The 72,089-nt window shown below is 32.3% G+C and overlaps 6 protein-coding genes across 6 annotated transcripts in view; 1 reads left to right on the forward strand and 5 right to left on the reverse strand.

Annotated features, from left to right (window-relative positions):
* Positions 1-8,059, forward strand: part of LOC139482160 (cleavage and polyadenylation specificity factor subunit 6-like) — a gene marked incomplete in the record, with an annotated part of 26,388 nt that extends 18,329 nt beyond the window's left edge. Inside the window, 1 exon segment of the mRNA XM_071265859.1 lies at positions 7,565-8,059.
* A 15,466-nt stretch (positions 8,060-23,525) lies between these two features.
* On the reverse strand, positions 23,526-29,530 carry LOC139483396 (E3 ubiquitin-protein ligase TRIM71-like). The gene is made up of 2 exons (XM_071267415.1): positions 29,423-29,530; positions 23,526-24,791 (listed from the first exon to the last, which is right to left on the reverse strand). Exon 2 carries the CDS (start codon positions 24,786-24,788, stop codon positions 23,526-23,528), a length of 1,263 nt encoding a protein of 420 aa, XP_071123516.1. The 5' UTR covers positions 24,789-24,791; positions 29,423-29,530.
* A 6,218-nt stretch (positions 29,531-35,748) lies between these two features.
* Positions 35,749-39,562, reverse strand: LOC139483619 (uncharacterized). Its single transcript, XM_071267612.1, has 2 exons — positions 39,511-39,562; positions 35,749-37,512 (listed from the first exon to the last, which is right to left on the reverse strand). Exon 2 carries the CDS (start codon positions 37,507-37,509, stop codon positions 35,815-35,817), a length of 1,695 nt encoding a protein of 564 aa, XP_071123713.1. The 5' UTR covers positions 37,510-37,512; positions 39,511-39,562; the 3' UTR covers positions 35,749-35,814.
* A 6,736-nt stretch (positions 39,563-46,298) lies between these two features.
* LOC139483397 (uncharacterized) lies at positions 46,299-47,006 on the reverse strand. Its single transcript, XM_071267416.1, has one exon. The coding sequence runs from the start codon at positions 47,004-47,006 to the stop codon at positions 46,299-46,301; it is 708 nt and encodes a 235-aa protein (XP_071123517.1).
* Positions 47,007-51,161: 4,155 nt separating this feature from the next.
* Positions 51,162-52,487, reverse strand: LOC139483398 (uncharacterized). The gene has a single exon (XM_071267417.1). It carries the CDS (start codon positions 52,485-52,487, stop codon positions 51,162-51,164), a length of 1,326 nt encoding a protein of 441 aa, XP_071123518.1.
* Positions 52,488-57,740: 5,253 nt separating this feature from the next.
* LOC139483399 (uncharacterized) lies at positions 57,741-59,126 on the reverse strand. Its single transcript, XM_071267418.1, has one exon. The coding sequence runs from the start codon at positions 59,124-59,126 to the stop codon at positions 57,741-57,743; it is 1,386 nt and encodes a 461-aa protein (XP_071123519.1).
* Between the last annotated feature and the right edge of the window lie 12,963 nt (positions 59,127-72,089).

The raw sequence follows: 72,089 nt of genomic DNA on the forward strand, positions 1-72,089 counted from the left end.
AATACACTATAAATCAAGTAGTTCAGTTATACAATTTCTTCCAGAGTTAATGAATTATTTGGAATTGATTTTACTGTAGAAACATTGTTTCCCTCAATACTAAATTTTGTTGATAAAAAAAAAATACACTTCAAATTTCTTTTAAATTATAGTTTATAGATATGAAATAAAATTGAAGGAATTGATGTCACTGATTTATGTTGTTACAGCATCATAGCTTTTGTGGATTATGTTACTTCATCCATCCATGGCTAAAATGGGCACATAGTAAACAAATCTAAGAGGCCTGTTGATTGACTACCACTGTACGGAGTAGATATTTTTTTTTCTCTCTGTGCAATACTTTCACTTTTAAATACAATTAAAAAATCACCAACGTTGAATTCCTTTTTTTAACAAAATTAAATACTGAATTTTTTTGGAAAAGAGGGGTCCCCAATGATGGGTGGGGGAAGTGACATAAACCATATCAGCTGTGATGTCTCATAAGAATTATGTACAATGTCTTCCATAAAATCCTTCAATGATAAGCCTTGAATCATGTTATAATGTGGGTTTACATCTAAATATAACAGTTCGTTCTGAACATAATTTTGATGTAATACACAAATTCAATGAATTTATTTCGCTATGTATACATTATGATATTTCATTAAAAGTAAAGAGAAGTATTTGTATGCCTTATCACTAAAGGGTTTGTTAATGGAACAGTATGAAAACAAAAATTTAATGTGAGAAACTTGTTGGTATACGTAAGTCCATATTCAATAATTATTTTAAGTATGTTGGAAAAGGCTATTCCAGAAAAATCCTTATTGTTAAGTCCGATTATAAAAGTTCAATACACCACTTACACTCTTGTTTCAGTTATATCCCATACTAACCCTTCAACCTCTTCCTCAGTGAAGATAAAATTCATAACCTTATTCTGGAATAGCTCTTGGAATTGTATCAGTAGAAATTTTATATGTTATCATTTATACAGTTATGTCTTTGCATTTAAAGTAAATGCTTATGCATCACATTTAAAATTGCAATAGACAGTGTGGCTTACATTTGACCATATTTTATTGCAGTAAGATTAGGACAGTTCCAAAATAAAATAACAAACATGGGGCATGGAAGGCAGACCTCACACCATTATATGAAATTTTCATTTTACAAAAGATTTTGCAAAATTGATTTTTTTTAGTAATTTTAGTGCCTTCCAACCCCCTACTACAGTTAATTTTGGAACAGTCCTAAATAAGTTGGTATCATATATTATCATAATTGAATGACAGGTGTATTTTCCAAATGAAAGTGATGTGGCACAATTCTAAGCAAGAATCGCACCATATGATCACCATATTTAAAATGTGCTACATGTATTTCACTTGCATTTATATGGTTTAAAACCTACTTCAACATCAGCTTACTTATGTTTACAAGTAAAATGATTATGCATGGCAAAGGACAGGCTGCTAATTTGTCAACCTTCTTTATTATCGTTTGATGTACTGTTAAGCACCATTCTGTCACAGAAATATTCGTAAACTTGGGTATTACCGGTACATCAAAATTACATTCAGAATCAACTGATGTATTAAGATGTAAACCCAGATTATAATTTTGGCTAACCTATTCTTAATATCTGTATAGGTGTTTAATTCATTTCTAAATTGCACAATTCAGTACAAATAAAGGCAACAGTAGTATACTGCTGTTCAAACCAGTCATAGAACAGAATTTTCTGAAAAATGAGAAAAAAAGAGTTCTGTATGGTTGCTTATTATTGTAAATTCAGAACTAAATGCATGCATGCATTTTATGTGAGTTCCTGAAAAATTACAAACTCTCAAGTAAATTTATTTATATTGTTTTGAAGAACAGTACATGTAGAATTTAGTCAATACAGTGTTTTATAAAATTTCAACAATAACTTGTAAGTTTGCGATATGTGTCTTATGAAAATGTTAGACTTCTTGACATTTCATATTCAAAGAAAATGTTATGCTAGAATAAAAAATAATACAGATTCTAAATTGGAAATGCATACCTATAATTGTATTGGTATAATTATATTAACAAGACCTTTAGTTTGTGTATTATAAAAAAACATAATTATAAGATAATTCCCATGTTGTTGAAATATATGCATGCTTGTGCTTTAATTAATGGGCATATTTCATGATTATGTGAAGTCTTTAAAAACCTTAAAATGTGATAGCTTCTCAGTACTAGGTGACAGTCAAATACTATTGACATCTCTTGTTAAAAAATTGTTTGTTTATGACGGTAAGTAGTACCCAAACTGATTTGTTTATATTAGTACTTTGAAAAATGCTATACCTCCACTATGATTGTTTGATCATAATACAGAATCCATGATGTTCCTTAAAGTGACATGTTTATGTACCAATTGATATATTGAAATGTTGTATAACATAAAAGTCGAAATACTCCATATGTGTAGTTTCTAAACTAACATCTTGTAAAATGTGTTTAGGGATCAGAAACTGAATGCATGTTTTAGATATTCATGTTTTGAGGGTAATAAAATTGTAAGGGAATACTTGTGATCCTGAAACATTAGTTTTAACAGAATAGTTCAATGTATGATGCACGAAGAACTTGTAAGAAATACATGGAAATAACTTATTGATATGCCTATAATATGAAATTAACACACATTCAAGTTTTACAGTTACTTTTGTGAAAGTTTCCTATGTGGTGATGTATTTGATTCAATCACATATGTATTGTAATACTGCTTGTTTAAAAAATCAAAAAATGTTGTTAAAATTTAGGTTGATTGGGACTTATTTCATATAAAATCACCTAAACTTGTACGATTTATGTAATCATGGAACACATTTTCAAAGTTAATAGGAATATGTTTTCAATATTGATTTTATGTCATCCATGATTTCACTCAGCTGCCCACAGTATTCTGCAATCTATGACTTAATTTTTTTTATTTTGTTAAGTTTATATTATTCCTTGTAGAAAGTTGCATAAGTGAACATGCAATATTTAAGAGTCTAGTCCTTAAAAAAATCCATGCTATTTTAAGATTACGATATTCATGCCCATTTAAAAGGCTCAATCGAACCATGGGCAATCTGAAATATACATGACATTGAAATTTATACTTTGATTGTAATGGTAAAGTGTGCAATAGATTTAGGGGGGAAATGTGTGTGAATAGGTTATAAAAGGAGAGAGAATGGTATTTTTTTTTAACAAAGGAGAAAGAAAAGTTATGGAGAAAGAGTAAGCGAAAAACAGTATTATTGATATTTTTAATATTTTGTTTTCACGACAGAAAAATAAACTTAATTTGGCATTTCATTTGGTGGCACTTAACTTTAACTTGATTTAACATTTTAGATTACCAAGTGTAGAATAAAAATATATTCATTTATTCAAAGAGGATTGATTGCTGTAAAGTGTAATTCTATATTGAGAAAAACTTGTAAATAATAGAGAGCTTGTATTTCATAGAAAAAATCCAGTAGATTATGCCACTGTTATTTTCTGCATGCTTCTTTTTTTCTTTGAATTTTTCAATTTTCCCAGAACATTATTTTTTATTTGTACATTTACATGGTAGTAGTTGTATTTAAACGAAGACTATTTTAGCCATCTCATATTAAACTCCCCCATGATATAATTTTGATTGTATGTAGTTCTGAATTACGTGTTATATTTTGAAAAATCCATATACAATCATAAATATTATTTGGATATGGAGTTTTAATCATTTAGCTTAGAATTGTGTTAATAGTGGACTTAATTACATCTTTATGATATGTGCAATGAGAGCATAGAAGAGAGGAAGGTCATTCTTGTGTTTCTTTACAAATGGAGCGAGAAAGTTAACTTATTCAGTGTGCATTGATCAGAAAGTGGAAGCTTTCATATAAAATTCATTTTGCATTGAACATAGCAGTTTGTATGTAGAAAAAAATATCACAATGAAAAAATTAATTGCCATTTAAGAGCTTACCATTATAATAGATTATAGATATTGTTTGGTTAATTTTAATTAAATAAGTATAACTTTTTTACAAATGATGAAATTCTGAATATTATTTGAGTCTCTTTCTTCCTCTAAATTGAAAAAAAAACCAATTCTTGGCTAAAACCTGATGTGCATTTGACTTGATTTTAGATTACAATGCTTCGATGTTAACACATTGTGAAGTTCCTTATAACATCTTATTTGTGATATAAGTATTTATGTGAGATTAGAGAGCCAAAACTGTATTAAGTGATGGTTGTAAAAACTATAATCCTTGCTGCATATTATTATAAATATCTAGCACCAGTGATGTAGTGGAAACAATCATCATATTTTCTCACCAGTTTGTAATTTAAGAATAGCATAATGTTTGATAGTTGTACAGGAAAGAAATGTTTTATTTGTGAATTGAAATAATTGTGAGAGAGAGTTCCAGTGATTCTTGGTTTGTGTGTAAGTGTGAATAAGTTGAATTCATAACATAGACAATATGTTCGTGGCTGGTATTTTGTTTGAGGGTTGTATAATTTATCAATTAAAATACACTTAATAGACTCCAAACTTTCGTATAGGTATCTTATTTTAACTTTTTTTGTGTTTTATTTTACAAATATAGTAGCATAAAAGTATAACACAAAAACTGAATTCTAAGTGCATTATTGTAAAAGTGAAGTTTGTAATGCCGAACTCCAGAGGATGTAAGAAAAAACAAAAACACAAACCATATTTACTTATTAGGAATGGAAAATCATTTAAAAATTAAACTTGCTATAGTTTTCAGTAATCTGGTAATATTGCTAATAAATTAAAGAATACAATAAGAGTTTAATGAAAATAATCTTTTAAAATCGCAAAAAGTGTCTACTTGAAAACATATTGTCAGTATATGTTAGTACATGCATTTGTAATTCCAGGATTTTGATCTGCACTTTAGTTCTTGTTATTGATATCAGTTGTTTTGTGCTGTTTGATTTAAAACACTTGTAAATAATGTTACATGAGTATTCATTTTTTTTTCCAAATTTTTTATCAGCTTTATAATTACCATAAAGATAAAACTGGTAGAGAAAATTAATCTTCTTCATGTATAAATAGGTTCTTCTTTATTTTCTGTATTTAGTTCTGAAGGCTCTACAAATTATTGTATAGTTTGTTTGGTTATGTGCATTTCTTGTCAATAATTTCATCTTAGAGATACTCCCCCTATACTTGAGTCCTTTATTTTGTTAATAGTATTTGTTATTTCATAACACTTACGAAATTCACTTTGTAATTTATATTATTATAAGAAACTCTTGTTAACATGTTAGGAAATTTATTATTAAAATGCTTTGTAACCAAGAAATAAAAAAAAAATCCTGGTAATAGAGGAAAGGAAAGAAAATATTCTTTTTAAAACACAATTTTGAAATTTGACTTTGAAATGCTCATCTTTGCATATGTGGTAAATATTGGCACCATTAGGAACTATTATTCAAAGCTCTTTAATCGATTAAGAAGCCTTGTCAAAGTATCATACTAAAATTTTAGGAAATTGCAATAACTGAAATCATAGTAAGACCTAGTCAAAATAATCATTATCAAAATGGTTAAGTGGATGTTTATTTAATGCCTTGGCTTTTAAGGTTTCTTAGTTTATTTAATGGTACTTAGGGATTATACTATACAATTGTCCAGTTGGTATATATATATATACGAAGATGTGGTATGAGTGCCAATGAGACAACTCTCCATCCAAGTCACAATTTATAAAAGTAAACCATTATAGTATGCCTTTTACTGCTGTTCACATCTTTGCATGAAAAAATGTCAATTTGTCAAAATGGATTGTTCAATGTTGCCCAATTTTTAAAAGGTAATTGGAGGCTTCTTTGTATGCTTACCACCTCTGTATGTTGCATTTCTTATCATTCCTACTGAAAGTCAGAAAATGATTCCAAAACAACCCTGATTTATGCATGTATCATATTGAGTATTTATGGCCATGACATCGAGTAATTTACCATTAGTTGATTGGTGTTTAATGTGATACATAATTGAGATATCTTTATTCCAATGTTATCTTGTTTGACATTTGCGATTAAATCGTTTAACTGTATGAATATTATACTTAAGATATGTTCCTGTTAAACAATGTCTTTAGCATTAATTGTGTATTCATTACCTAGCACATCAATCTTGCAATGTTTGAAATAAAAAAATTAACTAAGTTTTTCAAGAGTCTTGGTAAAAAAAAAGTTAAACTAAATCTGAACAACATAGAAGAATTTATTAATTTTAGCAAATTGGTACTTCTATATATATTTTGCCTGATTGCCACCCCTAAAATGTTAATTAAGTATATAGTATTTACTAGAGGGTGAAAAGGACTCAATGATATGCTCAGTATGTTTTAAAAGTATTTCTATTCGTAAATTTACAATTCAATCAGAAATTGTAAAAAGAGTAAAAATTAATGAAATTAGAAATCCGCCTTGTATAATGTATAACTGTAGTTGTGTAAGTAATACCTGCTCATGCCAAACTAGCCTGATATGTTTATAAGGTTAAATACTTTTTCAAAAATAATGGCTTGATGAAAAATTTCAAGTATTTCTTAATAATTTATAATGTTTTATTTAATTGCTATTTTATATATTTAAAGAGAGAAAACATATGAAATATAACCATGCCATTATTTTGGAAATTTATAAGTTGAATCATATGTTAATATGTCTTTAAATATATTATATGATTGTATAGCATCATTATTTAAGCAGGCTGCATTATGATTCAATCAATATGTCATCCTGGTTTTCAATATTATAGTTTTCTGTGCAATGTTATGTTATTGTTAGTCTTTTTGGTCATGGTGTTGACTTATAAAAGGGATTGTTTATTGCCCCCCCCCCCTCAGTGTCTTATCTTTTTGAAAAAAAAACATGTTGTTATGAATTGATAACAAACAAGTAGACTTGTAAGTAATTATTGTTGATACTAAAATCTACTTTCAGAGTTTTGATCTTCCTCTATGATTTTTCAATTGCAAATTTGTCAAATTTTAATGTCCTTGTCAGAAATTACCTGCACATACCTTTCAATTAAAATACAGATTTAAAAAGAAAAGGAACCATATTGACCACTATTGTCTATTGTCATAAAACTTTACTTTGTTCTTATAAAAAAAATTGTGTTGTATCACCAAATCCAGCATTCTGATTGGTTGAATTCTGAGTCTTATTACAGTCTTATTACAGTATTTGTACTCCAAAAATCCCCACAAGGCTAGATGTCCAATCGTTGATAATAAGATTTAAGAAAATATTGAAATGAGTTTAAAAAAACAACAAAATAAATTGATATGTAATCAATTGCAGCCAGATTAATTAATGATGATCATAACTTATGCTAAGTTTGTGTTGTGTAGTATCTATTATTTGTTAACCTATAGAATATTATTTTGTACATAAATGTGTTCTAGAGCTAATGTTGGTTTTTTTCAGAGGGAAGGTAAAGTATAATTAATTATGGTATATATATTTATGGATTTTAAAAATGGCTCCTGTACTCTATTTGTAGGTAAAAAGACATGTACAAGGTTCATCCTTAATTATCAGATTATGTATGGTAATTTATTCTGCTTCGTGAAAGTGTTTATAAAAAATATTCTCAGACCTCTAGATGTTTTCATTGATGTATATAGCTAATTGTTTAGACATGTGACATTTGAACTAAAAGACATCATAGAATACATCACTCTCATCGCATCATGTGAATCAACTCATCAACTCATCATAGATCATCTATTCAAAGACATACAGTGGAAAACAGAACAGATGAAAATCTACAAATGGAAAAGAAGAAGATATTCTGTTAGGAGTTGCAACTTTATTCTGGATAAGTTTTACACAGGAAAAGAAGTGGATTTTAATTAATTGGATATAAAATGAATTGCTACATTGATTATGAATTCTGAAGAGTATTTAAACAAATTTTCTTTTCAGCATTTTACCCCATCAAGGAAAGATATTTTATTTTTTTTAACATCCATCAGAAATAAATGTAGTAAAACAATGACTTATTTATATGGAAAAGGTATACATGGTATAATATCTTCTTGGCTTAGGTCATTTCTGTCCCCTGTGGCTTCAGATCCGGAAAAAAATTGTGATTCAGATTGTAGTTCAATTGTATATATGAACATTACACTTTTTAACACAGATGCCATTACTGCCTTTAAGATAGGCATATTACAACTTGACTTATTTTATTTAGTTTGTGTGAATAATGCTTGTCTATCATTGAAAGTGAATGTTGAATGCCTGTAGGTATGATTTTGAATTGTTGCCAAGTATCACTTTATTTGTTGTTGTCTCACAATTGTGGGTAGACATTGTTGGTGCCCTGTTCATGTGTCTACCTAATTAATCCATTGAGTATCACTACAATTTCCTACAGAAATGAATTAAACCACGATGAATCAGTTCTCACCACTTAGTAGTTCATGTTGAGCAAATCGATGGATTTGATGAATATTTTGGGTTTCCAATACAAAAGCATGCATTTTCATTGAAGGTGAAGAGAATGAAATAAAATCTACAGAGCGAAAAAATGTAACAAGACAGTCAATTGTACAAAATATATGTTCCACCAGATTTATTGACCATTCCTATTCTATTACAATACAAGTCTTAATAATAAACAAACACAAGACAACCCAAACCACACAATCAAGACATTTAGAGGTTATATTGTTTTCAACACCATAGATTTCTATACAATAAATGTCGAAAATCAACATTTTCTATTCTATGTTCAACTAAAATTTCTCAGAGCGATGTTTTGTCTGACATTTTGTTTGTCAAACAGAGTTTGGTTTACACTGAATATGTGGGTAGACATTGTCTGTGTCCTGTTCATGTGTTTGCCTAATTTATCCACTACTTAGTAGTTCATGTTGAGCAAATCGATGGATTTGATGAATGTTTTGGGTTTCAAATACAAAAACGTGCTTTTATCACAGAAAATGAGGATAATGAAATAAAATCTACAGAGCAAAAAATAATAATAGTCAACTGTACAAAATATATGTTCCACCAGATCTATTGACCATTCCTATTCTATTACAATATAAATAAAGGCAACAGTATTATACCGCTGTTCGAAATTTATAAACCAATAGAGAATAAAACAAATCCGGGTTACAAACTAAAAACTGAGGGAAACACATCAAATATAAGAGGATAACTACGACACAACAGAAACACAACATTAAAATGTAACACACAAAGAAACGAACTATAATATAACAATGGCCATTTTTCTGACTTGGTACAGGACATTTTAATAAAAAGAAAATGGTGGGTTGAACCTGGTTTTGTGTCATGCATTTTTTTTTTACATAAGTCTTACTGATAAACAAACACATAAGAACCCAAACCACACTTTCAAGACATTTAGAGGTTATATTTGTTTTCAACACCATAGATATCTATACAATAAATGTCGAGGTATAAATTGGTTATTGTCTAACCCTGTTGTTAATAAAGTGAAAAGAGACTAAAGGTCTGAACTGGAGTGAATAAGTTTATCTTTTGAATCTAAGTGCCTAAAGCTGTTTTTATTTCGAAAATTTTACATCTTTTGTTTGATTCTATTGGCGTGAAGAGAGGATTTTCATAGGTCAATGGCATTTTTACAAGTCAGGACTGGTGACTCTGTAGTCGAGCTTAGAGACGGGAGTGCTAGTTATGATAGTACCCATAGCTACAGTAATTATTATAATAATAACTGAATGGACAAATTAAACTTATCTCATCACTTGTAAAAAAAAAAACCCGGCACAAGCTCAGAAACTACAGGAGTATTAGTATTTTACTAACCAGCTAACATGTGCCTGTCCTTACTAAAACTATAATTAAGTGGTTGTGGTTTGTTATATATCAGATTTGTTTTTCGTTCATTTTGTACATACACCAAGCCGTTGTTTTCCTGTTTGAATTGTTTTACATTTTTTATTTGGGGGACTTTTATAGCTGACTATTCCGATATGGTTTTACTCATGGTTGAAGGCTGTTTGGCGTTAACTTTATATGTCATTTGTTCTCATGTGGTAAGATGTATCGGTAGCATTCATGCCACATCTTATTGTTAACCAAACTCACTTTGGATTCTATTCGTCAAAATATGTCATAATTATGCTGCCTAATTATTGGCTCACTGTTCCAATTTAACGTAATGTTTCTGTTACACTTTATGGTAGCAATATCTGACGTTACGTCTACTGTTCTTTTTATGCCAGACATAGTAGAGAGTAGAGGGGCATACTGTTTTCTGGTCTTTGCGTCCGATTGTCCCAGTTCAGGTTAAAGTTGTTGGTTAAGGTCCAATCATTTTTAAACTTAGTACGCATGCTCCCTATGATATAATCTTTCTAATTTAAATTCCAAATTAGATTTTTGACCCCAATTTCACGGAACACTGAACATAAATAATGATAATGCGAATTTCAGGTTAAAGTTTTTGGTCAAAATAGTTTTTTGATGAAGTTGAAGTTCAACTTGAAACTTAGTACACAGGTTCCCTATGATATGATCTTTCTAATTCAAACGCCAAATTAGATTTTTGATCCCAATTTAATGTTTCTCTGAACTTATGAACTAAGCAAATGATAGTGCTTCCGTGTACTATTGACAGATTCTTCCTTTTTTTTAATTTTTTACAATATGCGCATTATTGTCCACAGCATAGATTACTTAAGCTGTATTTGGCACAAATTTTGGAATTTTGGGTTCTTAATCAGGCGCGTAGCTCCCTATACGCCAACACGCAGTTGCGTGCACATCAATTCGGCATGCAAAAAAAAAATGCAAAATAAAAATTTATAAATTAAAATTTTAAAGGATACACATACGAGTATTCAAATGATGTAATGTCATTAAATAGCGGCACTTGGTTTCAAAATTAAAGTTTTATTGCAGATGACAAAAACGGACAGTAACTTGAATCTATTACAAGATTATAATTTGTTAGACTCTTGTAGTTTCGGAGAACGATGATTTTACAGAGTACGGTTTATCTGTTTGGAATGCGATGTACCAACCGGCCATTAGATTTATCAGAACCCTTCGTTAAATATGCGTATGGGATGTGACTACCAAAGCCAATCATCCTGCAAACACGCAAAAACAGTCTTGGAAAGTCTCATTATATTTTGCGTCCATAGACCACATGATAATTAACGAGTAATATCTTTAATTAATAATCTTTAATATTGTTAAAAAGTAGTATAACACTATAAAACGTAACATAACACCATAAAAAGTCTTTTTCTCGGGATTTATCAGTTTGTTTTGGGTATATAATGTTTTTCTTGTATTTCTCGGGAAATCGTGGTACCGGAAAATGGTTTGTTTTTCGGGTTTTGGCCATAGGACGGTTAATTGAGAAGCTACATGTACATAGGTACATGATAATTTATGGAACTGGAGTCGCGTCAAGATAGTGAGATTAGTGTTGACCTTTTCTATATTCGAGTGGTTAAGTTAAAAATTTAAACAAATATTGTTACATATGATGTAAATAAATCTTGATTATAGAGGTTGATACAAATAAAATAATTGCACACAAATTGATATTGGATAGCAATTAACCGTTGTCTAGTATAAAAATATGTGAGCGTCTAGTCATTGTTAAACAATAACTTTAAATGGTCCTTAAATTGTAAAAGACACATGTGCAATTTAATGACAAAAAAATATATAACTTTAAAAAATGACCACACGTTTGGTTCATTCACAAATAATTTAATTTTGGATGTAACGCGTCTTCTGATTGGCTGACGTCGTTTTGTTTATCATATCGTTGACAGAATTTTGTTATGTGACCATGACGTCATCAACGTTATTTCATGATGTACGCCGGTTTAAAATGCAATTTATCAACATTCATCATGTTCATGTATCAAAATAAAAAACGAATTTGTGCGAATTTATAACCAAGAAAATAGGATATTATTTGTGCCTTTGAAATCAGTTTTGCTTTACATAATATAAAAACATAAAATACAGTTATTCGTAATTTACACTATACAAAAATGCGTGCCCGTCAGTTTCGTTAGCAACAAGCAAATATTTAAATTTACTGTTATAGCAGACTGCCCTGGGTGAATTACACAAGTCTTTTTCTGACAGGAGTATTTTGTGCGTTGATCCATCCGAAGTTATCGCAACTACGTTCTTTGATTTGCCCCCGACGACAAAAATATTCCCATGTTAATCTGCAGCTATGCCACTAGGTCCCGTCAGAACGGTTTCGTTTAAAAAGGTCCATAGAATATCTCCAATTTTATTATGGCAGACTATCGTATTCGTAGCTCTTTTTTTAGAGAATAGATTATTGCCTGATGAAGCCACACAAGTTGAGACCAGATTATTGTCAATTATATTTATCCTATCATCCACTAAACTGACTTCCTGTATTTGTCCTTTATCAGGACAAACTATAAATTTACCTCCGAAATAAGTTAAGCTACGCGACGAAAAACTAGTTTCAATGCTTCTGAATACCTTCCCCGATTTTACACTCAGTAATTTGATGTTCCTCTCAGTATATGATATTGTGGCCACAGTTTCGTTGTTGATGCATGCAACATCATATATATTCGGCATAATATTGGTGATTTTTTTATCAATGTTTCCTTGGGGTGTAAAAAATAACAAATAAGAAGGGTCAAAGTTTGATATAACGAAATTCCCACTAGGAAATATGTCACAGCCTGACACATTGAAAGCTGTCGTACTTATTTCCGTTTTCAAATCCAATGATATATGCTCAACATGAATTTTATGCTCGACGTTTGTTTTCAATGATTGCGCTTGTCCCGCTTTCTTTTTTTGTAATGGCAGTTCACATGGTCGAATTTCTATAATAGTTTTTCCGAATGTATTTATTTCTTTACTGATATTTTGTAATGATGTGTTTAATTGACAAGAGACTACGGTGTGAACAAAACTATCACCTTTAATCCAAGTCTGCAGGTCATTTTCTGTTTTATTTATTATTCTTTCTAAATGAGAAATTCCTAAAAATGTTTGCATACCTGTTGCATGTTTCTTTATGTTTTCTACGTCTTTTATGCACTCGTTAATTTCATTTTGGTTTTTATTCAGAGACGCAATGAAGCCTTGCATTTGTTTGGTTGAATTTTCCACAGTTGTGTTCAGTTCGGCTAAAACATGGTCTTGCATTTTATCAAGGTGAGAATCTATATGCTTTCGAAGTGCTAATATCTCGGATTCGATTTTCTCTTTTGAAGTAGATATTGAAGATAAATTCTTCTGTCTGTCTTTGAGAATAGGGCTGACGTTCTGTTGAAGTTCATGAAGTGATGATTCGATTTCTGTAAAGGCAACAGATATCTTAGCATTTTGAACCACATCTTCAACAGAAAATATTTCTTTACATTCCTTGTGGATTACAGAAATGACGCATTTTCCGCATAAAAGTTGGTTGTGCTTTTTGCAAAACAACAAATATTTTTCATCATGTTCACTGCAGTGCAATTTAATATTTGCAATAAAGGATGGTAATTTTTGGTATTCAGCAATTGGAATAATGTTATCGTTTCGTGTTGCCTTTAGGAGACTATGGTGTTCTCTGCAGTCTTGGCATAAACCTTCATCACAATCTGAGCACCAAACCACGGGCAGCTTAGATATGTGTCGTAAAGTACAAATGCCACAATTTTCAAGAGAAGTCGTCATGACCTGAAAAAGCAAAATATTAGAATCTATTGATCTATATTAAAACTTACATAAAGTTCTCAACCGATAAAAGTCAGCTCATACATATATGTTTTAAATAAGAACACAAATCAGCAAGATACGGATATATATGTAAACATGTTGAATGATCTGTAATCATCCTTTTAGTCTTAGTTTCTTACACATACTTTTCAATTAGACCTTGAAGTCTTTCCGAAGGTAAATTCACGTTTTTTTCAGAGTTACAAAGCTTTATATATCCATGATGTCTAAACTTATACTTGTCAAATATAAAAGGCAAAATAAATCAATAGATAGGACACGTTTCCTCGACGAAAGCGTTTCATTTTGTATAATAACAAACTTTTTGTGAAAGCGTGTACTGTTAGATTTGTTTTTACCAAGGAAAACATTGTTTATCTAACCTTAATCATCTTGATGACTCGAATGACACTACACACACGATATATTTTTGAAAAATTACTTGTAAAGAAAGGAATGTATTTTTCTCTTGCAGAGCTCTGAACGCTTGTCCGATTTTTGGTATTATTTTATTTAAAAGCCAACATACATAGAAACAAACTATTTGATATAAACAACTGCCATATTCCTGAATTGGTACAGTGCATTTGAATAAAAAAAAAATGGTGGGATGAATCTTGTTCTATGGCTAGCCAAACCTCCCATTTGAAATGACAATGTTACAAAATATAACTTAAATGACAACACTACGTGACAGAAATACAGCACAAACACACACCAGAACACTCATCACAGAGAATCGTTCAAAGAAATAATTTGATAGTCTACACAACATGCAAACCACAGAACAACAACGAACATCTTTCATCAAAGTCAAACAGTGACGCACATTGACCTTTGATACATTTAACCTAAAACCCACTTGATCTATTCACAGGATGTTACCCATGTTCAATGTAGGATATCAACTATGACTAGAATAAAACCCTTTAGTCTTTTTCGTATTCACGGCAGCTCTGGCATTCACTCTTATATTGATTGCCATTCTATGGAACATACCACGTGCAAATCGAGTTGGTAAGTGGAAAATACAGATGAACGCTATTCATCATGTAATGATACACATTTTAAATCGACTATAACATGTATAATAAATGCTAATATGTATTTGATATTGCAGTCCACTGTTGAATACAATGTCAAATTATGTTCACACTAAAATAAACAACAAAGGGACAAACACAATTACTTCCAAGTAAACGTTGTTCTTTTAACAACATATGATTATCATTCATTGCAAATTTGGCCAAACTTTAAGAATAAAAAGGCTATGTTGTCAAAGTATACATACATTTTTTTTTATTAAATTTTGAAATCATACAGAAACTCTTCAACGTTTTCTGTCTGTATATATCCTTGGATTTCAAATATTTGGATTTGAGCGTTTGGTTTTTGTATGCCATTGTCATGATGTTGTTTACTCCTAAAATATCCAGGCAACATCGTACACAATGAGAACAGACAAACATATTGTTTATCAGTATTTTTTCTCTTTGGAATTGTTGTTCCTTTTGTCTGTCGGGATCTTATTAAATGTTAATTACTTTATTTGATCGGTTTAATAATTGTTGAAGCCACTGGTGATAATTAAATGCTTACATCTATGTCATTTTGTCTCTGCATATAGATACCGCGGTAATAATTGTATCTTATGGGCTATATCTTCTTATAGAAAGTGATCAACATTTCGGCCTTGTAGACTTGTTTGTAGATTTTATCTTTCTGATGATGTCTTGCAATTCAAAAATTCAATTATACTTATCGCGATAATAAGGCGATTGACGTTGTAAATTTCATCAGTAAAGAGCCATAACGTTTTTTAGAGAGTACTTTTTAACACTAAATATCCCAATACTGATTCTGTTAATGGACGACGACGACTGACAGCAACTGATGTGAAAAGCTGGCTGACCCTTTGGATCAGGTGAGCCAAAAATTTAATCTTAAAATAGAAAAAGATAACATATTTTCTAGGCTTACAGACTTCTCAGTTGCACAAGTGCATCGAGTACATTCTGAGTTGAAAACCAACCGTTTGTTGATATAGTTCTGTCGAATTTGAACCAACTATTCAACTGTTCATGTATTTTGATATGTTGTATGCCCTGTACAATGAATTAAATACTTTAATCAGTGATTTTTTTTACATACCTTAAATGCGGTCAAACATAAGAAAAGAAACTAGTAGATGTCACCAAATTTAAAATCAACACTTCGTCATTGGAAGTAAATAGTAAGCCTTATTTCTGTTATCATGAGGAAATTAAAGCAAATGGCTAACCGCAAGATAGGTTAAATAAATCGATTTTTGATTTTATTATACTTCACGTCAATATGCCATATTTTGATTGGCTAAGACGAGGGTGTCAATTTACTCTATCACATGGCTGAGCGGGTGACATTTTTTTTAATGTTACCCTCTCGTCTACACCAATCAGAAATCGATAATTCAAAGAACAATGAATTGAATTTACATCAAGGAATTAAATACAATGCTTAAGTTCTACGTTTTGGCTCAGATTTTATTATCGACTGTTAAAATAAATAAAATAAAACATCTTGCTTGACTTATGAACGTGACGTCATAGGAAATACTTTTAAAATAAAAATAATCTGTAAAAGCCAATAATGATTCAGTATAATAAATTAAATAACACATAGCTGAGAGGGTGATAGAGCAGATTGGAACCCCTCGAAAAGGCATTGTCAACCTTGGCTCTGTGTTCACACTGTGTTGACATGAATTATCATTGGTATGGTCACAGTGTGGGAACGGAACTGACAGTGTACGGTTTTCTGCTAATTTGGTCATTCGGGAGACTGTCAAGCGGGGCTCCGACATTTGCAAAATAACAAGTTGCTTGATGGAAAATTTGATGAACTCTTATGTTACTATATAACTTTTCTGCTTCAAGTTTTGACAGCTAAAACATTTTTTACGTAAATATGAACTAATAAAATAATAAGAAAGATAAATGCATCGAAACGTTTTCCGTAGAATGGTGGAGCTCCGTGTAAAACGATCAAAATTGTCACACAACAGCGATCAAAAATGTCAAATAAACATCGAAAAATCAATGTTTGCTACCTGAATTTTCACATGTACGTTTTCTGATATGTAGCCTTACCTGTCTGAACATTTTTAACCCTGCCAAATTCTTTATGTACCTGTTTCAAGTCAAGAGCTCGTAGTTCAGTGGTTGTCGTTTGTTCATGTGTGTCATATATGTTTTTAGTAAATTGTTTTATTATAATTAGGTCGTCAGTTAAATTCAAAAGATATTGATTTTTATTTTTCATGTCGGGACCTTTTATAGCCGACTATAATTGTTTAAATCCATTTATTTTTTGAACTTTGACAATCATATCACATCTTCTTATTTTTATATTGAAGATATAAATGTGGTTTGATAAAATGTTGATAAAAAAAAACCAACTGTTTCGTTCGTTTGTCGGATGCTATAGTTGGGAATATTGAAAAGTTCCTGAATCGTGACATTGATATAAAAAAAATCATGGTAAATGGATTTTGTGTTTTCTCTGTCTTTCAGATAACAAGTCCTCTCCCATTCTTGATAACATTTTATTTTACTCGAGCTTTTCTACCAATAGCTATAGCTTGTAGTAAACCGACATCTCATTTGAAATTATACCACATCTTCTTATTTTAAAATCATGTTTATTGACATATACGTGTCTTTTCTTGGATTAGTGGTTCGAATTCCTTGTTATAGTTTCCAAATTTAAAAGTGTTGGGTATGTGTAGATACACAAAAGAAGGGGCTAAATTTCACGAGAAAGCTCTGATTTCGAGTGCAAATTAGTTCTTTCTATGATGTATCTACACATAGCCAATCACTTTTTTATTTTGGTAAATAAACTCATCATAGATACCAGGACTTATAAATTTTGTATTTACGCCAGACGCGCGTTTCGTCTACAAAGGACTCATCAGTGACGCTCAAATCCAAAAAAGTTAAAAAGGATTTGTCGAAGTTCTCAACTTATATCACATGAAAGAACATGTGTTACATTGTAGTTTCTGGCTAAAAGTGTGAGGTATCTAACGTACACCACATGACCATTTTCAATCTTCTGGTAAACCAATCAGAGGGTCGATATGGAACTGTGGTGTATGTGTCAATACCCTCACACTTTTGCAATGGCAAATCAAACAAACTATGGTACATATCAAGTTACAATATCCTGATCCTGTGATAAAAAATTCTTTGTTGTATTGTTCAAATATGTATTCATTATCTTTTTAAATTGCTGGTAAAAAAATATATTAAGTAAAATTCAAAATATGCTTATAACCCTTCCAGAGAATCTAGTCACCTTTTTCGGTATTTATATATAAATATTTATTTTATACGAGGATTATTCTCATTTTTATTTTAGATTAGATTCTTAACATATTTTGTACTGTCCTTTTCTTTTTGTCTTGTATACTTATTCAGTGGTTGTTTGTTTATGTGTTACATATTTGTTTTTCGTTCATTTTTTGTAAATGAATAAGCTGTTAGTTTCCCGATGTCGTGATATTTCGGGGCATTTTATAGCTGACTATGCGATATGGGCTTTGCTTATTGTTGACGACCGTACAGTAACCATTTCTGTGTCATTTTGGTCTCTTGTGAAAAGTTGTCTCTTTGGCAATCATGCCACATCTTCTTTTCTATGTCTATTGTACATATTTTGATTTTGTCTCTGATATAGTCACCTTAAAAGGGTTGCTTGATAGAATCTTCATTGTCAAAATGACTGGTTTTGTGTTTATTTTCACTTCAAATACCAAAGACGAATATAATAGGACAACAAGAAACAACCAATGTAATGCATATGCAATGCTTATGCAATGCATTTAATAAATTTGGCCAATCAATTCTACAGGAAAGCTCCAAGCGATTGTACAGGAAGGCTCCGAGTGATATTACAGTAAACTTACAAGCGATTGTACAGTCATTAAAAATATCCGACATGGAGAAAATGAATATATTTGGATTTCTACTGGGACAATGGCTTTGAAACTTTCAGACAGGTAAGACTATATATCAGAAAAGGTACATGTGAAAATTCAGGTAGCAAATATTGATTTTTCGATGTTTATTTGACATTTTTGATCGCTGTTGTGTGACAATTTTGATCGTTTAACACGGAGCTCCACCATCCTAAGGAAAACGTTTTGATGCATGTATCTTTCTTTTAATTTTATGGGTTCATATTTACATAAATAATGTTTTAGCTATCAAAACTTGAAGCGGAAACGTTATATAGGAACATAAGAGTTCGTCAAAGTTTCCATCAAGCAACTTGTTATTTTGAAAAGGTCGGAGCACCGCTTGACAGTCTCCCGAATAACAAAATTATTAGAAAACCGTACAGTTCCGTTCCCACACTGTGATGGTCATAGTTATAAAATTAACTGTTAACAAAACTGTTAACAAAACTATGTACTTTTGAAATACTAAGGCTTTTCTACCTCAGGAAAAGATAACCTTTTCGCTGTATTGAAGACTCATTGGTGGCCTTCGGCTGTTTCCTGCTCTTTGGTCGGTTTGTTGGCATTTGACACATTTCCCATTTCCATTCTCAATTTTACTATAGTTATGTTAAAAATTATTCATATCATTCTGAGATAATACCTTTATGTTCTTTTCAATCTTCATATAGCACAATAAAGTAATCCAAAAAATATTCAAGAATAAAAATAATATCAAGGACTTTTTTCAAAGCCAATAAAAATCTATTCAATCATATTTAAATAGAATAATGTTTAAATAAGATTTTTATGTATCGTAAAATAGAGGCGTAAGAAATCAAACGAAAATTCAAACTCAAAAAGTAGAAAAATCAAACCGACAACGTCATGGTTGAAAAAGACAACAGGCAACAGACAAATAAGTTCTTGACACCAAACGAAATACACAAAATAATTGGCTAATACCAAGTGCTCCGGAAGGGTAAGAAGATCCTGATTCACATGAGGCATCCGTCGTGTTGCTCACGTAAGTGAAAACCTGCAACCACAATATTCATTTTCTTAAATTGGGAAAGCATAATATAGGTATAAAAAAGAAGATGTGGTATGATTGCCAATGAGATAACTTTCCACAAAAGACCAAAATGACACAAACATTAACAACTATAGGTCACCGTACAGCCTTCAACAATGAGCAAAGCCCATATCGCATAGTCAGCTATAAAAGGCCCCGATAAGACAATGTAAAACAATTCAAACGAGAAAACTAACGGCCTTATTTATGTAAAAAAATGAACGAAAAACAAATATGTAACACATAAACAAACGACAACCACTGAATTACAGGCTCCTGACTTGGGACAGGCACATACATCAATAATTTGTCGGGGTTAAACATGTTAGCGGGATCCCAACCCTCCCCCTAACCTGGGACAGTGGTATAACAGTACAACATAAGAAACGAACTATAAAAATCAGTTGAAAAAGGTTTAACTCATCAGTTAGACAAAAAATAAAAGTGGACGTGGCCGGGTACTTACATGTATACATCCCGACACAAAAAGACACAATGAACAGATCTGAGAGTACTCGCAGTTATCTGACAGCTAGTTCAAAGCCACTAACAACTAATAAAAAAATCATGCCTCTAAGACTAAACACTCAATCCGTACACATCTAACATACAATGGGTACCTCTGTGAATGGGGGAATCCATTCAACACCAGCTATCTAGAATGTACCACATTCTCTATCTGAATGTTTGAAGCCAGGAGCACAAACCAATATATTAGCTGGACCTGTAGGTTGATGTTTGTCATTTTTGTTTGAAATTAATTGTTGTATAGATAAGACCGCTGATTTCACTTGTCAAACCGTGGGCTTAAAACAGATGTATTATACAAGTACGGTATGGATTTTGTTCGCTTAGAAGAGCTTTTTTACAAATTGACCGATCATACGTAAGACTCGTTTTAGGGATCCTTTATTTTGATATATTTAAATAATACTCGTGGAACTTCGAACAATTATAATCGAGCATGATACGACACTTATTAGATTGGATTTTTCTTACATATATTTAGGATTTCGGGACGTACGATAGGTTAGAATATGATACTTGATACCACCAGGTCGGAGGTGATACCACTACAAAATATTATAAATATAGAGTAGTCAGACGAAAAGAATGCCCCTAGAAGACTTAAAATCGGCACTTCCCCCACTCTTCAATATCACAATGTTGCACTGTTTAACCTAAGAAAATGTAAAAGCAAATACATTGTCTTCTTCCCTAACAGAAACACAAATACTTCCTTGATTCAAAATTTACAATGTGTTTAGACTCTCTATTAGGCAATACTATTATATGTGATAGTATTTAATGAAAAAGTACTAGGTCATTATAATAAAGACAATAATACTCTCGGACTTTCTGCCTTAATAGCTTTACATATTTAGACGTTAACAAAGACTTCAAAAATTAAAGAAAAATAACAGTCAATTAAACAAAAAATAGAAAGTTTAAGATTGAGCAAAACAAACCCCATGAAAAAAAACCCGTATTGATCTTAAGTGTTCCGGAAAGCAGATCTTTCTTTAGATGTGACAACCGTCGTGTTGCTGATCATGCAAGTAACAAAATGTAGATAGGTAAATCTTAAAGTGATATGAAACCTATTAACATTAAATTTTTAAATTAAAAAAATGATGCATATGTTTATTTTTTTAAAACAAAATGGATAGTTTTCATTATCAAACTTGTGTACACATAATTTTGGTTCTCAATGCTCTTCAACTTCGTTCTTTATTTGGTCTTTTTAACTTTTTTGGATTCGAGCGTCACTGATGAGTCTTTTGTAGACAAAACGCGTGTCTGGCGTATAAACTAAATTTAGTCCTGTTATCTATGATGAGTTTATTTACGAATAAAACATGTTAAATACCATTAATACAGTACTGAAAAAAAGCAAAAGTTTTTTATAACTTTTATTTAGGTATTATCTATGTATTGTAATGCATCTTTTGTTAGAATCTAAGTAATTCTATAAAGGGTTGACAGAGTTGTTGATGTCTACATCTAAGTGTCATCTGCCATCAAAACACGAATTGTATTCATCAGTAAAATACCAAAATATTTTCATTATTTTACTTCGAAAACTGTCTCGTGATGACGCATCTATTCAAGTTTCGTATAATTCCATGTAGGTTGATGTTTGTAAACATAGAGACTTATACCTTATATCTATATATCAACTGCACAATAAATCAGCTAAGTAATATCCTTTATCAGTATAATGTTGAACAATATTGAAAATACACAAAGCTACGGTTAAGTTTCGTACAAATCCATGAAAGTTGTTGATTTTTGAAGATCGACGAAGCCATAGGCAATGGAATGCTCGATCGCTACGTCTAACTGCAGCGACATTCATTGTGTGTTCGAAAAAAACACTGACGAAAAGTTAATGAATTGCATTTGAATGACATATTTATAATCAAATTAATTAGTTTTCGAGTAAAATAGTTTAGATTAACAGCTGAGAATATATCTACGAGTAGTTAACAGTGTACAAAAATGCTTGACCATCTTTTTCGTTTGCTACAAGCAAAGATTTTAATTCGCTATTGTAGTCTATTGCCCACGGAACACCACACAAGTCTTTTTCTGACAGGAGTTGTTTATGCTTTGTGCCGTCTGAGGCTATTATAATGACATTTTGTGAATTCTTTCCGACGACAAAAAGATTTCCATGTTCATCTACTGTAATACATCTGTTTCCTTTTATAACCGTTTCGTTTGTAAAAGTCCATAGTAAATCACCATTTCTGTGATGACAGACTACTGTATTTCTATCTTGCTTTGAAGAATATATTTTATCGCCTAATGATGCAACATATGAAGGCACTACTTGACCTTGTTGACTGCCAATACAAATGTCCGTTGTATCATTTAGACCAACCTCCTTCAATCGTCCTCCTAGTGGAGAAATTATCAATCTGCCTCCAATGTATGTTAAGCCACAGGAAGGTGAATTCGTATTGATGGTTCTGAATGCTTTTCCTGCTTTTAGATTTACTAGTTGCCATCATTTATCGCGAACATTAATCTGCACTGCGATGAACACGACGAGAAGTATCAATTGTATTGCAAGGAGCACAATTCCATGTTGTGCAGAAAATGCGTCATTTCTGAGAAACATGCAGAATGTAAAGAAATGATTCCCGTTGAAGATGTCATTCAAAATGCTAAAACATCTGTAACCTTTTCAGAAATTGAGTCCTCATTCCAAGAAATAAAAGAAATTCTTAAACTTATCCTCGAGGACAAACAAAAGAATGTGTCTTCACTATCAGATTCCAAAAAGAAACTCGAGTCCGAGATATCAGCGATTCGACGCCAGATAAATCAACACCTTGATCAAATTCAAGACCTTTTCATCGCTGAATTTAACAGAGCTGTGGAAAATGCAACCCAACAAATACAGAGCTTCATTGCATCTTTGAAGAATAACCAAAGGGAAATAGACGAGTGTATAGAAGATGTAGAAAACATAAAGAAATATGCAACAGACATGCAAACATTTTTAGGAATCGATCAATTAGAAAACAAATTGAATAAATCGGAAAACGACATACAGTCTTGGACTGATGGTAAGAGATTGTGTTCCACCGTGGTGTCTTACAATATAAACTCTTTCTTGCAAAACATCTGTTATGACATAACTTCGTTCGGTAAACCTATCATAGATGTTCAACCATGTGAACTATCATTACACAGAAAGAAAGAGGGCCAAGCACAGTTGACGGTAAGTCTAGAACCTAAATCTTCAGTTGAGCATATAACGCTGAAAGTCTTATCGTAATATGATACGACCGCAACAATTTCATTGTCGACATATGTAACATCATTAATATTAGGCATTATGTTTTTAATTGCTTTTTCATATTTTCCATCAGGTGCAAACAAATTCAAATACGAAGGCTCAAAGTTTGACACCGCAAGTTTACCGCAAGGTGAAATACAACAGCATGAAACCTCAGTACATAAAGTGTTGAACTGCGTTTTTAATTTCAGCGTTATATGCTCAACTGAAGATTTAGGTTCTAGACTTACCGTCAACTGTGCTTGGCCCTCTTTCTTTCTGTGTAATGATAGTTCACATGGTTGAACATCTATGATAGGTTTACCGAACGAAGTTATGTCATAACAGATGTTTTGCAAGAAAGAGTTTATATTGTAAGACACCACGGTGGAACACAATCTCTTACCATCAGTCCAAGACTGTATGTCGTTTTCCGATTTATTCAATTTGTTTTCTAATTGATCGATTCCTAAAAATGTTTGCATGTCTGTTGCATATTTCTTTATGTTTTCTACATCTTCTATACACTCGTCTATTTCCCTTTGGTTATTCTTCAAAGATGCAATGAAGCTCTGTATTTGTTGGGTTGCATTTTCCACAGCTCTGTTAAATTCAGCGATGAAAAGGTCTTGAATTTGATCAAGGTGTTGATTTATCTGGCGTCGAATCGCTGATATCTCGGACTCGAGTTTCTTTTTGGAATCTGATAGTGAAGACACATTCTTTTGTTTGTCCTCGAGGATAAGTTTAAGAATTTCTTTTATTTCTTGGAATGAGGACTCAATTTCTGAAAAGGTTACAGATGTTTTAGCATTTTGAATGACATCTTCAACGGGAATCATTTCTTTACATTCTGCATGTTTCTCAGAAATGACGCATTTTCTGCACAACATGGAATTGTGCTCCTTGCAATACAATTGATACTTCTCGTCGTGTTCATCGCAGTGCAGATTAATGTTCGCGATAAATGATGGCAACTTTTGATATTCACCAATCGGAACAGTCTTGTGGTTTCTTGTTGCCTTTGACAAGCTATGATGTTCTGTACAGTCTTGGCATAGTCCTTCATCGCAGTCGGAGCACCAAACCCATGAGAGCTTAGAGACATGTCTTGAAGTACAAACACCACAATGATCAAAAGAGGAATCCATGACCTGTAAAAACATTCTGTACATGATTACTAGTATCAAAAACCACAATCAAATACATCAAACAAAATACATACTTGAAAACCTATTCACTGTTATGATCCTAACAACGCTTCTGATGAGTCTGATGTAGTTGGGATCTATTACTTACAGTATTCGAGAAACTTTTCATATAAACAAAACATCAAGTTGATTAACAAAAGATGAATTAACGATGATGTCAATATCACATGAAATGTGTTTGATAGTACGAACACTTTACATTTATTTCTTTATATAAACACATTTTGATTTTTTACTTGTAGTTAATGAAGAATCATAAATTCACGGAAGCGTTTTAATACAACGAACGATTAAAATAAGGTCATTGTCAGACGAATAGGTACACGTTTTAATCATTAAGCGGTAAAGAGATCTCATCATGATTTAAGACCAGATTCTTATCTTCTGTCTTTTTGTTGAGAACTGATAAAACAGAATACTGAGTACTAAAACCTCGAATCAATGTTGATATAGTCATTCCAAACTTTGTCAATGATGTACGTTGTTTAAATCTAAATTTCTATCATTTGAATGTCATGTTAATGGCTTAAAAATTACTACAGCTTGTAATATTCATACTATTATGTAATCTCTATATTGGGGAAAGAGATAAATACAACAGACAAATGTCTTTTGTTAGTGACTTTATTTTGACCACTTCATGTCTATTTGGTTTTGTAGTGGTGTAGGGTTTTATCTAGACCACTCTTTATCTATTTGGTTTTGTTGTGGGGGATATCTTCATGACCACTGCATGTCTATTTGGTTTTGTTGTGGTTTAAGGTTTCGGCTTGACTGCTCTATATCTATTTGGTTTTATTGTGGTTTAAGGTTTCGGCTTGACTGCTCTATATCTATTTGGTTTTGTTGTGGTTTAAGGTTTCGGCTTGACTACTCTATATCTATTTGGTTTTGTTGTGGTGGGGAGTGTTATCCTGACCACCATATATTGTTTGGGTTTTGTTGTGGTGTAGAGTTTCATCGGCGTATACTACGGAATTATTTATTCATATTAATAGAAATGTCAGAGTGACTAATAAAGACTATATTGAAATTGTTTTTAATTCTTGTAATACACTGATTAAAAGTCAAACAGCACAACATTTGAGTGTCTAGTTCCATTCATATGCATATTATATCATAAAGGCATGTCACTTAATGTCCATCCTAACTCTTTAGCAAATGGACCGTATTTTCACCGAAAATTTCACTCTGGGTACAGACAAACCTGTTCTTAAGAATTTTTAGAGTATGTACCTATATACACAAAATTTAAAAGTTTCAGATTATGATTTTGCTTTTTATTTATTTTAATTCCTGCAGAAGATGCAAAAATAAACTAGCTTGGGAAAGAGGTTCGAGAAGCTCCCCTCATATAATCAATGTTTTGAGTTATATTAATTGTATCGATTGACAATCCAGGAAAGTTTGTTATTTTTTTGGAACAAAGACTACATATAACTTTCACATGTTTCATATATCTAGGTCCAGTCATGCTTTAACACTTTGATAGATGCTTCGGTTTATCTATACTCAGAGCAGATTTTGTAGTGTAAAAACCGATATATTTTTAAATTCCCTTTGAAGAACCTTAAAGTCATTTAAATCTTCAATTTAAAAAAATGATGCATACGTTTTTTTTATAACCAATTGGCAAGTTTTTAATATTAAACTTATGTGTATATACTTTTTTCACAAGAAAATTCTATAATTTGTCCAAATTTAGAAGAATTTACTTTTTTTATGCATGCGTATGCAGTGAACTCAGCGTGACCTTTCTCGTAAAAATCCGGCGATCGCTATACGCATAGATCTGTCGTTAAAATAAAATATTACCTTATTGTACATGTTATACACGTGCTCAGCATGCTTCTTTGATTATTGTTTACAATAAGTTGACAATCGGTAAACTACGGCATCAAAACACGGCAATTGATTAATTACCGTTTTTGATAACATCATGAACAGATGAACAAGTTTTTGACATATGCATGCATTGGTTCAAGAATTTGACAAACATTATTGTTCACCAGTCACTCATTTCATATTAGCTCTCGCCGCGATATAGCCTTTTTGTGCTAATGCGGCGTAAAGCAACCAACAATCAATCAATCAATCATTTCATATGAATTTGAATATTATTAAATTAATTGAAACTCAGTTTGATACAATATTACAAGGAAATAAATGTGTAATCTTAGAGTGAAAACCTAGGGTCTACTGGTGAACATTTTGTCACATAGTTTGAATGTAATCTTAAGAAAAGTTTAAACTTAAATTATCCATTTTCATGACTCTGTTTAGTCAACTTTATGGATGCACATCTAACTGTGTCTTCTATATGCTTAATCAAGCAGTCCAATGAGTTAGTTAAAATATTCTGGTGTTTGATAAATAGACTGATTAATCAGTAGCCTTTTCAATAGTCGTCTGGCGCGAAAAGGACGATAACTCAATTTTAGAATTTAATATTTTTGGAGACGATCAATTTCCGGAATTCCATGCTTGATCATCCCGATTTTTTCTTTGGCCGTTGACAACAGAATTTTTCCTGCATTCTTTGACAATAAGGTATATTTAACAAGGCAGTATTATCAATGTATTATCGTGGTATCAATATATGTTAGAAATGTTAGATACCTGAATTATTTGTCATTTTGGCAAGGACAATTCACCACGTCCCCTGAAAACATGATTTTGTAAAATATCACTTATCGGCATCTACGGGCGGCAAGCCAGATTAATTTCATGATAATCGTTACTACAGCATTCTGATTGTTATTAATTGCTACATATTACCGCTTTTTTGTAAATCGATGTTTGTTTACATTATCAACAAATGTGAGTAACATTCTAGATCGAGTTGTCGTTCGTGGTGTATAGTTTGTTCCAAACCATTGTTTGTTTCTGGTACAGGTTGGCAGTTGTTTATCAACAATAAAGTTGTTGCAACATAAACACATGTTATTTTCAGTGTGTATGTGTGTTTTTTCTTTCTTTCTAATTAGTTCTGATTGTTTATAAAAACAAAATGTTTTTAAATTCATTTGGAAGACAGGATTGTCATGTAATTGTTATTTCCCTTGTTTAAAAATAGAAATTGCGTGTTTCTGTATTTAACTATTTGCATGACACTATTTGGTACATATTTGTTAAATAATATAGATATTGCTGTTTTGAATTCATTGTTAAAGGGAGAATTATGTATGTTCTAAAATTCAATATTTGCATCGTTGCTTATCATTTTTAACCTTTGTTGAAAGACTTAATCATTTTAGATAAGTTGTTTGAAAATATTGTTGGTTACAAACTTCCTTCTGTTGTTTGATTGAAAGCAGTCAATGACGCTTTTCAAAGACTGCCAACGCTAATACTGTATATGGTTGGTAACAACATTGAATGATTGAGATGTTTATGAACTGACATTCAGTCCGACCATGGGAAGCTGTGCTCTGCCGGATGCGTGCTCAATTATTGGAGTCATTCAATACTACATTTCTCTTCTTTAGGTCTACATAATGAAAATTGTACTTATTGAAAAAAAAATATATATTGTTTTCATTTATTTTATTTAGATAGCGCTATCACATTCGGCATCCATCGTATTTTTATTTATCAGTTGTCAAATTAGACCAATATGTGGTCTGCATCCCCTGCATAATTGATCCTTTTACATACATGTCAGAACCCACTCCTTAATTTCTTTAATGGCTTTCAGTTATTTGGTGGACACAGAGAATTGATTCCCAGTTCCCTCCCCAAACTCCTACTTCACTCCATATTCTGTTCCTCTGCACTCTTATTTTTTCATCAACAAGAATTATCCCTGTTTTATCAAACTTTTCTCACGATTAAGACCACCCTGCCTCAAGCTTTCATCCATCAAATTCTCATTTATAGTTCTCTTATTCCACAGTTCCCATAATTCTGTCCAACCTCTTTAAAGTGTCCCACTGACTTGCACCCATTAACAACCCATCATTCGACAAATAATATTAAACAACCTGATTTGTCTCCTATATGCAAAAATTACGAGTCAGGTTTTTTTGCTTTAATATAAATGGCAATTTTTTTTCACACATCTCGTTTTTGAACTCCCATGCGTATTTGTTACTATCAACTATATGGCATCAATGCACACAATTCAAACGATCTTTTCACAAAATCACAAACATTGCATAGCAAATACATTCTCAGGATTTTTAATGAAGTTTACTTTGCGAGCACAAAGTGAGGAATTAATTATAAAACAATTTGGTAAAGCAAAATAAATATCTAAAAGATGTTTTAAAAATATACTATAGTGGATGACCTACCCCTTCGTGTAACAAGATTTCTCTCTCCTGGGATTTAAACACATTGAGATTGAGATTGAATTGTTTCCCTTTGATAACAACCAGTTCCAAAGCAAGATTATTTGTTTGATGATTTTTAATTGATTAACAATATTTTGATAAAGGAAAAGTATAATACTTTCAATTTCGAGGTCTCACAAAGACTTTTTCACCTTCTATTCTAGTTTTACATTTAAAACACAAATTTAGATGAAAAGGCTACATTAAATTAATGTTGATAACAATGTTACTTGATCGTACCTGGAGTTCAATAATACATAACAACAGTTACTCAGTTCATCAAGTTACAAATCCAATCCTTGGTAAAAGGAAGTGAATAAGACGTCATTTTTAACAAATCACGTGATAAAGCAACAGGGAAGATAACTTACAAAATAAAATCAATAACGCATTTAAAAGACCAATCTATATATAGCTCACGTTATTTTAATTTTCTATTTTCTAAAGGTATCTTCTTGCTGACAATTTAAGATAACAAAAAGGACGGTATGAGACTGCAATAAATTGAAAAGTAAGACTCAATCGGCGAACATTTATATTATATAAATGTTCACAGGCAAGTGTCCGTAAAAACTTTAAAAGACAGTTTAAAGAAAAGTTATATCCCTCATAATTTTTGCAAATATTTTTTTCTTATTTAAAGATATAAAAAATAGAAATCAATTGAACTCGGCGACAATACTTTTTATTTTAATTACAAAAATAGTTAAGTCTTGGAGAACATGAAAAACTATTAGTTGTTATTGGATTTGAATGAAGGATGCCCGCTACTCTATTTTAAAATAACAAACTTTTAAAAAAGACTGGTATAAATTGATAGTACTAAAAAATAGGAACGAAAAAACTCAGATAAATTGAAGGGTTCGTGTGTTTGTTTTTGAGATAATAACCATTGATAACAACCACATACATATATATATATATATATCCTCGTTGATATTGTACATTGTTCCTTTTATTTATATACGTGTTTTTGTTTTACTATACTAACATTTTTGTCAGCAAGATCTAAGTTTTTTTTTTATCGTAACAAGTTGTAATGTCATGTGATATTGATAGACAAGGGGTTAAAACTGCTGAACATAACTATTTTGATAGCAACTCGTCTTATATTCGCTTTGGTTTGCTTATTTAATTTGATTTGAAAATAAATATCTTTAGTCTCCATAGGCCTATTACAATTTCTTTGCCTTACTTAAAACTGTTGTCCCTAATTGGAGAATTAAGCATTTCCTTTTTTTTTTATTAACAAAAAGAGAACTTTACCAAGTCATGAATATGACAGTTCTTGTCCATTCGTTTTTGGTGTGTTTTGTTATTTGATTTTTCCATGTGATTATGGACTTTCCGAAATAATGTCAAACATTGTCTTTGATTATCTTGAATTTCTGATTATGTTTCCTGTTTTACAGTTTGTACTGAAATTTACACTATACATTAATTATATGGTCTCATAAACGAATATATTGCCCGATACGATGTGTCAGTGACTATACTCACTAGGGACTGTTTTCGCGGTCTTAGATCTAAAGATACAAGTCTGGTCGTTTAATATGTAATACAATTGAGAATGGAAATGGGGAATGTGTCAAAAAGACAACAACCTGACCATAGAACCGACAACAACAGAAGGTCGTCGACAGGTCTTCAATGCAGGGATAATTCCCACACCCGGATGCGTCATTCAGCTGGCCCCTAAACAAATATATATACTAGTTCAGTGATAATGAACGCCATACTAAACTCCAAAATATACACAAGAAACTAAAATTAAAAATAATACAAGACTAACAAAGGCTAGAGACTCTTGGCTTGGGAAAGGCGCAAAAATGCGGCGGTTAAACATGTTTATGAGATCTGAACCCTCCCCTATACCTCTAGCCAATGTAGAAAAGTAAACGCATGACAATACGCACATTAAAATTCAGTTCAAGAGAAGTCCGAGTCTGATGTCAGAAGATGTAACCAAAGAAAATACAAAATTTCCAATAATGCATAAATAACAACAGACTACTAGCAGTTACATTGTACCTGACATGCCAGCTCTAGACTTCAATTAAATTTTATGTATTGTGTTCTTTTACTATATTGTTAAGCTGAAATTAATTTCGTTTTAACAAAAGAGAAATAATGGCAACAGTAGTATACTGCTGTGCAACGGTTATGAACTGATTATGAAATTATTTTATTAAAACCAAACAAGGCAAGGGTTAAGTTTATGAATAGTTAACGCTGTACAGAAATGCTCGACCATCTTTGTCGTTAGAAACAAGTAAATGTTTGATTTTTGTTGTTGAAGGAAACCGCCCAAGGAGAAGAACCACATAAGTCTGTTTTCGACAGGAGTATTTTGTGCTTTGTGCCATCAGAAGATATCGCAATAACGTTGTTTGTTTCGACCCCGGCGACGATAGCATTTCCGTGTTTATCTACTGTAATTCCTCTTGGTTTTTAAAGATCCGCGTCTGTAAATGTTCACAGTAATTCCCCGTTTCTTTTATGACACACAATCGTATTCGTATCTTTCTATACAGAATAAAGAGTGTTGTTTAATTCGGTAATACTTCTTGACACCACCGTACTGCTAATATCATTTGTCTTGTTATCCTCTAACCGGACTTCTTTCATTTGTCCGTTCTCGAGGCAGACTATACAGGTGCCTTCAGTGTAAGTTAAGCAAAGAGCAGGGTCAGACGTACTGATAGTTTTGATTGTTTTCCCAGATTTTAGGCTGATTAGTTCAATATTTTTCTGTGTTTATGATATTACGGCAACAGTGTCATTGTCAACACATTTAACATCAATGATTGTTTGCATGATGCTGATAATTTTATTCTCTGCTTTTCCATCAGTTGCGATCAATATCAAATACGAAGGGTCATAATTTGACACTACCAAGTTTCCATTTGGCAAAATACAACAGCCTGACACATTGAAGGCATTAGTGTTCATTTTTGCTTTTAATTTCAGTCTCATATGCTCTAAAGAACTTTTAGATTTTGAATTCACTTTTATCATTTGAGCCTGACCAAGCACTCGTCTTTTTAATGCTAATTTACTAGGCATGGCATGCACGACAACTTTTCAAAACTTAGTTCTTTCGTTGATTATATTATGTAATAAAGTGTTCAAGTGGAAAGAAACTACGGTTTGAGACAAATGGTTACCGTCAATCCAAGACTGCAAGTCGTTACTTGTTTTATTTAGTTTGGTTTCTAAATTCGTCATCCCTAAAAATGTTTGCCTATCTGTTGCATGTTTCTTGATGCTTTCTACATCTTCTATCCATTCCTCGATTTCCCTTTGCTTTTTAGTCAAGGCCATTATGAAGCTCTGTATTTGTTTAGTTGAATTTTTCACAGCTTCAGCAACAAAATTGTCTTGTAATTTATCAAGATGGTGATTTAACTGTTGTCGAGTCACAAAAATCGCGGATTCGATTCTCTCTATTGAAGCTGATATTGAATACATATTCATTCGTATATCTTCCAGAATAAGAGCAACGTTCACCTTCATTTCCTGGAGTGAGGACAGGATTTGTGTGAAAGCTAGAGAAGTTTTGACTTTAAGGGAGGGATATTTCTTTGCAATTTCTGAGCTTTTCAAAATCAACACATTTTCTAAAGCACATTCATTGTGCTCTTTGCAAAATAATCATCGTGATCATCGCAGTGCAGTTATATGTTTTCAATAAAAGCTGGCAACCTTTTATATCTACCATTAGGAAAAACAGTGTGGTTTCGTGAGGCCTTAGATAAGCTATGATGTTTTCTGCATTCTTGGCACAATCCTTCGCTACAATCAGAGCACCAAACAACAGAAAGCTTCGAAATATGTCGCAAATCACAAATACAACAATTTTTAAACGAGGAAGCCATAGCCTGTACAAATAGTATATGTTGTGTAAAATTTGTAAGTTTAATATAAAGCTAAGAAGTTGTTGTATGATTGTCAATGAGACATCTCTCCACACAAGACCAAATGAAATTGTCCGTTCCTAAATTTTATAGACGTCATCACGAGTTTGTTGACCGTTATTGAAGATTGTTGCGAATATGTTCCAAATGTCGGAGATACAATTGTGTTCCTCTTTCCCCGAATGTGATCTTCCGATTTTGATTGATAAACGGGTTTGTAATAACACGGCGGGTGCCACATGTGGATCAGGATCTGCTGACTCTTCTGGGGATCGTCCATAATTTGTTCAAGGGGTTTGTGTTGTCTAATTTTGATTTTTGTGTATTATTGATTGTCTCTTTGTCATTTTCTTTTTTAGTCGATTTAGTTTATTTCGACCGATATGTTTGATTGCTTTTTTTGCGATATTTACCCTCTATTTCGATAATGGAGGCAATATAACAATAGATCACCACACGTACTCTTACAATGAGCAAATTCCAAACCACGTCAGTCCTAAATGAAATGAAATGAAATGACAAGTGTAAAATAATTTAAAAAAAAACAAAAAACTAACAGCCTGAAATATGTACAAAATAATGAACGAAAAACAAAAAAATAATATATAGCAATAAACGACCACTATTAAATTAAAGGCTCTTGATGTGTTACATGGAAATGAGCATGAGGGCGTGGTTAAACTAGTGTCTGTAGGCACAAATCCTCCCCTTGTTACTTTTAGGAGTGTGTTCCTATAATTTGTTCGTGTCATCTATAATATTAGTACCTTGTAATTTTCTTAACATCCCCTAAATAAAAAAGCTCCTTGTCTTTGATTACACATGCGCAGGTCAGATAACCAAGGTTATAAGCTACAACAATTTCACTGTGAAATACTATCCATAACACTATTTTACAATGGAATACTGCCAATTATCATTTGTCTAATTCTGTCCGTGAAATGATTTCCTGGTAAAATTATTTCTGCCTGTCGACTTCTCTGCCATAATATTGTTCGAGTGTTCAAATTTATTTTATGAAATGTATTGTATATCCGCCCGCAAAAACTGCATCTTAGTGTCTGCTATACGGAAACATTTATTATGTATATTTGAAATACCGGTAGGGAAGTATTTTGTCTACCAAACAAATATATATTCTAACATTTAAACCTTTCAAATTGGTATTTATAGTTGATGATAATAACTGTATCTAATATACGTGTTTTGCTTTTGATTAATAAAATTGAAAATGTTAATGTTATCGATGTCTATAATTTACCTTTATTGAGACAACATTTATGAAATATCTTTTGCAATATAGAAAAAAAAATTAATCATGTTTAACTTCAATATAACAAAAAATATGTCATTATAATCAAACTTTGCAATATTGGCAATATGCCTAAACAAATCGTCCTTCTTTGGACATTATTTTAGAGACGGAAACAAAATATAATAAGTAAGAATACGATACATTCGATAAAATAGGAATACAATCTAAAACAATATGTCTTATTTAGATCATCGCCCTGATGTAAAAGAGGATTTAATCAACCAAAGTAGCCCATCCAGTTATATATTTTGGAATGAAAGCCGTAATCCACCTATAAACGTTTTTGTTATGACAGCATTTTTTAAGCTTTTGTACATACCTTGGATGCAATCAAACATACAAACTGTCAAAAACTAAGGAAGTAATTAATACGTCATATTCCTAAAATCTCGGAAATATAGAAATAGATTAGATATTTTAAACTTTTAAAATCAATGAAATGAAAAATAACAGCAACATAGTTAAATGGCACATTTAGTTTCACATAGACCTAAAAATCTTGGTTTATTTGCCACAAAATCCCGTTTGACTTTCAAATGCAATCAAACTATAAATAATGATGCTCTGTTCGAAGTTTCCCCTTTGTGTATGTTCAAAACGGCCCATCTCTATTATTCATTATCTTTGCTGTTTTTATGCTATTGCGGTTTGAAATTTTCGTAATTCAAAGCATACAGTTGGCTTCATTAACCTTAAGGTTCATCATAACAAATGGACAAATATGGCCGTATGTTCACCTCAAAAACTACTCTGTGTACAGTTTTAAAGTTTTAAGGCCTGACATCCACTTGATATATAAAAGTTAAAAGTATTTTGCATATCAGAAAGATAAAATCTTTTTTGGATTTTGATGGGCATTTTTTTCCTTCATGCAGAAGGTGTAAAAATAAACATATCAGTTGTTTTTAGAGAACGTTCATGTATTCATAAAACTCCAAGATATTCTTAAATTTACAACTACGTTTATTTCTGTAGAATATTTGGAATGTTTAAAAAAATATCAATTATAAACCTAATTATTATATTATCAAACATCAGAAGTAATAGAGTACAAGACACTTATTTGATTACGACATGAATATAACTTCACAATGGATAGAACATGAGAAACAATAAAAAAGAAAACACACATTGGACCTCCACATTTATACAAAATATGAAAATAAAATGTGGCATCAATGCAAACGATAAAGAATCAAAAAACCTAAACTAAAACCATTTACTTGTAGTTGAATATATTTTGAACACATTTTTTCATGTATTTCATAAACATTATGTACAAATTGCCTCCTAATACACAACCTTTCAATTCAAAAATGAAATCAAATGCAGTTGGTATAATAAAATAAGTTGTCATTGTCCATAATTTAGTTCAAAACAATTGATCAGTAGCGTTTATTTTAAGCATAGTTAACATTGTATACAAGTACTTGACCATTTCGTTCGTTTGCCACAAGCAAAGATTTCAATTTGATGTTGTAGTCGATTGCCCATGGTTTTAAAACCAAGTCTGTTTTTGAAAGGAGTATTTTGTGTTCTTTGCCATCAGAAGATATTGCAACGACGCTATTTGATTTGTTCCCAGCGACGAACACATTTCCGAATTCATCTACTGCGATACACCTGTGTTTTCGTAAAGCCGTTTTGTTTGTAAATGTCCACAGCATCTCACCGTTCCTGTTTTGACAGATGATGGTATCTGTTTCTTCGCCTTTTCCAAAGAACAGTTTATTTCCCAGAGAGGCGACATAATTTGAGGAAATAGAACTACAAATGGTATTTGTCTTGTTATTCCCTAAGCTGATTTCCTGCAACTGTCCATTATTTGGGGAAACTATTAAACTGCCATTTGTGTAAGTCAAGCCTAGACAGGGAAAGATTGTTTGGATCCTTTTTATTGTTTTCCCTGATTCAAGACTAACTATTGAAATGTTTTTATCAGAAGCTGATGCTACTGCAATAGTTTCTTTACCGACACAAGAAACATCAAAAATTTTGGGCATTATGTTAGTTATTTTTTTTTCAAGTATCCCATCAGGTGTTAATAACAACAAAAACGAGGGGTCATAGTTTGAAATCACAAGTCTACCGCAATGCAAAATACAGCAACCTGACACATTTGACGCTGATGTTTTTATTTTCGTTTTTAAGGTCAATGTGATATGATCAATTGTTTTAGGCTCCGCCTTTACTTTCATCAACTGAGCCTGGCTCTCTTTCGTCCTTCGTATTGGCAGTTTACATGATTGCACGCCTACAACAGGTTTTCCGAACGTAGTTATTTCGTTTTTAATGTTATTTAATACAGTGTCTATCTCGTACGAAACTACAGTGTGAGCCAAACTACCACCATTTATCCAAGACTGCATGTCATTTTCTATTTGATTCAGTTTATTTTCTAAAAGCCTTGTTCCTATATATGTTTGCATATCGGTTGCATGATTTTTTATGCTTTCTACATCTTCTATACACTCGTCTGTTTCTCTTTGGTTATTCTTCAGTGATGCAATGAAAGTTTGTATTTGATGGGTCGATTTTTCCACAGCTTTGTTTAATTCAACAATGAAATGGTCTTGTATTTCATCAAGGTGTTGATTTATCTGGCGTCGAATGGCTGATATGAGTGACTCTATTTTCTGTTTCGAACCAAACAGCGAAGATATATTCGTTTGTCTGTCCTCAAGGATAAGTTTAAGATTTTCTTTCATTTCTTGGAATGAGGACTCGATTTCGGTAAAGGTTACAGATGTTTTAGCATTTTGAATGACATCTTCAACGGGGAACATTTCTTTACATTCTACATGTTTCGCAGAAATAGCGCATTTTCTACATAAAACTTCATTGTGCTCCTTGCAAAACAATTGGTACTTCTCGTTGTGTTCATCGCAGTGCAGATTGATGTTCGCGATAAATGATGGCAATTTATGGTATTCGTCAAAAGGAACAGTCTTGTGGTTTCTTGTTGCCTTTGACAAGCTGTGGTGTTCTATACAGTCTTGGCATAGTCCTTCATCACAGTGTGGGCACCAAACCACGGATGGCTTAGAAACGTGTCTTGAACTACAAATACCACAATGATCAAAAGAGGAAGCCATCAGCTGTAAAACAATTTTTACATTATTATAATTAATCAGATATATCAAAATTCAGAATGAGGACAAAACACTAAGATCTTAAATTTATAATGAATTATGATTATATTAAATATAAGTCCTGCCGCATTATATTTTCCCTTATTTTTCAATTTTGCACTGTAATCAAATAAATCAAATCGCCGTGTGAATGTTGTAATGTTGTTAAATCCAAGTGTTGTGAAATTGAACATGAAGTTTAAAAACGCGATATCATAAAATATTTGACAGAGTTCAGAAATAGTTGTAGAAATTCAATATTTTCGGATATGAAGAGTAACTCGATTGTCTTTTGAATAGACAAACACATTAAATGCATGAAGCACCCCCTTTCTGGAGATAGAACACTTTGCAAACAATGTTGACAAGAAATTGATCCCTATATATATATTAGAGATAGATCATTGATTTTTCAATTGTATAATAACCCCATTTCGGGAATGATTATTTTTTAAAGAATAACTCATAGATTGAGTTCAAACCATGGAACAATTTCAGCATAGTTCTGCATTGCTAATTTTAGTAACTAATATTTTACAGCAACAAAACTAGAAAAATGAAGACACACCACTATGAAACTATTCCCTGAACTGCCGTAGTCCAACTAGATGAATACTAGTAAGCTATTATATTTAAATGGGAGTGTGAAGATAGAACATTGTAGTTCTGACAAAAGTGTAAAAATCTCGTATCATAGATGTAAATTAAGGGAAATTGATTATTGCACATAAATATCAAATGTCAAATGTATAGCTATCTCAATTTTTATCAAAATAGATATTTAACACTCTAAGACTCACACGACGAAATATCATGTTGATAACAAAATACATACCATAAAAACGTATTGTAAGCTCTTTTACTTCGTATTTGCTTTGGCATATATTAGATACCCCAAAGGCATGTCACCGTTAAGGTTCATCCTAACCCTGTATTTGCACCGCAAATTTCACTCTGGGTACAGACAAACCTGTTCATCTTAAGAACTTTTAGAGTATGTACCTATATACACAAAATTTAAAAGTTTCAGATTATGATTTTGCTTTTAATTTATTTTAATTCCTGCAGAAGATGCAAAAATAAACTAATTTTGGAATGAGGTTCGAGAAGCTGCACTCCTATAATCAATATTGTATGTTATATTCATTGTATCGATTGACAATAGGTGGACAATAGATATCTGCAAACCGTGTGAGAGAATGAGCCGCATCAAATTTGTAATGATATCAATCATTTGTATTTACTTAACTTGATTAGATTTACCTGTTTACATGTGCATCTAATCTTAGTACCGCCTACCAGATTGAGTGACATTTTAACTGATTAAATATATAATTGTATTTTGGGGATTCCAAGCAGTTGTTATAATCATGTCTTACTGTATTATTAAAGTATTAGAATTTACATGGATTTAGTTATCAGTCATTAAGCTACTGAAAAATATAACAAAATTAAACTTAAGTGTTTGTTTATTTTTTTTTATCTTCTGCACACTGGAAAAAATGCACATCAAAATCCAGGTAAGTTTTTTTTTTGAAAAATAGACTGCATATATGTTTCCTATATCTAGGTCCAGCCATGCCTAATCATTTTTCTAGATGTTTTGGTTTGTCTATACTCAGAGCAGATTTGTAGTGTAAATACGGATATATATTTTAAATTCCTTTTGATGAACCTTAAAAATATTATGGATTGCAACTCAGTTTCATACAATTTTACAAAGAAAGCAATGCAAAAAATCTTGGGTGTACTTCAGAACATTTTGTCACATATTTCGATTGTTATTTTAGGAAGTTTTTCACCGTTACTTTTCCAGTTTCATGAATTTGGTCAGGCAACTTAATGGGTAGACGCCCCTCTGTGTCTATAATGTGCTAAATCAACCAGCAAAATGGGTAATTTAGAATATTCTTTCGTTTAATATATAAAACGATTAATTTTGATAACAATAACTCTTGTACATACCTTAAATAAAACACAAGAACAGTAGCCCAGTTCATCAAATTTAACAAGCTCAATCCTGTGTTAAAGGAAGCAAATTACACGTCACTTTTCTCTAATCACGTGATATAGCAACAGGTAAGATAACTTAAGAATACAATCAATAACATATTTAAATCACCAATCTTTATTTAGCTCACATTGTTTTAATTTTTCTATTTAATTGAAAAGGAACACTTAACAGGTAATTCTAAAGATACAATGGACAACACAAAGAGCACGGTCTGAAGCTCTAATTAGTCATGTTAGTTGAGGTGTAATACTTATTTGGCAAAGTTTACCATTGTATAAATTTTGACAGATGAGTGTACGTAAAAACTTTAAAAGGCAGTTCGAAAATGTTATATCCCTCATATTATTTGCTTCTGATTTTCTTAAGAATGAGAAAAATTATTAATAAAATAAGAAGCAATTGAGCTAGCTTAAAATAACTGTGAATACTCTTAGATATCATCTTTGTCTTTATGTTGTTTGCTTTCTGTGCATAGTGCCGATCTGATGAGCCAAGTCATTTCCAACTAAAGCTGATACTAATGTTGGGATGTCTCGCCACCGTCTCAGGGCTTATGGGGAGGATGTAGCAATCACAGATATAAATGACCCTGCCTCATTCACTATGTACCTAAGTTAGTAAGAAGCATGCAGTTTATAGATTGTTTTTCCATTATTATTTTGTCATATTAGACAAGGCAGTTAGGTTTTTAAATTTGAATGGTTTGAAAGGTTGTCATCTAAGTGTCTTTTGAAGCTGACTACATGGTACCAGTTATGGTCATTGTGGAAAACCGATCGTGACACAAAATTGCTAACATCCTACTCATTTTGACATTTTTGGAAAGTTGTCTTATTGGCAATCATACCACCTTATATAATTACAACCACAAATCTCCTAAATGACATCGGACATTATTTCTATACGTGTTTATTAACTTTACTAACATTGTGCAGCAAGTTCATATTTATGATCCTAACAAATTGTATTGCAAGACAAAGTAAGTATTTGTTATTTGACGCGTTAAGTAAAGAACCATGATAATGTAAAAACATATAAGCATTTTATAGTGTTGTATACAAAGATCAAGTGTCTCACAAAAATCTGCTGAAAAAAGCTATTTTGATAATGGAATTTTGAAAAATCCGTTTTCGTTTGATTATGTTTTTGATAAAATAAAAGATGTATGCCATTGAAATATTGTAGGTCGCCATAGGTCAATTTTAATTTCCATTACTTTGCTTCAGACTGTTATTATGATGTCCAAATTTGGAGAATAAAGCATTTCCTCAACTTTGTAATTGATAAATGAAGGGCGAGCGCTGAGTGCATATTTCATATTTTCCCGAGAATATCACTTCTTATGAATATCCATTTATTAGTAATGTGAAGATAATTGTAAAAGATAAAACTTGAAAATAGACTTCTTTACAATATCGATATTATGCTTCTTTTTCAGATATTAGTTAATAGTTTACGCTTTACTAGTAACCAATTAAAAAACCGACTAGCCCGAAGGGCCAATTGAGTTTTTCTCATCACTTGGCGTCCGTCGTCTGTCGTCCGTCGTGGTTGTCCGTCGTGGTCGTCCGTCGTTGTTGTCCGTCGTCGTCGTCCGTCGTCGTCGTCCGTCGTCGTCGTTAACTTTTTACATTTTGAACTTCTTCTTAAGAACCACTGAATGGAATGAAACCAAACATGGCACGAATGTTCCTTATGACGTGTTTACCAAGTGTTGTTACTTTGTTGCCGATCTGGGAAATGCATACAAATGACTTATCTTTAAGAACCGCTGAATGGGATGAAACCAAACATGGCATGTATGTTCCTTATGAGGTGCTGACCAAGTGTTGTTACTTTGTAGCCGATCCATCACCCAAGATGGCCGCCAGCATGGGACTTAGTTTAACATAGGACCTTATGGGAAATGCATACAAATTACTTCTTTTAGAGAACCAGTGAATGGAATAAAATCAAACATAGCATAACTGTTCCTTATGAGATGCTGACCAAGTGTTGTTACATTGTCGCCGATCCAACATCCAAGATGGCCACCAGCGGGGTGACTTAGTTTAACATAGGACCCTATGGGAAATTCATACAAATGACTTCTTTTAGAGAACCACTGAATGGAATGAAACCAAACAAAGCATGAATGTTCCTTATGAGGTGCTGACCAGGTGTTGTTACTTTGTAGCCGATGCATCATCCAAGATGGCCGCCAGCGGGGGACTTAGTTTAACATAGGACCCTATGGGAAATACATACAAATGTCTTCTTTTAGTGAACCACTAAAAGGAATAAAACCAAACATGTGGTATGATTGCCAATGAGACAATGAGACAACTGTCCTCAAAAGACCAAAATGACACAGACATTAACAACTATAGGTCACCGTACGGCCTTCAACAATGAGCAAAGCCCATACCGCGTAGTCAGCTATAAAAGGTCCCGATAAGACAATGTAAAACAATTCAAACGAGAAAACTAACGGCCTTATTTATATATAAAAAGAATACACGAAAAACAAATATGTAACACATAAAGAAACGACAACCACTGAATTAAAGGCTCCTGACTTGGGACAGGCACATATATAAATAATGCGGCGGGGTTAAACATGTTAGTGGGTTATAACCAGGCATACAATTAAAGACACTTTTTAAAGTTAAGATACACTAAACCGCCCTGGAAAAATAGGATATGTTGTGTAAAGTAGATAAATGCGTTGTGTATAGATCGTGTTTACTCTAACGTCTAGCCATTGCTATCAGTAACGTCATAATTACATTTGTCTTCTAAATTGTGAATGTTTGTTCGGATTTCGAGCGGGTACAGTTTTACTATAGGACGTGATGTACGTCCTGCACAAGTTCGTATTATAGCTGCTCTTGTAAACCCATCGTTTCCGGTGATCAATTCATCAACAACGGCAATGTTCCATCGGTTTTTCGGTAATTTATCATCTTGGACTTGCACTACATCTCCAACTTGAATAGTTTGTAAATTTTTTCCTGTTTGGCGATGAAACTCTCTTATTGTTGTTATATACTCGGATTTCCACCGGTTCCAAAAATGCTCCATTAAACTCAACTGTTTATTCAAATGTTTATGCAGTTCTTGTTTTTCACTATTCACGGCAATGTACTCAATGTACTCGGTTGTGGACACGGCGTTAAAGTTATTCTTCCTCCGTACAGTAAATGTGATGGAGTTAACGGCTCCTCGTCCTCAATATCCGGTGAAACGTAGGTCAATGGTCTATCGTTAATGATCGCTTCTATTTCTTTCAGAATTGTTTGAAGAGTATCCATGGTAACGTAAGATCTACCCAATGTTTTCCTCAAACAAGTTTTTGTAATTCCTATAAAGCATTCCCACCATCCACCATACCAGGGCGCTCTTTTCGGTATAAATCTCAAATTTGTCCCATATGTTGACAACGTATCGTTTAGCGATGGTGATTGGGTTAATTTCTTTAATGTTTCTGAAGCGGCTAAATATGTCGAGGAGTTATCCGAAATCATGGTGTGTGGTCTAGATTTACGACTTGCAAATCTTCTAAAGGCTTGTAAAAAAAGGACTTACAGATGTACGGCTCTCGTTGAGGTAAATAGACATATAAAAACCTTGTTTTCAGTATCATGTTTATCTCTAACGTACAGCGCTCCTGTAAAGTCGACGCCAGTAATTGTAAAAGGCGGCGCTTCCAGTAATCGAACTTTTTGGAGTGGCGGCGGATCAGGTGCTGTACATGGTTTACTGTTGATTTTTCTACAAATTACGCAATTTCGCAAAATTTCTCTTACGTATTGGCGAATTCGGGGTATCCAGTAAGTTTGTCGTATCTGAGTCACTGTTGATAAAACTCCCGAGTGTTTCATGTACTTGTGTATATCAAGAACAACTAATTTAGTAAAAGGATGACTTCTAGGTAACAAATAAGGAAATTTCGTATTTTCACAAACAGGTGCGTTATGAATTCTCCCTTTGTTATTCAGGTGCAATCTAAGTTGTATAACTAAAACAGTAGGTTTAGTATCCTTTAATTTCAAGTATAACATTTCGTCCTTAAATGAAGTTCTTTGGCAATTTCGTATCCAACACTCTGTTGCATCCTGCAATTCCTCTCTTGAAACGTATTTTGCCTTATTTCTCTGTAATATTGGCGAACGGCAATTTCGTATAAATCGTAATAGATAAGCTGTTATTCGTAGTAATTTTGATAATGTACTATATCTAGTAGTTTGCACAATTTGGTGTATTCCTTATTGATTATCTATTTCATTGTCCGCTGTACATAAATCTTTTATACATTGTATCTGTCCTGATTAGTAATACCGTTGTGTCATTTGGCTTCCACGACGGCCATTTTGATATATCAGTGATCCATTCGAGTCCGTTGAACCATAGTGTGTTCTTTTCAAACTGTGACACGTTGAGTCCTCTAGTAAGAAAGTCAGCTGGATTATCTTTCGTTGGGCAGTATCTCCATTCTTGTGTATTTGTCAATTTGCGTATTTCCGTTATTAAACATGAAGTTGGGTTTTCTGATTTTGTAAATTGGGAAAATACCGTCTTTTCAATTCTGTATAAGTCGTTTTCTCCAAATCCTTGGCTAAATTTTTCCACGTTGTCTGTATTTCTAATGGTAGTGACTCATCCCATCCGTTCTTCTGTTCCCACAATGTCTGCATTAAAATTTTTGCTCGTACGGATACAGGGCTAAGTAATTCTAGCGGATCGTAAATACGTGACGACATTTAAGAATTTCACGTTTCGTAATATTTGGTAGTTCAATATCAAATAAGTCGACTTTTTGAAAAGTTATCTTTAACTGTATCCCATTTCAGTCCAAGTATTTTGACAAAAGTTTCTTTTTCACATACGTTATATTGTTTGGCTAAATCTGTAAGTTATGAGCAATTTGAACTCCATGAACGAAGGTTGAATCCAGCCTCCGATATCAATGATCTGGCTTGTACAAAATACTTTGCGGCGTCATCTTCATTTTCCAAACTGGACAAAATATTATCCACGTAAAGGTCATTTTTCATCATTGCTGATATATTTGTGTTGCATGCATCCAAGTGTTTAAGCAGTGTTGCATTTAGGATGAACGGTGAACTTGTTGCACCAAACAAAATAGATTTAAATCGATATGTTGTAAGAGTACTGCTAGCATTATCTGTGTCGCTCAACCAAAAAAAGTGTGTAAAATCTCGATCCTTATCATCTAATCCAATATGTAAGAAAGCCTTTTCAATATCCGTGATTATTGCTTACTTCTTGGTTCTAAATCCCATTAATATTTTTGTCAAGTCGTTCAAGTCTGGCGGAGTTGACATTAGGCAATCATTCAAACTTGCGTGATCTGGCGACTTTTTACAGCTACAGTCGTACACTATAAGAATTGGTGTTGTTGTCGAATCCTTCTTTACGGCATGATGTGGTATATAGTGAGTGCTTTTACCATTGTCGTTTTTATCGTTTACCTTCTCTATGAACCCTCTCTTCATTTGGTCTTCAATAATTTCTGAATATTTTCTTAATAAATGTGGTTCACGACCTAGTTTTCTAATTGTGCTTTCGGTCCTTGCTTTAGCGACGATCATGATGTTTGAAGGTAAGTCCGGATGATCCAGTTTCCATGGCACCTTGGCAGAATAACGTTCGTTTTCAAATTTGATACAGTCTTGTTAATAAGTCTTTACAAAACTCTCCTCGTCGTCCTGTTGTGGTAAACGTATTCCTCACGATTCTAGATTCCAGAATTTCTCGATCTCGCTTTCCTCTGCATGGTGTGAAGTAACATTCAAAAGAACTGATGAAGAAAAGGATTTCTTTCCGTTTATTATTACGGGTCCAGATAACAAGTAACCAGTTTTTGATGCTACGGCTGTAGGTTCATTCCCTCTAATCACGTGATCTTGAACTATATCCAAATGATAATCGGCTCTTATCAAGAGTGAAATTTCAAAACTATCAGCGTTATTTGCAGGATGTGCGAGCTTTAAATCTTTCAAGTATGTCAAATTGCGTGTAAGGTGTTTCGTCTGATTTTGAAGTGGAACTGCAATATCTGGTACAATCAATGCATTAATGTTTACAATCTCACCTTTGTAAGTTTGTAGTTGAACGGTTGCTATATCCATATGGCATATATTCTTTTCCTTGTCTCCAAAAGCTGACAGTTCAATTGTGTCCTTTCGCTTGGTTTATCTGTGATTTTTCGGCTATGAGTGATGAATGAACGTTGGGCACCTTCGTCAAATAAAATTGTCAGATAGTAGTTCACTTTTGGGAAGTCCATTTCTTGATGTTCTCTCGAGCTCGGACAGAAAATGAATGAAAGTTGGGCACCTTCGTCAAATAAAATACTAGCTTCTGTGATCTGTTTCCAGTATGATGTTGGTGCGATAGCTGTTTTCAATAAAACGCTTGTGTGTTGTGAGGTATACATTACTGCGGTGTCTGCTTCTTCTGTTTTACCAAGCTTACAACGGTCGATTTCTCCTTGTTGTCCTGTCCTTTTCCATCTGTAGCATGTTCCCCGCAAATACTGGTGTTGCATTTCTTACATCGGTTACGCGATTTACACTCGGAAACACCGTGCTTTCCTAGACAGTTGAATTATTTTTTCTTTTGCTTTACGATGTTTATTCTTTCATTCACGTCAGAAATTATCGTGCAATCTCCCGGAAAATGTACACCAGTGCATTAGATGCATGGACGTTTTTTGTCATTGAAACGTGTCTCATTAAGGCGTGAGTTGTTTGTATTTAAAATTTCGCTGTGTTTTATTACGAGCTTCGGTCAGAAATGTTGCGGTAATATGCAAACCGTCGCGGTCGGTAAATTGTCCCGCTTCCAGAATTCTCGCTTCTGTTGTGGTGGCTTGTCTGAGGTTGTTTAGAGTTATATGATTGCTATCATATTCATGGGCAATATTTGTTCTCATTTCTACTGGTAGTTTACTCATAATTATAGGTACTAGTAGCGCGCCATACATTTCTTGTGTTTGACCCAAACATTCAAGAACTCTTACGTACGTTTTTAGGTAGTCTCCATACGTTCTTAGACTGTTTAAATCATGTGACGGTGAAGGAAGATCCATTAAAGCTTTCATGTAGGCATCAATAATCTTGTGAGGCGATCCAAAACGCTCTTTGAGCAAATTAACGGCAGTGGTGTAATTGGCATTTGTCAGTGCGAAACCTTCAACAGTTTGGGCAGCATTGCCATGGAGTTGGGCCTTCAAGTAACTAAATTTCTGTATCTCGGTCAAAGTACTGTTGAAATGAATAGTTGATTCATAGAAATCCCAAAAGGTCTGCCATTGTAAAATTTCCCCATCAAAGTGCGATAAATCTAGTTTTGGTAATCTTTGGTTTTGACTGCTATTTAAATACCGAAGAAAAGCCTTGGTTGTGCAAATTATTTGTAGACTGAAAGTCACGATGGGCATTTTGCATAGAGCGAAAATTATCAAAATGGGATGGCTGTACATTAATTTCAGTTGCATTGCTGCGTATACAATTGGCATTGGTAAGCGATGAATCTGTGGGGTAAGATGGCGTAAAACTGCTTGCATTTGGATCTAGTGACGTTGATGTGACATTTTCAGAAAGTGAATCAGAATTTGATATTTTTCTAATTTTCCGAAGTTTGGACTCTAAATTAAACATATACTTATCAGACTCTCGAATTTCCTCTGCTACATTAAATCCAGTATCTTTTTATTCAAATCCACAATAGTCGTCTGTTTCTCTTCAATTGCATCCGAAATTAATTTCACATTTTATCTAAGTCCGAATTCTTTTTAATCTCATCAAATTTCTTAAATAACTTTGTAACTTGCCTTCTGTGTCCTCTACGTACTGCTTTTTACTTTGATTCCATTGTTTCCGACAGTCACGGCACAATAAATGTTGTGTAAAGTACATAAATGCGTTGTGTATAGTCGGTGTTTATTCTAACGTCTTGTCATTGCTATCAGTAACGTCATACTTACATAAGTCAGGAAGCAACGTTAACATGTATATATTCGCAGGATATCACTAATAGAAGCATAGAAGTGAATTCATTATATAGAAAGCCTACGAAAAACATATTCGTTTATGTTCAACAACTCTTATAATCTGAATCAGAAAACGTTAAAAGTCGACCACGTACTTAACATCAAAATGTACCGAAAACACTTCCTTGTAGATTAAAAACTCATAAAAGACGAGTTAAATTATCTTCCCAGAATTAAATTCATTTGTATTGAAAAGAGGTAGAAATGAATCAAGAATAATACACCGTTATATAAGCAGTAGAAGCTACACTAGGTGCATGAGGGAAGAAACATACTCATATGGTTAATGGCATGTTGCATTAACTGATATACCTTGTACTGTCCAGCCTTTTTGGATGTGCCACATTCATCAAAAGCATATACGGGACTAATCTAATAAAGCAAATAAAAAGGCAAGTACATTTAGAAACTGTAAATTAACGCTCAAAATATACACTACAGAATTGAAAAATAGTGCAATTTTTCGTTTAAAAAAACTAGATATCAGAATCTATCTCGATGTGTTACAAAAAGTTATTGAAAGGACAATATGAAAAGATATATGTATATCTTTTTTTCTAATTGATCATCATTATAAATATAGAGTAAAATTTGCAAATATAGGATTCCAAATGTTTTGCTTAGTAAACCTGTTTTCTAGTCACAATAATATCTATATTGACCGATTGATATGATTGAAATTAAGGTCGATTAAAGATAAGTTTAAGTTTTGCCACTCTTCTAAAATATGGTTGGTGTTTAACGCACTTTCAGTATTATTGACTCCATCATGGCAAACAGTTTTTGAAGAAGCCAAATTCTTCATTTTTTTCCGAAACCATGAACTGTGGTCCAATTTGTATCAATTACTAATTTACATGAATTATCATTGATATGGTCATATTTATAAATTAACTGTTTACAACATATTTTGAATTTTTGAAATACTATAGCTTTTCTACCTCAGGAATGGATTACCTTAGCTGTATTTGGCAAAAATTTTAGGAATTTTGATCATCAATCGCTTCATCTTTGTACTTTATTTGGCCTTTTTAACGTTTTTGGATTCTAGCGTCACTGATGAGTCTTTTGTAGACGAAACGCACGTCTGTCCCATAACCGAATGTCGGTGACTATACTAGGGATTGTTTTCGCGGTCTTAGATCTTAAGATACCAGTCTAGTCGTTAAATATGTAACTTGACCCTATATAATTAAGCTGCTCCGAGTACACAGTTATTTCGTGGTGCATTTCTTTTAGACAAGAAATGAAAATTTAAAAAAAATCCCACCTGCGCTTTCTCAATAATATTTTTTCAGTGTGTTGTACTACTTTTGGGACAAATTATATCAAAATATAGAAAACTTCATCAGCTCTAACTCAAAATATGGACAATTTTATGTTAAGGGGGTCTTGAAACCTTTTTACAGCTTTCTAAGTGCTAATTTTTTACCTTTTTCAACTGGACCTAATCACTAAAAAAAAATTTGTTACAGTGCCATTTCACCCCTACTTGCTCTATGAGGCATAAAACATGGAGAAATAAATTAGGAAGGGGTATAAAAAAAAATTGGCAAGTAACACACTGTCCACACAAGGGACTATATTCGTGGACAACGAAAGGACAACGAAAATCAAAGGACAATAACTGTGTACTCGGACCAGCTGAACTTGATTTAGGTTTTACCAAAAAATTGAAAGACAACAGTAGTATACTGCTGTTCAAAAATCATCAACTGATTAATCGAAGACAAATTCGGAAGATATTTGAAAAAAGTATACGATGACTGTACGAATGCTTAGTTATGGTAATCATTTTATAAGAATGTGCTCTTTTTTTCCTAAGTTTCGACGAAGAGGACGGTGTGTATTTTTATTTTATGTTTATCTGTCTGCTTTTATTCATGATTATAACGGTGTCACGTGCCAATCGACAGTTTTCGTTTGTTAAGTCGATAGTTTTCTTTTGAAATTATCTAGTCAACCATACACACAGAATCTTGGTGTTTTATAATGTTATAATGATTCCAGACATACAAAATAAAATCAGAGTTCGAAAAAAAATATCTTTACATAAATTTTGCAGCTACAGCCCTTGGATGGTGTAAACTTCACCATACACGTTACACCATTACACCATATGCCATACAAAGTTCTTTTTATTTTATTTTTTCGAATTATAAACTTAAACAATAATAATAATCTTAATATTTGAAATTTAATTGCTTTATGGGTAATTTCGGATCGTGTAGATATAATGGGGAATGGTGCATGGTGTAATGAGTAAGGTGTATGGTGCAAAGGTGTAACGTGTATGGTGTAATGGTACAAGGTGTATGGTGTAATGGTGTATGGTGTATGGTGTAATGGTGTATGGTGTTAGTGGGAAGTTTACACCATACAAGGACTGTAATGTCCCTTTTCAGGAAAAATTAAACTTAATTACTTCAAGGTGTTTAATTTGATTATGTCATAGATTTTTATAGCTGATTATGATATAAAGATATTAGACACCAGCTGGAATCGTTAATCTTTTTCAAAATATTCCTATGCCAACGAACAGAAAATGGAAAATGGTTCCCCTTATTGAATATTTTAAGGAAAATGCGTTATGACAGTATACTTCATCGGGATTTTTTTTTATCTTAGTTCCTCTATCCAGTTTATGATATGGATGTTTTGTAACCTACTTTGCTTTTATTTATGTGATTGAAAAAGGCGATGAAAAACTTTAGATTTCATTTATTCAAAATTTGCTGTAACCCTCTTTCAAATATACCCCAATATCAATAATCATTTCTCATAGTCGAATAACTTTACAACAAAGCAGTTGATTTAACAAATTGCCAATACTGTCAAGTAATATTAGAGCAACACCTGCATATGGAGTGTTAGTATATGTCTCAGTTGATCCGATATAACTTGCGTTTCTTATCGTTATTCCTTGAAATAGGGTTACGTATACAAAAACTATGGCATAAAGGGTTCAAAAAGTTTTAGTTGCAGTCATCCTTTTAAAAGTATTATGGACGCCATCATGATATGCTAGAACTTTAAAGAATATCTGTGTCACCGTTTGAAATTTTGAAACGGATATGTACACATGTCGTAACAATCCCGTTCTCCATTGTTTGATTGGAACATTACCAAAAGCAACTATAACCGGATAGTTCATGTTTAAGCAGCATGTGGAGAAGAAACTACCTTACGCGAGCACCTGAGTTCAACCCAGGTTTTTGTTTGGATTTATTGTTTGTCAGTCTTTTGTATTAAGACTATTTTTGAAGATATTTGATATAATTCTTGTTGACACTGGAATCAACATTTGGTTGGCCTCATTCCAACAGATGTGTGTTTGTGAAATGACAACGAAAAATCACTTACAAAAAATCACATACATACTCCTTTGATTTTTTACAGAAAAGAACTGCAGACACAAATAATAAAGTCTTTAATCTCTGAAGAATAGCAGATTTTTTTTTAAAACGGATTGGAACGTTTTTCCTATTTACAAGAAATATAAATAATTAAAAGTCATTTAACAAAACAAGGTAAGGGCTTAGTTTATGAATAGTTGACGCTGTACAGAAATGCGCGACCATCTTTGTCGTTAGAAACAAGCAAATATTTTAATTTGTTGTTGAAGGAAACTGCCCAAGGTGAACCACATAAGTCTGTTTTCGACAGGAGAATTTTGTGCATTGTGCCATCAGAGGATATTGCAATAACGTTGTTTGATTCGACCCCGGCGACTATAACATTTCCAAGGTCATCTACTGTGATGCCTCGCGGTTTTTGTAGAATCTCTTCGTCTGTAAATGTCCACAGTACTTCCCCGTTTCTTTTATGACACACAATCGTATTTGTATCTTTCTTTACAGAATAAAGAGTGTTGTTTAATTCGGTAATACTTCTTGACACCACCGTACTGCTAATACCACTTGTCTTGTTATCCTCTAACCGGACTTCTTTCATTTGTCCGTTCTCGAGGCAAACTATAAAGGTGCCTTCAGTGTAATTTAAGCAGACAGCAGGGTCAGACGTACTGATAGTCTTGATTGTTTTCCCAGATTTCAAGCTAATTAGTTCAATATTTTTCTGTGTATATGATATTACGGCAACAGTGTCATTATCAACACATGTAACATCAATGATTGTTTGCATGATGCTGATAATTTTATTCTCTGTTTTTCCATCAGTTGCGATCAATACCAAATACGAAGGGTCATAATTTGACACTACCAAGTTTCCATTTGGCAAAATACAACAGCCTGACACATTGAAGGCATTAGTGCTCATTTTTGCTTTTAATTTCAGTGTCATATGCTCTAAAGAACTTTTAGATTTTGCATTCACTTTTATCATTTGAGCCTGACCAAGCATTCGTCTTTTTAATGCTAATTTACTAGGCATGGCATGCACGACAACTTTTCCAAACTGAGTTCTTTCGTTGATTATATCATGTAATAAAGTGTCCAAGTGGAAAGAAACTACGGTTTGAGACAAATGGTTACCGTCGATCCAAGACTGCAAGTCGTTACTTGTTTTATTTAGTTTGGTTTCTAAATTTGTCATCCCTAAAAATGTTTGCTTATCTGTTGCATTTTTCTTGATGCTTTCTACATCTTCTATCCATTCTTCGATATCCCTTTGCTTTTTAGTCAAGTCCATAATGAAACTCTGTATTTGTTTAGTTGAATTTTCCACAGCTTTGGTCAGTTCAGCAACAAAATGGTCTTGTAAATTATCAAGATGGTGATTTAACTGCTGTCGAGTCACAGAAATCTCGGATTCGATTCTCTCTATTGAAGCTGATATTGAATACGTATTCATTCGTCTGTCTTCCAGAATAAGAGCAACGTTATCCTTCATTTCCTGAAGTGAGGACATGATTTCTGTAAAAGCTACAGATGTTTTAACATTTTTAACGACATCTTCAAGGGGGGATATTTCTTTGCAGTTTCTGTGCTTGTCTGAAATGACACATTTTCTACAAGCACATTCGTTATGCTCTTTACAAAACAATAAATATTTCTCCTCATGTTCATTGCAGTGCAGTTTTATGTTTTCAATAAAAGCTGGCAACGTTTCATATTTACCAATAGGAAAAATAGTGTGGTTTCGTTAGGCCTTAGATAAGCTATGATGTTCTCTGCATTCTTGGCACAATCCTTCGTTACACTCAGAGCACCAAACAACAGACAACTTTTGAATAAGTCGCAAATCACAAATACAACAATTTTCAAACGAGGTAGCCATGGCCTGAAAACAAATAAACACTTTTAAAAAAATATATAAACAAGCACATATGGTTTTATTTAGATTTATCTTTATAAAAAAAAATATCGATTTATGATGGGTAGTGCAGATCCCTATACTTTTGCATCTTTTTTTCTTTATGCAGAAGAGTGCAAATTTTGACACCGCAATGGAATTTGCACATTTATATTTAACTTAACTTCTGTACCTCAGTTGTAAGCTGCGTTTATACGGAACCATTCAATATGTTTATTTGAAAATACTGCTCGACAAGTATTTTGTTCACCAATCAAATATATATTCAACATTAAAAAGTAAAATCACAAAAATACTGAACTTAAAGGAAGATCAATTGGGAAAGTCCATAATCACATGGCAAAATCAAATAACAAAACGCATCAAATTCAAATTATTTTTTTTTATAGTTGATTAATACAAATGTATCTTATATAATTCATTTCAAATTTTAAACAATTATATTAAGATAATGTATAAAGGCAACAGTAGTATACCGCTGTTCAAACTCATAAATCCATGGACAAAAAACAAAATCGGGGTAACAAACTAAAACTGAGGGAAACGCATAAATATAAGAGGAGAACAACGACACAACACTACAATGTAATAATTTTTCTATGAAAAGAAACAAACGCAGATTTTACCTGGCTGCAGGACTTTCTTTGAATTTGCTTGTTCAAATATTTTGCTTCATATTAATCCATGAGAAATATTTGTTTTCAACTGGTTACTGATGTCACATAGTGGAGTCAATCAACATGATCAAGTAGAAAAGGCTGAGAGAAAAATAAAATGTCTACTTGAGAGTGTTTTTGTGTCCAGAATGTCATGCTAATTAATGAACTCGAAGTCTTCCATTTTGATATTGATAGAAACGTGTTATTTTGGGCTCATTTCATAGTTTTGTAATAAAAAAGTCAAAGTAGGAAGTTTTTATACTAATGTTATGAATATAGCAAAATCCTTTATTACAATATAATTATATATGAAACAATGCAAGCATGATTGTATAGGGAAATGTACTAAATTTAATGACCTGAATTTAGTATTTTGAGGCAATAACTATTCATAAAACTCGTGATGGGATTTTCATAAAATCTAGACCCAAACAGGAAACCGGAAATTTTGCTTATGTAACTGTTATTAAAATATATTAAACATGACAAGGTAACCAATCATATTTCATGACAATAAATTATTATTTTGAGTAGAAAACTTAAGATATTGATTATTAATATCAAACGCATCACGAATTATGCGTGTCAATATTTTCCAAAGTATATACTAAATAAGTTGATATATTTCAAATCTCTCAGTGTATGTATATAACATATTGAGATGTGTTATGATTATCAACTATTCATCAGCTTTCAAAACGTGGATGTAAGCAGCAATAGATCGTATGTGAGTCTTAAACTATAAAAAAGAAAGCCCTATAAAAGGTCATGTCATTACAAAACGTGAAACAATTCTAATCAGAAAAAACATACGACCTTATATGATAAAACAATACATGAAAAACAAGTATGACAGACAGCCTTTAACGATAGTTACAAAGCTACAGGTCCGTTACTTGGGACATACACATATAGAAAGTGTCGGGGCTAAACATGTTTGTTTGTGCTCAACCCACCACTAACCAGGGACACTGATATAATATCACAACATAAGAAGAAACTGACAGTTATATTCCTTTGGCAACATCTTATAGAGTATATAATTTTTCACAATTCGTTCGTTATGCTTGTGTCTTTAGTGACGTCTTGATTTTAAATGAATGTTATCAATGTTAGAGATTTCGTTACGTCAAATTACTTTGAACCTTTACTAAATTCTACCATATCAAGATTTAGGTTGGAAGTTTGGATGTGGAAAACTTTCGAACGAGATAGGACATCCACATTTTTACGGATATGTTCGGTTACGGTACGAGTAAGCAAAATTATTCTAAGAGTTACACAAACAACATGAATTTCCAGAAAATTTAGTGATTTTTAAAAATACTTTGAAAGATTTAAAAAACAAAGTCCTATTCATAAACAGTTGTGTATCTTAAAAGAGAATTTGCTTTTTGATTTGTTCATATATATTTACGATATGATTAATCCCTTTGTGCCATAGCGACGGAACAGTAATTTGTACTTTCAGGATTTTTTATTTATCATTTTCTTGGTGCTTGATTTTTGGTCGGCTGATTGAAAAAATCATTATGCAAAGTACGAATAAAATAAAAATAAATATACATATTTGAACCTACCTTAAATATGGAATGTATGTGAGTCGACTGATCTGAAGTAAATGAAATAATTTTATCCGTTAAGCATGCGCATCGCCTCTTAATGCATACTGAAAATCAGTCTTAATATCAATTATGGAATGTAATTTGCAGTATGAGTATACCTCATAATAAATTTTATTTTTCAACTTATTTGATAATATCTGTGCTATATTCTAAATTGAACAACATCTTCTGTCTTCTTTCTACTTGCTTTATGTATCATTTTAAATTGTTGTTTATTTTGTGTTTTTTGTTTGTTTGTTTATTACGTGTTTATTGTCTAGATAGAATAAACCATTGTTCTGCAAATGTTTAAATTTACATTGTGTATATGTGCTTTATGTCTCGTGGGGAGGTAATTTGGTGAATATAATGCTGCGTTCTATCTTATTGTATGACATTAACATTTTAAGCATCTTTGATCAAACAAATAATTTATGGAATCGTTTGGTATTTTTTGTCCAGTAGATCAAGCTCAGGAAAATTTCTTTTTTTTATAATCATTTTGTGTTCATTCAACAATAAGTTGTTATGATCATGTCAGAAATTCATTTTAGTATAAAAAAGTATAATGATATAAATGTTTTATTCTATCACAGCCCTCTTGCACATATTGCACATATGTGTGTTCGTCTTTTCAAATATAAAGATGTGGCATGACTGTACGGTGTACAAATTTGTAACAAGAAGGATGTACCATAACGTCCATTTTCCGATCACACACCGGTAATTGTAGTCATTTAGGGGCAATAACTCTTTTTGGAAAGAGATTGACAATTTAGTTTTAGTAGACTTGTTTGTAGATTTTGTCCTTCTAATAATGTTTTGCTATTAAAAAATTCGGTTGTACTCATAGATAAAAGGCAGATTGACAAAATTTGTAAAATCATTATTTAAGAGCAATAACTACTATAGGGTCTCGACTGAAGTTTGCGTCAGTTTTACCTATAAGCAGAACTCCTCTTTTATAATTTTCGTTCTGTAGATTATCTTCTTTGTATACATCTATTCACTTTGATATATAAAGCCATTTGCCTTTTTGTCATAAGATTATAGTGGTGATGGCATATCCGCGTCGTTTATTTCTTTCAAGGGCCAGAACATTGCTTTTTAGTACACATTTGGTCCGAGACCACCATTGTCGTCCCTTGATTTTCGTTGTTCACGAATATAGTCCCTAGTGTTGACAGTGGGTTACTTGTCTATAATTTTTATACCCCTTCCAAACTTATTTCTTCATGTTTAATGCCTCAAATTGCAAGTAGGGGAGTGAAATTACACTGTAAAAAAATTGGGGTCCAGAATTTTAAAGGGAAGTAGTGATTTGGTCCAGCTGAAAAGGGTTAAAAATTAGCACTTCGGAAGATGTCAAAAGATTTCAAGACGCCCCTCAACATAAAATTGTCCATATTTTGAGTTAGAGCTGATGAAGTTTTCTATAATTTTGATATAATTTGTCCCACAAGTAGTACAACACACTGTAAAAATTTCTTTGAGAAAGCGCAGGTGGGATTTTTTTTATTTTCATTTATGTTCTAAAAGAAATGCACTACGAAATAATTGTGGTCTCGGACCATTTACCCACTTGGCATTATGTGTTAAGCATTTAATAATAAGGCAATGTCGACATGAAGTTGTAGCATAATGGCCATTGAGAACCAACAACGTCTCGAAACAGGAGTATTTTGTTCTCTGTGCCATCAGAGGATGTTCTAGGAACGTTTTCGTTTCAAGCAACAACAAAAAATCTATGTTAACACACGGCTATTTGTCTTTTGGAACAGGATATGCCTACAACATAAGATAAGCCTCTATTGAAATCAGTATTTATATTGCTAAATACTTATTCTTAATACTGAGCATCTGTCAAAAGTAAGAGATGTTTTCCCTGATAGACAGAAATAATTGGACATAAAAGCTAGTCAACGTATTATTTGTTGTCTTTGAACTCTATGGCTTAATTTTTTTTCGATAATTTACGTATTAAGTTGAGCAAGGGTAGAAAAATAAGCCATATTTAATGGGGAATAAAATTTGAATATTCAAGATATTAAATACACACAACCGATAGCTATCAACATGTCAAACAATATATTATTGCGGTCTACGTTTAATTCCAGCCAACGATAACCATTCGATTAAAATGGCCAATAACCATAAACAAAAAAGCGTAATTGGAAAATGAAAAAGATTAGATATTTTTAACCAAAACTATCTATTGGCAAAACATGAAAAAAAAACAACAAACAATTGTTTCGACAAATTAACAAAAAAAAAAAAAAATAAAAAAAAACATGAGCGCTAGCAATACTTATATCATAAATTCTTACAGATTCAAAGAGACTTTATTATATTCACTAATAATAATCTTGACTTTAAAAAAGATAACCAGCGCGTATCAACGACACTTTTATGTAAGTCTTCGTCATGAGTATACGCAAATAAATGTTATTCAGTTCTATGTTATGCAATGTATCTACTTTTCATTTTAAAATCTATATATGTTATATTATTTTCTTTGCTAAACATAGTATGATATAACGTTTAACGTTGCTTTTTTGAAATAACACAATAGCAGCAAATATAGTTTATGTGTAATTAACGCTGTACAAAAATGCTTGGCCGTCAGTTTCATTTGCAACCAGCACGGATTTGAATTTTTCACTATAGCAAAGTGCCCATGGAGAACCACACAGGTCCTTCTCTGACAGGAGTATTTTGTGACCTCTACCATGAGAAGATATAGCCACAACGTTTTTTGATTTGTTCCCCGCAACAAAAGCATTTCCATATTCATCAACTGTAATACCTCTAGGTACATTTAGAACCGACGTGTCTGTGTATGTCCATAGAACGTCACCGTTTTTATTATGACAGACGATGGTATTCGTGTCCCTTTTTCTAGAGTACAGTGTATTGCCTAATGCAGCCAAATTCAATGAGGTCATAGAACTGCCAATACCATATGTTTTTGTATCTTCTAATCTGATTTTTTGTATCTGTCCTTTTTGGGGACTTACTATAAAATGATTATCTTTATAAGTTAAGCCGCAACAAGGGGAATAAGTGCGAACAATTGTGAATGTTTTACCTGATTCCATATTTATAAGTTCGATATTCTCCATAGTCATTGAAACAACGGCTACAGTTGTGTCGTCGACACATGCAACATCATAAATATATGGTAAATCGCAGTTAATTTTTCGATTTATTTCCCCATCAGGTGAAAATAATGTCAAATACGAGGGACAGTTGTTTGACACTACAAGTTTTCCGGAAGGTAAAATACAACAGCCTGACACATTAAAAGCTTTAGTTTTAAATTTCGTTTTTAACTCCAGATTTATATTCTCTACGGAACATTTTGGTTTCACCATTACTTTCATCATTTGAGTCTGAATTAGCTTGCTTCTTCGTAGTGATAATTGAAATGGTATGACATCTATGACGACTTTTCCAAACGAAGTTATGTGTTTGTGTATATTTTGTAATAACGGATTCAACTGGGAAGAAACAACAGCGTGAACCAAAGTACCACCATCAATACAATCCTGTAGGTGTTTTTCTTGTTTTAGTAGTTTGGTGTCTAATTGCGCAATTCCCAAAAATGTTTGCATATCTGTTGCATAATTCTTTAAGCTTTCTAAATCTTCTATGCACTCGTCGATTTCTGTTTGGTTATTCTTCAGAGATGCAATGAAGCTCTGTATTTGTTGGGTAGATTTTTCCACAGCTTTGTTAAGTTCAGCATTAAAATTGTCTTGTATTAAGTCGAGATGGCGAGTTATCTGCTGCCGAATCGCTAATATCTCGGACTCAATTAACTTTTTCGAGGCTGAAATTGAAAATAGATTCTTTTGTTTGTGTTCCAGAAGTAAACCAAAGTTTGCCTTCAGTTCGTGAAGTGATGTTTCAATTTCTGTAAATGCTGCAGATGTTTTGGAATTTTTAATCACATCTTCAATGGGAACCATTTCTTTACATTTTCCGTGCTTCTCTGTAATAACACATTTTCTACACACACATTCATTATGCTCTTTGCAAAACAATAGGTATTTCTCGTTGTGATCATCACAGTGCAGTTTTATGTTTCCAATAAAAGATGGAAACGTTTGATATTCATTAATAGGAAAACCGTTGTGGTTTCGTGAGGCCTTAGATAAGCTATGATGTTCTGAACATTCTTGGCACAATCCTTCTTCACAATCAGAGCACCAAATAGCAGCCGGTTTTGAAATGTATCGCAAACTACAAATACCACAATTATCGAAAGAAGTGGCCATGACCTGTAAACACAAACAGTTTGTTACTATAGATAGTTCTATGTGGTTTAATTTTAAAATAAATTAAACAATGGAACGTCATAAAGTCAAGACAAGGTATTTTGTATTGTATTTGTTTCTTCGTTATTTTTTTTTTGGTATACAATCTTGATTTAAAAAAAAACATCAAACTATAAGTAATAACATTTACGGTACCAAATTTCATGCACCAGATGCACATTTCGACAATACATGTCTCTTCAATGATGGTCGTAGCCAAAATATTTGAAATCCAAAGAATATGATCATTATTTTACAAGAATGGACAGACTGAAAGTTGTGTCTGCTTTACTGAGTATGGTTAATGACCTTCTACTACAGGTTAAACAATTTAACATAATCAATATATTATGAATCACGACTCCAAAAAATATTATATACAACAAAGGAAGTGTGACAAGAGCCATTATTTGGCACCTGATATTGTAACATTAGTACATTTATTCAAGACTTGCAAAAATATTTTTATTTTATTGATACAGGAACTTGTTATTTAAAATGTGTACACTTCAACATGTGATGTCACTATTACGTCATAAAGATATTGAAATTCACATTTTTTTACCAACAATTGCCATATAAAACATAGATTTTGGACAAAATATATATGAACAAGTGCTTTGCCTCTTATGCTATTATACACACATTGACATCTTTATAATATATATTTTGTTACAAACTATCTTTTTATGTAAAGTGTTGGCTCATATCTTACTATTAATTACTTTCCATTCGTTATGTTAGTTGATTTTTTGAGGACTTTCCATTAAGTTTTGTAGATTTCAACAAAATCTAGAAAAAAGAACTATCAATTCTGACAGAATAGTATTGTAAGAACATCTTGGAAGGGTGTTAGTTGATAGATTTGTAATATTTTTTTTAATTTTCGATTACCAATGTCCAAAAATATGGCATTAACATGTCTTCTCCTTTTGTTGAAAATATGATGTACTCAAGTACCGTTCATCAATGAGCTATCAAAATGACAAGGTCAGGTGAACTCTTTCAGACAAACGTTTCCTCTTAAAGCTGTTTAAGCTTATATAATTAAAACGGAAAAAAAGTATATAGCCTTAGTCAAGAAATTAATCAGACTTCTCCATGAGGGAGATATATTCCTTAAACTAGTCTTGTTTTGAAATTATAATATTGATTCACGAACCATGTAAATGCATAGGGTCTATTATTGAGAAACTCTTGTGTTAGACTGAAACTTGTGTTAGACTGAAATAACTCTTCTCAGCGACGATCAATGAACCTTGAAGTTTTAGTCTGGTCTACATTATTAGCTGGATGATTACGCCTAATTATAAGCTAATAAGTGTTTATGCCTAATACATTTTGTTGAACGATGTCAAAGAGAGATAGTTTTGTATAGATCATTTTCGGTTATACATCTATATGAGCTTAAATTGTAGATTTGATTACGCTTTTTAATACCTCCTGCATATGAATTTATAATGAGAGCATCAACATATGTACATACCTTAAACCCAATTAAAACCAATTAAACATCACACTTGGTAAAGTTTTAAAGTTCAACAAATGTGTACAGGTAGGTTAATGATACGTCATTTTCTTTAATCACGTGAACACGGTGAAATCTTACAGATTAGATAATTCAAAATACAACCAATAACTTAATAAAATATCAACCTGAGGCCCTTAGTAGCATGCACGTATGGCTTAATATTCGATAACAGGTTACATTGTATATGTTAAAAATATTTAAAACCTTAATAAAACATTAATAAGCATATCAACTTGAGAATCTTTCTTGATCCAAATACTTGTGTTACACGGGAAACTCTATACAAAGAAAAAATATCAAAGATACTAGGCTTATTATTTTAATTATTCTATTATTGTTGTGTATATTTTTTTCTTTTTCTGTACGTCTATCAATATAACACCTGATTAAGATCTGTGAATATCATTCTAATCGGTACTAGCATTGTTTTTTTGTTAATTGGAACATAGAATATGATAGTTATGCAGTTCTGAAAACTTATTGTCCTTAATCCTGTCGATGCTATTACATATATGTATACTTATATTTCGGCATTGCACAAGGTAATGTTTTTCAGACTGTTTTTGACATCTCGATTTTCCGTTTAAATGGTTTATTAAAGAAAAATAGTTTTTAAATGAATAATTTGTCAAAGTCTACACACAAGTATGTAGAAAATTTGTACTCAGTTGACATTTTTAAAGTTTGTGATACAATAAATCACAAATTTCACGAAAATTGGTATCTCAAGAACGAAAATGAATCCTCACTAGTTTCAATTTACTTTGAATTTGCTTCAATAACTGCAAGCACTCTGGTATCGGTTACTTTACGTCTTGTCTTGGTTTAATCCGATGAGTCCAGCCATTTCCAACACATTTTCAGTGTGTTATAATGTTGTTACACCGCTGTCCCATTTTAGGCTCACAAATATGTTGAACACCGTCATATACATGTCCTGTGGATCACGGTCATATTAGATTTGTGTTGTAAGATATGATGTTGCTCATTGTTTTTATGTCTAAGGTGATCTATAGTCGCGTACATGCACGTAATTCCGACTCAGAGTTCTCCCCAGGGTCGTTTAGCATCATGGTAATGTGATGCTTTAATCTTACATGTGATGCTATCTGAAGTAGATTTCTTATAGATTATGTTATGGCTGTGATGTTATAATTTTTAGAAACACGATGGTATTTCAATTTCCCCTGTTTACCAGGATGCTATATAAAATATCTGGGGAGAACACTGCTCGGACTCAATTTGAAATTTGTCTCAATGGCTATCATTCAACATATCCTTATGTATATATACAGGTCTATCAGTAGATCATCCGTTTCCAAAGTATAATGAAAGAAACAAAAGATATTTAAAATGTGTACCAAAGGCTTCGTATAAGTTAAGCTGTCTGTTTCCTCTGGATAAAAAATAAATAAAGTACCTCTATCAATCTCAGATACCAAGCTTCTTCCTTTGTTCATCAGTGAAAATAAAACCAAAAAATTAGAAGGCCTGATGAAATTCTAAGTAGATGAGCATTGAATACAAAAAAAATGAAAAGTTTTGTTAAATAGGACCAAAACTATATACTATGCTTGAAGGTCGACAAAAAACCTGTGTCCCGAATAATTCAACAATGTGTAAACGGTAATTTAAAACACAATCGTATATAAATATCAAGTCATCAAATATGGGTAAACACTGAAAATAAACTCATCATAGATACCAGGACTAAATTTAGTATACGATCGAAGACTCATCAGTGACGCTCGAATCCAAAAAAGTTAAAAAGGCCAAATAATGTACGAAGTTGAAGAGCATTTAGGACCAAAATTCCTAAAAGTTTTGCCAAATACAGCAAAGGTAGTATATGCCTGAGGTAGAAAAGCCTTAGTATTCAAATAGACTTAACCATGAAACTTAACATGGACCAATCAACTGTAAACATAGAATTTTTAAAGTGACATTTCTGTAGATGAATTATTGCATTGTTCATTTTTGCTGTTTACTGATTGTCGGTCAAGTAATTTGCAAAAATACTTAAATTGTCACTCAAAGTAAATAGCTCATACAAGTGAGTTATTAGATTATTTGTGTGCAAATAATGAAAAGAAATGTATGTACACACACCTGTAGTTGCTTCTTCAACCTTTTTTTGGTTACCTGTGGATATTATTTGGAACCATTTGGTGCCACTGTTTTTATTTTATTTTACTTCTTTATTGCACAATTGGTGGATAATGTTCCTTAATATAATTTTTATATATAATAAGTATATTGTACACACCTGATATAAAATACATTTCAGACGCATAATATTTATGTTGTGTGTTGTTTTAATTTTTTTTTGCCTATTTTTCAAACTTAACTTTTTATCATTTAAATCAGAAATGTATTTAATGTTTATATTAATGTGACAAATGGTACAAGATAAAATTTGTAACAATTAAAACTTACATTTTTATTATTATACAAAATGTATTTGTACATTGAATTTATAATATTAGTCTTCAATTAATTTACCCTATTTTTATTGTTCTGCTTGAAAAATGCAGGCCATTCAAATCTGAACTTAGGTATACTAACAAAATATACTTTTATACTCCTAAATGGATAGTTTACATAGGTTCAAACCCCATGTATGGACATCCCTTAGATTTCTCCCATTCAACTGTAAATCTATTACTTAACAGGGATGTTTGTCTGATTGTGTAAGATGTATATGTATGTGGCCATCTCCAGTAAGAAATGAGTTGATAAACCAAAGCCCCATGTAGAGTGCGATGCTCTCTACACTTGAATGAGTCCTTGAAACAACTCTTTGAAGATATTGCAGGTTGAATATTGCAAGGCAAAGTGCCCTACCCCTAAACATCATAACCTTCTTTTCCAGTGAGCTCACCAAGCCCCCGTCGACCTATTTTGTACAAATCTTCTCTTACATTTTTGTTTTCTTTATCCTGAATTGGCAAAAAATTCCCAAATTGGCAAGAAATATTTGCCACTGGATGTAAGGCAATTAGTTATCAATTTTACATAAATCTATCAATAAAATTAACTTTTTTTCTCATCATTACAAATAAGATGATCTACAAACATCATCCAATATCCAGCATGGTCAAGCCAGTTACATCATGAGAATGTATGTTATTCAACATCAAGGGGTCACACAGTATAAAAGAGGGACGAAAGATACCAAAGGGAGAGTCAAACTCATAAATCTAAAATAAACTGACAACGCCATGTCGAAAAATGAAAAAGACAAACAAACAATAGCACACATGACACAACATAGAAACTAAAGAATAAACAACAGGAACCCCACATATAAATGTAGCTCTTCTTGTAACAATAAATTAAGTTTGACAATATAGTATTTCAAATAACAAGTCAGATCAGTCAGGTACTCAATACATTTTGAAATAATTCTTAAATAAGGAGATGAATCAACAAACAAGCAGTCACAACAATAGTCACAATTCTCACTTTGTACAGAAATAGAAACAAAAGAAGTGGTCAATTTTTTTTATAATGAATTTAATAGAAAAAGATGACATTAATAAATAAATGAAAAATATAATAATAATAGCACAAGAATGAGGTGTTTAAACAATGTCAAGCCAAAGTCTGGCTTCAGTTATCAGGGTATGTCAGTTGAAATCTGTAGTAATCCTGCATGCTCTGAAAAATAAAACAAAAATCATAATCAAGGTTAATTCAAGAAATGACCTTTGGCCCCACAAAACTTATTTACATCTTCATGTGGATCTTCTTATGTGTTTTAATACACTTATATATATATATATATTTTAAGTGAAAATCCAATCCCATTTAACAAGATTAAACATTCTTTTAAATAGTAAAAATCAAAACTGAGCTTGTTTCCATGACACTATACACTGAGTAAACATTTTGTACAGGTTCTTTTACATTAACATGAGTAATTGCTACTTTATGCATAGGATCTACAATGTACATATAAAAAAGAAGATGTGGTATGATTGCCAATGAGACAACTATCCACAAAAGACCAAAATGACACAGACATTAACAACTATAGGTCACCGTATGGCCTTCAACAATGAGCAAAGCCCATACCGCATAGTCAGCTATAAAAGGCCCTGATTTTATCCTGTCACAATAACTGTTGAATTTACAGTATTCAGAAGTATGTCAATGTAAATTTATCTATGGATTTTTACATCCTTCCTCCACTAATGTTTAATGAAGTTTCTTCTTAATAATTGTCCTCATGAACTTCTCAATTTATCTTTAAACAAATATATGTTTTTTATTGACTTGATACAACCATCATATGTAATTGCATCCCTGTGACTTTGAGATGAAGAACATCAATCAGAGTTCTGTTATTTGTGTGTTTTGATGTGCATGAACGGATTCTGTGCCATGAATGAATACCCTTTTTTCTGTCAAAAAATAAATTTTTCAACTCCTTAAATACAGCACTCCCATTAACCTGTGCTGTCAGAGACAGTAAACCAGTATTTGTCAGTGAACTGGTTCCATTAGTCTGATCAAACTTGAAATACAACTGTCCATAATTATGATATTTAGGATACTCATCCACTAATGGTAGCTCTATGTGTTCTACAACTTCTGTCTCTAGTATGGCAATATTGAAGAATTGGAACTAAACAAATAAATAAAATACTGTTAATTGTGTGCGTTTATAATTGCAATTTTTGTCATTTTACACTAAAAGGATTTTAATGTTTGCAAGATTTAGTAAAATCCGGTTTAATTCATATAAAAATCAAAATGTGGGTTTAAATTATTGCAATATTATCCTGTCGCAATAACTTCTGAATTTACAGTATTCAGAAGTATTTCAATGAAAATTTATCTATGGATTTTTACATCCTTCCTCCACTAATGTTTAATTTTAGATCCCCCCCCAAAAAATGGCTAAAAATTTCTTTTTTTTTACAGTGAAGATGATATAAATTAAAAGCATCATCCTTCCAGTGTTTTTGTGATACAAAGTCTCACAATTAATTGAAATTGTCTTATAGGAAGAATGAGACAATAAACTAGAGGCTCTAAAGGGCCTGTGTAGCTTACCTTGGTCTATGTGCATATCATAAACGAATAAAAATTTACAAAATTTACAAAATTTATGAAAATTGTTTAAAAATTGACTATAAAGGGCAATAACTCCTTAAGGGGTCAACTGACCATTTTGGTCATGTTGACTTATTTGTAGATCTTACTTTGCTTAACATTATTGTTATTTACAGTTTACCTCTATCTATATTAATATTCAAGATAATAACCAAAAACGGTAAAACTTCCTTAAAGTTAACAATTCTAGGGCAGAAACCCAACAATGGGTTCTCCGATTCATCTGAAAATTTCAGGGCAGATAGAATTTGACCTGATACATAATTTTACTCCAGTCAGATTTGCTCTAAATGCTTTGGTTTCAGAGATATAAGCCAAAAACTGCATTTTACCCCTATGTTCTATTTTTAGCCATGGCGGCCATCTTGGTTGGGTGGCCGGGTCAACGGACACATTTTTTTTAACTAGATACACAAATGATTGGGGCTAAGTTTGATTAAATTTAGTCCAGTAGTTTCAGAGGAGAAGATTTTTGTAAAAGTTAACGACAACAGAAGCAGGACGAAGTAGGACGCCAGACGCCAAGTGATGAGAAAAGCTCACTTGGCCCTGTGGGCCAGGTGAGCTAAAAAAGAACAGTATGGCATTATGAAATCAAAATTTTAATATGTACAGACAACACCTTGTCTAAGTTTAGGTTTCAAAAAGCTAATACCTATTCAGTAGCCTCTAAAAACTTTGAGATTAATTCTTCCTTGTCTAGATTCTACATTTATTTATGCAAACAAATTTTTAAGTAATTATTAATTACAAGAGTGCACAGGCTTTATGTCTCACCTTCTTTACTAATCATTGATATTAAGTTGATAGTCCTAAATATAAAGCTTAATTACAACTTTCACATAAACTTAACCTTAACCAAGAAAACTAAACATTGACCAATGAACCATGAAAATGAGGCCAAGGTCAGATGAACCATGCCAGGCAGGCATGTTCAGCTAACATTTCTTCCATACAACAAATATAGTTGACCTATTGCTTCTATTGCTTATAGTTTAAGAACAACAGACCAAAACACAAAAACTTACCACTGAGCAATGAACCATGAAAATGAGGTCAAGGTCAAATAAAACGTTACAACCATTCCATACACCAAATACAGTAGACCTATTGCATACAGTATAAAAAAACAGACTGAAACACAAAAACTTAACTATAGCCACTGAACCATGAAAATGAGGTCAAGGTCAGATGACACCTGCCAGTTAGACATGTACACGTCACAGTGCTTCCATACACCGAATATACTAGAACTATTGCTTATAGTATCTGAGATACCAAAACTTAACCTTGTTCACTGATCCATGAAATGAGGTCGAGGTCAAGTGAAAACTGTCTGAAGGGCATGAGGACCTTGCAAGGTACGAACATACCAAATATATTTATCCTATTACTTATAATAAGAGAGAATTTAACATTACAAAAATACTTTTTTTTCAAGTAAACACTGAACCATGAAAAAGGTCAAGGTCATTGGACATGTGACTGACGGAAAGTTCGTAACATGAGGCATCCATATACAAAGTATGAAGCATCGAGGGCTTCTACCTTCTAAAATATAAAGCTTTTAAGAATCAAGCTAACGCTGCTGCCGGATCACTATCCCTGTCGAGCTTTCTGCGACAAAAGTCGCAGGCTCGACAAAAAACAGACCCATAATGTTCACCGTTTTTTTGACCTGTTGAAGTAATATCTATGTAGTTTTTCTTTAATCAAATTAATCAAAAAATTAACCTTGTAAATTATTCAAGCTTTGGCTTAAATACATGCTACTGGTACCTACCTCATCAATATAACCTTGGTAATAGTTACTGCCATCTGTACCTAAGTACAGGAATGTGTCTGCTGTGGATGAATATAGACTCTGCAATAAATTCAATAAAATTAAGCAATAATTCAGACCCCTGTTATTCTAACAGACTATAGAATAATCTTCTTATAGCTATTTTAGTACTTTATTTGGACTTTTTAACTTTTTTGTTCGAGCATCTTTTGTAGATAAAACATGCGACTGGCTTTTACATTTTTTTTTATCCTGGTGTCTATCATGAGTTTATTTCCGAGGGAATCTTACTGGCATTATGGTTATAATTATAAATAAACTAAAAATAAATTCTACATAGAGCATCAACAATCAAATTTCATAAATGACAAACTTTACCTTTATAACTAAAGACAACCATCATCACTAGCTAAAGACATGTATATGGATATTTAGCAGGGGAAACTAGTTTTTAGAGCACTTTCTCTTTTAAAAATAAAATCATGCTACATAAAATATTAGTCATGCCATACCAAGTGCCGTTGATTTTCTTTGTATGGATGGACCTCAATAAATGTTCAACAGAGAATTTTTTTCTATAGGCTTGTATAACAAACAAAAAAAGTTTTTATTCCACAAAAAATTGGTCCCAACTAAATGAATTTACAGTATCTACTCTTACCAAATCTACTGGTTTTATATCTGTTGTCTGACTGGACAATGTTCCATCAATATAAAGCTTCAATGCACAGTCTGAAAAGAGAAAAAGTTGTAATTACTTAAAGATTCGTCATTATTTCAGCCATGGGGACTAATTTGTATAAAATCTTATAGATGAATTTCTTACTCAACATTACTAAAATGTCAGACCAAATACTACATGATTATCTTGTTAAATCAGAAGCTATCAGAGGAAATAAGTCTGAAACTACACACAAATAATACTTTTTCTAGGCCATTTCATTTAGTGGATTATCCCCACATAATGTTCAGCTACTTTTTTCAGAGCTGACCTCTCTGTGTGTCTTTACTAAAAACCTGGATTAGCCACTGAGTATGAACCAAAAGTTGAAGACAGAGGGACTGACTGACATACAAAATGGTTGTATAATAATCTTTATTTGACATATAAGTAACATTATACTTGTGACAAAAACAAAAGTAACAACAACCATAAAATAACTGAGTTGAACACACACATATCTATATATATATACAAGTAAAACTAACTAAGAGTCCCCTGTCCTCAGCTCTAAAGACTGTTTTATAAAGGAACCTGTTTTTTCACTTGATTTATATTAGAAGGATTTAGTAGGACTACTAGTTTTTGGGTATCAGATAGGATTATCTACTGCCATGTCATTAAAAAGTTTTATATGTAAATATTATTAATTTGACAGTAGAGGAGAAAGTGATTTTCATCTTCTAAGGTTTTACAAGTTGGACATGTTCTATTGTCTCGAGGTATTTTTAGATATCTGCCCTTCTCAATGAGAAAATTATGGTCACTAATTCTAATTTTGGTAGATTGTAGTATATAATTACCAGTCTCGTCATAAATCAGTACCACGCTTGTCCATTGGTCCGCAGTGACAGCTGAGGCGGCCTGTACAGTTGAGTTTATATACTGTCCATTCACAATGCCGTTTTCTATCCACAAACATATGGTATGATTTTCAGTACACAATATTGGCATTTCTGTCGTAGGGTATCCTGTTTCCACCATGACCCATACATCTAAGGTAAAACTGAAAGAAGGGAGATAAACAAAGATAAGTTGAGGCGTCTCTGCTCTGAATACCTTTTGGACCTTACATAAAATTGGTTTGTGCTGATCTCTTTTTGAAATTCAAATTCTCCTTTAAACAAAAAAAAAACCACCATAAATTGTAAATTAATTTGAAGCAATTTACTATCTATATGAATTTTTTTAAAAAGAATATCAAAATATTTAAAAAAAAAAAAATGACTAAATCAACCGGCAAACATTCTTAATTTGTTTTTTTCTGGAAATGGCCTCTCTGTCCATCTAATTTTAAATTTTCCTGTTTTACATTTGTGATGTGGTATGTTTTTCTTTCTTGTTGATGGCCATATGGTGACATTTGGCTGCTTATTTCTAGCTCAGATGGTCTGTGGCGGATGTCTCATTAGCAATCATACCACAACTTTATTTTCTATATTTACCTATGATATATATTTAGATCACCAATATTAGTCAAAGCAACATAGCCTGAACTTCCACTCAAATACAACGCCATATTTTCTCGATCTATACATTTGACTTTTAAATCAGACCACAGCGACATCTGTTGACCAAACTGGAAGACACCAACTCGTCCACCAGTTATACTTGTATCATAGATGTCACCACTGTCTATCAGTAGAGAGTTGATGTCATAAATCTTTAATCTGTTTCAAAAAGATAAATAGAGCATAGATAAATTAACATGCCAGGTAGTGAATAAAAAAATTAGAAAGAATTTCCTAAAGACCTGTTTTCAATTGTCTGGAAAAATTGGTTTTAACTGATTTTGACATTTACATTACTGTAAATTCAGAAATTATTGCGATATTTTTATTAATGCCAAAAAATGGACAAGGTTATAATCGCAAAAATTTAAACTCACATATGAATTTTTTCATATGAATTTAACAGGATTTTTCTAAATATCCCAAAAACTAAAATCGCATTTTAGTCTAAAATAGCAAAATTGCAATTATAAATGCACACAATAATTTCTGAATTTACAGTATATCTATTTTAACTTAAGGATGTACTCAAGTGATGTTTTGGAATTTGTGTCAAATGTTCGACCTCCTTGGTGTTTTTCCATACAATAAAATGTAAACCCCATAACACCCATTTATTTTTTCATATAAGACTTTAAAATAGCGCATGAAAGGTCATTTACCAAAATTTTTGAAGATTCTTAATTTTCTTTCTTTTGTTTTGAGAACTAATAATACCAATGCAAATATATGGTAAAATTCCGAGTCAGCCTTTTCCCGCCATATTTTAAATCTCAAATATCTCGAAAAGGAGGTCCATGACCTGTTAATATGTTTAGCTTATTTTTATCCTTAATTGATGCTCTACCAGTTTATAGTACTAATTTTAACTTCTTAATTTATTGATTTTCACCTAACCTCACTTAGTACACCCTTAATTTTAGCATGATTTTGGTGTTTTTCATGTCTCTTCAGAATCATGTGATATATCATCTTCATAATTTGACACTTTATAATGATTGAAAGGTTCCCTCTTATGTTCAATATCAATGGACGGACCTATGTTTTAATTAGAACAAATAACACAACAAAAGATAAATCGAGGGCTACAAACAGTTTTCAAAAATAGACAAATATACATGTCAGACTGAAAATCATTTGGAGTCTAACAAAACAAAACAAACCCACATTATTATATGACACTTATGTAGACAGTAACATAAATATATGGCAGAAGTATACTGGTACAGTATCTTACCTTATTTTACCCAGTTCTGTGTTGTGTGTAAGAAACCATTTATAAGAAGTGAAGTTGCTCCAGGCTACCAGGCTGGGGTCATGCCAAAGAACTGTTAACTCGTTGTCTGTTGATGTATCAAGTCATAAGACCTCAGCTAATGACTATGATGGTCCACTGTTGGAATCGACTGCCTAAAATTTACTCTGACAGTTATACTTTTTATTTAAAAAATTCAATCATTTTTACTAAATAAAAATTTTTCACCTGTCATAAGTCAGGAATCTGATGTTCAGTAGTTGTTGTTTGTTAATATGGTTCATAAATGTTTCTTGTTTTTTTTATATAGATTAGACTGTTGGTTATTGTGTTTTACACTAGAATTTTTTTGGGGCCCTTTATACTGGTAGCTTGCTGTTTGGTGTGAGCCAAGGCTCCGTGTTGAAGACCATACCTTTACCGAAAATGGTTTACTTTTATAAATTGTGACTTGGATGGTGGGTTGTCTCATTGGCACTCATACCACATCTTCCTATATCTACTGACTGCTTGTTCTATATGTGTTTGTTTGCACTTACTTTAGCGTACAATTTATACAGAGTTTTCATTGTCAGCCATATATCATACTGGAAAGTTAACACAAATAAAAAAGAAGTGTTATCTTCCCCCTCCCGCTTTTCTACCTCAGGCATAGATTACCTTAGCTGTATTTGACAAAAATTTTAGGAATTT

This window comes from Mytilus edulis, chromosome 7 (assembly GCF_963676685.1).
Source record: "Mytilus edulis chromosome 7, xbMytEdul2.2, whole genome shotgun sequence".
Lineage (NCBI taxonomy): Eukaryota > Metazoa > Mollusca > Bivalvia > Mytilida > Mytilidae > Mytilus > Mytilus edulis.

What these genes read in the sequence shown, in the direction of transcription:
- LOC139483399 (XM_071267418.1), bottom strand. Translation starts at nt 59,126, where the DNA reads ATGGTTCCCATTGAAGATGTGATTAAAAATTCCAAAACATCTGCAGCA.
- LOC139483396 (XM_071267415.1), bottom strand. Translation starts at nt 24,788, where the DNA reads ATGGATTCCTCTTTTGATCATTGTGGTGTTTGTACTTCAAGACATGTC.
- LOC139483619 (XM_071267612.1), bottom strand. Translation starts at nt 37,509, where the DNA reads ATGGCTTCCTCTTTTGATCATTGTGGTATTTGTAGTTCAAGACACGTT.
- LOC139483398 (XM_071267417.1), bottom strand. Translation starts at nt 52,487, where the DNA reads ATGTCCTCACTTCAGGAAATGAAGGATAACGTTGCTCTTATTCTGGAA.
- LOC139483397 (XM_071267416.1), bottom strand. Translation starts at nt 47,006, where the DNA reads ATGCCCATCGTGACTTTCAGTCTACAAATAATTTGCACAACCAAGGCT.